Source organism: Panicum virgatum, chromosome 8N (genome assembly GCF_016808335.1).
Source record: "Panicum virgatum strain AP13 chromosome 8N, P.virgatum_v5, whole genome shotgun sequence".
NCBI classification, from domain to species: Eukaryota; Viridiplantae; Streptophyta; class Magnoliopsida; order Poales; family Poaceae; genus Panicum; species Panicum virgatum.
Genome location: NC_053152.1, coordinates 43,343,304 through 43,413,419, shown reverse-complemented (window position 1 = coordinate 43,413,419; position 70,116 = coordinate 43,343,304). Strand labels below are relative to the sequence as shown.

Here is a 70,116-nt window from a genome sequence, read left to right as displayed (position 1 = left end):
TCGAGCGGTGGCCTCTACACATTGCACGGTGTGTGGGAAAGACCTCCCGCTAATAACCTTCCCCAGACCCCGCGCAGTGCGGGAGCCTACGGCACTGGGTACGTCCTTCATGCTTATTGAAGAACCTTTGTAATGCTTAAAGGTATATATTCTTCCTGCTTCAACAGGTAAACTATCTAGAAGGGCACAAGTAGGATGATACCCATTGTCCTCAACTCCTCATGAAACTATAGGCATGGTGACTAGTGTGGGAAATTTAGCATATACTTGGTGGTTGGGTAGTCTAGTTTGTATAATAGCCAATCATACCAAAATTGATATGTGGACTTAGCAGAAGAATAATAACTCTCTGATGAGAGGACACATTAGACACGCATATGTAAGCCCATTTTGTGGATGTCATGAATTTGTTAATACTTTTAAATGTGACCATATTTGGATATGGTTCGGTGGTGTGCATGAGTTCAGGACATTATATCTTTCCTGAGCTGTGAAGGTTTGCACTTAAAAGTATCTAAACATGTAGATTCATTAAACAGTTAAGGCATCTCTAATGTTTTGAGCAAGCTGTAAAACATTTCTGATCAATAAGTACCACCCCATTGAGTAGTGCGACGGCATAGTTTATTCGAACCTTAAGTTCATTTTGACATAAATGCGACATGTAAGGTCAATGACTCAATGTCTTAGATAAATTATTGTGCTGGTTTGCGCGCTGCCTGTGGAATACTGGAATATTATTAACAGAGCGCAAATTATGGTTAAAATGAACTGCAGTTTAGTTACTCATTCTAGCTCCTGTTGTAGAAAGTATTAGAACATTTTTCAGTAGCATTTCTTTCTTCATTTACATCCAAGGTAAATTGTGCTAATATAGGCTACATAATGCGCACAGAAGAATGTGTCAAATATAATAGAGGTAAGATATCTTCTATGTTTCAAAAACAAATCAATCTGGTCAGTTTACCTTTGTTAATGTTTATCTGAACTTAGTTGCTTCTTGGTTGTTTTTGGTTCATGCTATCATATAGGAGTTTAAATTTTTGGCAAATTGTCAAGACCCCATTAACAACGCTGTGACATTTGGGTTTGATGGCATACTTGCTCCTTCTATTATTTTCCCTCTTTTGGTACCTTGTAACATAAATTGTATTTTTTGGGGTTTATATCTGATTCGAACTTCGGTTTCTATTGGTTGACTTTGACATTGAATAGCATCTTTACAACTAATCTGTCCCCCATTCTCTGAACACAGTATTAACAAAGTGGTTGGCTTTCATCCGTCAGCTCTACTCCCAAAGTAATTTCTAGAATGCCAAGTTTATTCTTTTAAAAAAAAGAATGTCAAGTTTATGTTCATGTTCTTTTATTGGGACAAAATATCTATGGATTGCTCTTCTCACTAACCAAGAGAAAAACACCTTTTCTAGGGATAATTTCAGTGGAGAACAAACTAAAGCATGGAACAAGTATATGGCATTGTGCTTCACCTGGAGAACCAAGAAAATTAAAGCAGAAGACAATCAATCAAACAAATAGTGTTACAAGTGCGACAAGTCTCTAAAACAGAATCGAATCAGTCCCTACATCTTGTTGGAGTATATTGAGCCCATGTATAGAGGCCCATGTATAGGAACTATATATCCCACCCTTCTAGGGTTTGAAGGAATATACAATCCATTATTCTCTCCTACATGGTATCAGCTAGCCTTCTCTTCCTCTAGCTGCCGCCGCCGCCTCCTCTCCTCTCCTCCTTCTCTCCCCTCTCCTCCTTCCTTCCTCCTGCCCCCTGACCAGCCAGCAGCCGACCTGGCCTGGGGGGTGGGACCATAGTCACAGGATTCGGGGTCGATGCCTCGTCCCTCGACCCGGGAACGCCGTTCCGATTCGAGGGTCGGGGTCGAAGAGGGTCAGTGTCCCATTCAAGGTTGTATCGTGTCCCGGTTTAAAAGGGGTCGCAGCCCCATTGCTAGCAGATTTAATTGGGCTAAGGAGGTTAATGACTGTGGATTGGTATGGTTTTTGTTAGACAATGAGCTGAGTACGTGTAGCATGGTCTAAATGTACTCTTTTATACATTTCTTATATGCTTCTGCATATTAGTTTCTTCATTAGTAGCACATATATAGTTTTTGTTTTATAAAGACACATCGATCCGAAGATATCGACCCCGATGAATCAGGGTCGCGTTCCACATAATAATTTATCGTTCCATAGATATATACCCCATTCGTACCACAATTTTATAAAGTGACGACCCTCGACTCTCGACCCCGTTCCTCGACCCGGTCGACCCAGGGACTTTGTGACTATGGGTGGGACCAGGCCGCACTGGCGCAGTCCTTCGGCGCCATGGGGCGGACGCCGCCGGTCAGCACCGAGTGGATCGCCGACTCGGGTGCCTCCTTCCACACCACCCCATATGCCGGTATCCTCTCTTTTGTCCGACCCCCACACCCCTCTTGTCCTTCTTCCATCATGATTGGTGACGGGTCTTGCCTTCCTGTCACCGCTGTGGGTTCTGCTCCTGGTTCTTTTCTTCTTTCCAATATCCTTGTTGCTCCTCAGATGGTTCATAACCTTCTTTCCATTGCTCCTGGTTCTTTTCTTCTTTCCAATATCCTTGTTGCTCCTCAGATGGTTCATAACCTTCTTTCCATTCGTCAGTTTACAGCTGACAATTCTTGTTCCGTCGAGTTTGATTCTTCTAGCCTCACTGTAAAGGATTCGGCCTCCCGGCGTCCGCTACTCCGGTGTGACAGCACGAGGCCCCTTTACACCCTTCGCCTTCCTTCTTCCGCTGCACCAATTTCGCCTTCTTCGTCGTCTGCCGCTTTTGCCGCGACGCCGTCTTCCACCACCTGGCACCGCCGTCTTGGTCATCCTGGCCGCGATGTTCTGGCTCAACTCAGTCGTAGTGTCGATGTTCCTGGTACTAGGGCTCCTGCTGAGCCCCTCTGCCATGCGTGCCAGCTCGGTCATCATGTTCGGCTCTTTTTCTTCTTCTTCTTCGCATGCGACGCATGCATTTGATCTTGTTTACTGTGACCTGTGGACCTCTCATGTACTTAGCCTTTTTGGTTATAAGTACTATCTGGTGGTGGTCGATGACTTCTCACACTACTCTTGGACGTTTCCTTTGCGCGCCAAGTCTGAGACCTTCCCCACCCTCCTCCACTTCTTTGTCTGGGTGTCCACTCAGTTTGGCCTCACCGTTAAGGCCATCCAGTGTGACAACGGGCGGGAGTTCGACAACTCCACCTCCCGTTCTTTCTTCCTCTCTCGGGGTGTTCAGCTGCGTATGTCTTGTCCGTATACCTCTCCACAAAACGGCAAGGCTGAGCGGATGATTCGCATGACGAACGACGTCGTGCGCACCCTTCTGATCCAGGCATCTCTGCCCTCGCGCTTCTGGGCTGAGTGCCTCTACACCGCCACCTACTTGCTCAACCGTCTTCCGTCCACTGTTTCTCCTGCTCCCACTCCACACCACGCTCTTTTCGGTACCCCTCCTCACTACGACCACATTCGGGTCTTCGGGTGTGCGTGTTACCCTAACACCTCTACCACTGCTCCTCACAAACTGGTGTCCCGCTCGACTCGTTGTGTGTTCCTTGGTTACTCCCCTGACCACAAGGGGTACCGATGCTTTGACCTCACCTCTCGCCGCATCCTGATCTCCCGACACGTCGTCTTTGACGAGTCGGATTTTCCCTACTCCACTTCCTCCACACCTTCTCCTGACCCCGAGCTGGAGTCTCTGTTTCCGACTGACCCGGTGGTTCCGCCACCTTTTCCTGTCTGTCCTTTCCCTACAGGTTTTTCCGGTACACCAGCACCGTTCCCGGTGATCCCTGCTGTGCCAAGTGCGGCCCCGGTGCCCGCAGTCGCGCCACGCGCGGCCCCCGGACCTCCGATCGTGCCGCGCACGGACCCGGTGTCTCTTGCTGCGCCACGCGCGGCCCCGGTCTCCTGCTGCGCCACGCGCGGCCCCGGTGCCTCCCTCTGCACCTGCGCGGTACGCTCAGCCGGTGCGGGTGTACCAGCGTTGTCCGGTGCCGACTCAAGCGCCACCGCTGTACGCTCGGCCGGTGTAGGTGTACCGGCGCCGGCGCCGGCGCCGACTCTGGCTCCGGAGGCTTCTGCGAAACCTACACCGGAGTCGTCGCCCCCGCCATCTACACCGGAGCCGCTGCCGCCTCCGCCTCCGCCGACTCGCTCTCGAGTCGAGTCGGAGGTGTTCCACCCGCCAGTCGTCTATCGGGATCCTCGGCATATCCATCCCATGGTGACTCGGCGGATGGCGTCTCAGGCCGCGACTCTCTCCGCTACCGAGGGTGAGCCGCGGGTCTCTCCGGTACCCTCCTCTGTCCGCGACGCCCTGGCGGATCCTCACTGGCGTCGCGCGATGGAAGAGGAGTACGCGGCTCTCCTTGCCAACCAGACGTGGGACCTCGTGCCGCGTCCGTCTGGTTGCAATGTGGTCACCGGCAAGTGGATCTGGATGCATATGCGTCGGGCTGATAGCACCAGCTGGATGTGAAGAATGTGTTTCTTCACGGCACTCTGTCAGAGACAGTGTACTGCTCTCAGCCGGCGGGATTTGTAGACTCGAGTCGTCCGGATATGGTCTGCCGGCTCAACAAGTCCCTCTATGGTCTGAAGCAGGCTCCTCGGGCTTGGTACTCTCGGTTCGCCACGCTCTTGCTGACTTTGGGCTTCACCGAGGCCAAAACTGACATTTCTCTGTTCATCTACCGCCGTGGGGATGAGACTGCCTACCTGCTGCTCTATGTTGATGACATTGTGCTCACCGCCTCCAGTCAGCAGTTGCTTGAGCGCATCATCTCCTCTCTGCAGCAGGAGTTTGCTATGAAGGATCTTGGTCAGCTCCACCACTTCTTGGACGTTACGGTTGAGACTCGCCCGTCTGGCCTGTTCCTTCACCAGCGGCAGTATGCACTCGACATTCTGGAGTGAGCTGGAATGACTGATTGCAAGCCATACTCCACTCCTGTCGATACTCAGGCGAAGTTGTCTGCTGATCTGGATAATCCCGTGGCTGATCCTACTGCTTACCGGAGCCTTGCCGGTGCCTTGCAGTACCTGACATTCACCCGGCCGGATCTCACCTATGCTGTTCAGCAGGTCTGTCTTCATATGCATGATCCCAGGGAGTCTCACCTTGCTGCGCTGAAGCGTCTCCTCCGGTACGTTCGTGGCACTGTTGGCTTCGGCTTGGTTCTTCACCACTCTCCCACCTCTGAGCTGGTGGTCTACACCGACGCTGACTGGGCTGGCTGCCCGGACACTCGCCGCTTCACTTCCGGCTACGCTGTCTTCCTGGGCGGCAACCTGGTCTCCTGGTCGTCCAAGCGGCAACCGGTTGTCTCCCGCTACAGTGCTGAGGCGGAGTACCAGGCTGTCGCTAACGGCGTGGCGGAGGCGTCCTGACTTCGACAGCTCTTGGCAGAGCTCCACAGCCCGCTGGCCAAGAGTACGCTCGTCTACTGCGACAACGTCAGCTCCGTGTATCTCTCCACCAACCCCGTCCAGCACCAGCGGATGAAGCACGTGGAGATCGACCTACACTTCGTGTGCGACGGAGTCGCCATCGGCGATGTTCGGGTACTCCATGACCCGACCACCTCCCAGTTTGCTGACATCTTCACCAAGGGACTGCCCTCCTCGATCTTCTCGGAGTTTCGCTCCAGCCTCAACGTAGCAGGTGGCTAGTTGTGGCTTCAAGGGGTCTTTGTCCTTTGTACTTTCTTTTTGTACAGTCTTGAACACCGCTGCGTCGGTAGTTCAGACTGCGGGGGGTGTTAGTTTTCTTGTTGTCCAGTCTTGAACACCGCTGCGCCGGTAGTTCAGACTGCGGGGGGGTGTTGGAGTATATTGAGCCCATATATAGAGGCCCATCTAGAGGCCCATGTATAGGAACTATATATCCCACCCTTTTAGGGTTTGGAGGAATATACAATCCATTATTCTCTCCTACACATCTGATGGTGATGTTCTTTAATTACATGCTGTTGATTTTTTCCACTAATTGTTTAATCACAGGCTCCTCATTTCCTTCATATGTGATGCAGGGTTCAAGTTTAGTAGAATCTCCAGCGTAACCGCTCCATTAGCTGCATCTGTCTTGGTGGCTACATGGTGGTGAAGGTTTCGATGGCAAGTATCCAAACTTGAGCACTATGAATAATCTATGCAGGGGAAATCAATGGTGAGTATCCAAAAGCTTCTTGTTTACACGTCTGAGCCAATTTAGTCACAGTTGGTATGATGTAAATATGCAATTTGGGTATTTTCGGAATTCCTCTCCAAAGCAAGATGTGGCGTATAAAGTTATCGCTAAGGAATTTGTCCTGCGGTATATTGTTCTTGATGCACCTACTTTGGTGCATAAAGTTGCCAATGTCACTGCTTTATGGTCATGATGTGTCTATATTTTGTTGGTTTGTAGTCCAATGATGTGTGCCCCCCTATTAATTTGCTCAGGTGACAGCCTATAAAGTTAGATTAGATGCAACTCAATGGGCTGAAGGATGTGTCAATTACTCAATTATTTTTTGGATGTTGCCCTTGTCCTTGAGAAGGGAAGTCATTACCAAATGTATTGAAAAAGTCCAACTGAGCCAGACTCAAGTGAAGGTGCCTCAGGACTCAGGCCAGTCTTGGTGTATCCTTCACTTGCCATTTGCCGTAGGAGGCAAAAGGTGATGCCGATAGGGACTTCAAAATTATGTCACAAGCCTATTACTCCGTAACTTTGTTGGTGTTGTCATCTCAGGAAATGGATGAGTGCAGGTTACCGAACATTACATGTTGGAAAAAATGGTGCTCTTGCATTGGCCGCAATTACAGGTTGGCAAGTATTTATGCCTTTAGTTCCCTTGTGGTCCATAATAGAATGCTCATTGCATCTAAACTGGTAAAGTGTTACATGGTGTGGCTGTGGCATTCAGGTGCCCCTATGCTTTTGCAGTTCTTCGGTTCTTTTTGAGGGAGAAAACTTTCTTCATAGATTGCAACTTTGTTACCTGGACAGTTGAGTGCTTTTATCATCACTCCAGTTATTCTGAATGAGCTGTTCTCCCAACTACTAGACTAAGGTTGCATATATACACATGGATCGAGATGTGTATAGTTTTTCCTCATCTAAACTACAATCCAATTTATCCAGCCTTCTCCACATATGAGAGTTATAACTGTTCCAAATCAGTTATTCCTTGTTTCTATCTATTTATGCCCATCCAACATTCCTAGGAAATTATTGGCGCATTAGATATTTGAGAATGAGAATTTATAATCCAAAAGGCCATGTGGTCTCCCTTTAATGCGACATTCTTGCCCTTTCTCATAGCATCTTATTTATCCCATAGCCTAACATATTGCACTATTGCCCTCTAAACATCCTTTAGACATGCCAGCCTATTGTATGTCAATTCAAATATCTTTTAGGAGCCTAGAGGCTACAGGTCCAGTGCCTATCCATTTGATATCTTTCATAGCTCTTTATTAGTTGATGGTGGTTGCAACACAATCATTTCTTATCACCAAGTCCTGCAACTGAATCCTACAAAACCTCAGAAAAATTGTGGTTGATCTTCACAAAAGGCAAAGTTTCTTAAACCATCACACTTTTTCAGGTGAGGTTTTAATTTGTGTGGATGTTGCATGGCACCAAGTGGAGAGCAAGATAAAGCCTTCTCTCTCGCCTTATTATTTTTCTTTTCGAGAACCCGCGAAAGACAAACAACATTTCTCAGTTGTGGTTAGTTGGCGCCAAAAGATTAAATAAAAAAAGGTGGCGCTCAAGTTGTCTTGTCCAATTGGATAAAAGAGGAAGAGGAAAAGAAGAAGAGGTAATGGACGATGGTGAAGAGGAGGCTGTCCATGTCATGAGGATCGCACCAAGCCGGCTCACCGAACTTCCCCTGTTGGAAAACGACGCCTGCTTTGGCACCATCGGCTTTGGCAACTTGGCAAATTGTGGCCTGGCTCGTGCTCTTGGAATGACATGTTATTCCAACCTCTACTCAGCCGTGATCTTCACGATAATTCAACGTACTTGACGGGTAACTTTTGCTTTTGTTTTTTATACAGCAGACTGGTACAAGATAGAACACCAATAATTAATCAGAATGTTCCCCTAGCAGACGGGTTAGTTCAGCATCAGTGCACACCATAAAAGTGGAAAAGAGCATCGACATTGCACTAATCATGCGACCGTGCAAATAATAGGCAAAACCTGATAATAGTAACAGTTAGTTGAAAAAACAATGCTTTTTTAATCCTTTCAAGAAGATAGCAAGAAGCCAACATGGCAGTTTCACCTCTTTTAACGCGATATAATGTAATAGGGTTCTCCTAAAAAGAATTAGACAGTGCAACTATATTCCAACTTCCAAGTTCAGACATTAGACGTCTCCAAACACATGATAGCTTGAGCTACCTTACACAGCAAGATAAAAGAAAGCCACTATCTACATGACAACCTGCTAAAATTCTGAAACATAACACAGGCATTGTGAATCTCAGGCTGGGCTACACATACCACTCACATCCTTAACATCTTAAGGCGATTACATATCATTAAACTGCTAGGCTCTCTATTTTCGCAGATCTCTTCATCCTTACCACCGGCATAGCCACCAGCCCACTTGACTTCTTCAGTTCTTCTGGTTCCTCACCCTACCAGGGGGACCACCACCACCGAATGGGCCTGTCAATGACAAGTCAATGTGCCACTCAGACTCGACCCTCACCATAAACAAGGGGATGTTGACGATTCACCTGTCAACCCTGCACAGTGATCCAAAAGTTGATAATGTTTCACAAAAGATACCAACTTGACAATGTAAATGATTAAAGGACCACCAAGAGTAACATGCTTGCATTATGGTATCAGTGGGTTAATCGACCAACAGACATTATTGGAGCTGAGCATCAAGAAACATTGTTGCATCACTAAGTTTTCAAGAGACTAGTGGCTCTTCAGTTAAATCTAACAAAATATACTTGTTCGATAATTACCTAGGATATCGACTGTACAGACCCGTGTGTTTAAAGTTTTACAAACCTTATCCTAGACCCCCTAAACCATAAGGAACTTGCAAACATGACAAGGCAAGAAAAAAAACGATGGTTTTAGCAGAAAAGATTGTTCCAGTAAACATTGTTCAACATCAACTAGAGTAATAGATTCACAGTTCAACACTCATCAAATGGAGATCATATAGCATGGATACCAAGTGTAACAAAAAAGGCTGACTGGAAAGCAAATGCACACTTAGCCAATAGCTAGCCAAAGAGGGCCAATATACTAATTACTAATACTAACGAACAAGGCAACAACTGCTAGAGATCATTTATTGTGCAGCTACAACAATAAGAAACAAGAAATAAACATTTTACTATGATATTACGATCAAGACAGAGAGTGGGATCGTAAAGGATTAAGAGGTAAACACACTGTCCCTGTACCAGTCAAAATGTAAGTGCGGATCACAACAAGAACTTCAGAGTATTGTGGATAGAGTTGGGCATACCTTGCCACGAAGCACTATGCAGGAGAGCAATGATGAGCTTGCTCTGCTTGTCAGCAAGGAATCCATCGCATTTCATGCAGAAAAGCAGAAATTCACTATTGAAGATATGGCGAGGTTTCTTCTCGTCAACAGTAAGCAGCAGATCCCTTGCTTTATGGATTTGGCCAAAAATCAAAACAGCTCCCTCCCTCTTGCACTTCAGTCCATACTGAATTACTCAGCCATTAGCTTCAGCTTAACATCCAGATGCTCCTTGTAACTTTACGCTCCTACAATGGCTTGGAAATGATACCAAGGCCTCATCCTTGACTTGCATGAAAACATCCCTCTCAATGAATGTAACCAGGCAATCATACAGTAATTGCTTCCCCACTCTATTTCTTAGCTTATTCATAACAAGATCCATTGCAGAAAATACCCTCTCAACACTAGCAGTTGCTATGGGAAGAACTAGCACCAATTTAAGAAGCTTGTAAACAATAGGATGTTTGAGGCTCTTCTTTGTTTCAACAAGCATAACTGAAAGCTCAACAAAACTTTTCACGTCTCTAAACCTTTCATCCTCACGCATATCAGCAATAAAGCGTGTGAGAAGGATGGGAAGCTGTGACAAATCTTTTCTTGAGAAGTCTTTGGGATAAAACCGAGCAAGTTTAAGTAGCTTATCCTTGTCATAATGATAAAACGACTTAGCTGGATCAAGTGATGCCGCACAAAGAAGAAAATCTGCGTTCACCTCATCAAACCTGTCATTGAACTCTTGAAATTGCCCATCAAAGACACTTGTGAAAATTTTAACACGGTAGCGGTGGATATTCTTGACTTTTCTAAAGGACCCTTTTGATCTTAACACTGGTTCATAAATATCATCCATGCTAGGGACTTTGATGTCATGCTTCCCACAGAAAGCAGTTACATCTTTAAGAAATGTATCCCATTCATCATTCCCACACAATGTGTACAACTCATTATTTGACAAACCAATGAAATCAATGGCATTTGCAATAAAATCATCTCTGAATATTCGGAAACGTCTGCTTAAGTCGTAAGTGTATCCCAACACATTGAACAACAAGCGTGTCATGAAAACAAACTCAAACGACTCGAAGTAAGCCAATAACTTTCGAGCTTTTACAGCCTCCATGCCTTGAGTGCAGTCTTCTCCAATCATGATGAGAACACTTCGGATGGTGGGATATAGTACATAAATTCGTATGGTAGTTTTATAATGAAATCCATAACCAGCATCATCCTTTGTACTAAACGGCTTCTTTGGATCCAAACCTTCTAGTACTTGTTGAGCTTCAGCTACTAGAAGCATTTGAGCCTTTCTGCAGGAAGTTTCAAGAACACTCAACAAAAATTCAATTTGCTCAAAGAAATCAGCACAAGCATCGATCTTCTTAAGAACAGTAACAAGTGCCAATTGCAGTTCCTGGGCAAAGCAATGAACATAATGAGCAGAAGGAGACTCATCCGTTATTAGTTTCTTTAGACCCTTCACGTGATCCCTTATGTTGCCTACTCCATCATACCCCTGCCCACGGACCCTTGACCAGCTCAAGGAGTGATCCCTGAGTACGGACTCAATCGCACCTTTAATTGTAGAAGCGTCTGGGTTCTCAACATTCACAATGCCAGCCAACCTCTCAACCACCCTTCCTTTCTTATCGACATACCGCAAGCAAACAACCAGCTGCTCATTATGGCAAGCATCAGTAAGCAGGCAAGCAAGTATCGCGAAATTCTCCTCGCCAAGGTCCCGCACAATACGCCTGGTGGTTTCTCTGGCGCAAGCACTGACCAGATCCTTCAGCATGTTTGGAGAAGTAATTTGAGGATCACTTAAACCATTCTCCAGAACCGCCTTGTCAGCTCCTTCCAAATGCTCTGCCAGCCACTTCAAGAGCTCAGGAAAAACTCCTTCCTTCAGTGACTCCTCGATTTCGCCATGCCCCTGAAAAGCCAGTCCTTGCTGCAGAAAGAACCTCAAGCATCGAAGCAAACTTGACGGAGGTGCCGCTGCCGCTGCCACTGCCGGCACTGAGGTGGATGCCGTCTTCGGCACCTTCCCGGTCCTTTCCCACAGGGACTTCAAATCCACTGCCGCCTTCTTCTTCTTCATTTCCCAATCCCTCAACTAGTCTCTGCATTTCAACCAAAATAAATAAACAAATAATCCGTCGCCTCCTATCAGGCATTCGCATTTTCGTTGAACTGAATCAAACACGCATTTCCATGTTCAGAGAGTAAGGATTCGGGTGCCCGGAGCTGACCTCCGTTTTCCGGTTGCTCGACTCACCGCCGCTGCTCCGGGCTTCTTGCCCCTGCCGTATGCCGGCTGCGGCGAGCCGGCACTCCACCGCAACCCCCTCGATACCGCGGCGCGGGGGACGGATGAGAGAGGGAAGCGCGTGGATTGGGGAATGAGGGGGTTAGGGTTCCCGGGCGGCGGCGGCAAGGTCCTCGTGCTCGCTGCTGCTCACCGAGGCCGCCGCGCTGGGGGCACCACCAGGCCACGGCACCACCCCCGTGGAAGATGTCGTTTTGGGCCAGAGAGAAGAGGCTGCGGCCCATCAGCCCATGGTACAAATACTCTGTTTTTTTCCTTCGTGAAAATGATGGCCCGGTACGCTTACATTTGTATGGTTCTGATTTTGTGAAGACTCTGCGTGGGTGCTTGTTGGGCCTTTTTTCTTGCGGTTTTTTCTTTTTTATATTTTTTAAAAATAAAAATTTCAAAAATATATGTCCGTTTTGAAATATTTCAAATATATACCCCAGTCGCCCCCCAATAGGGCGGCAGGCCTTAAGTGTAATTTTTTTTTTCAAATTCGCAATGAGGTCCCTGGAAAAAAAAATGCCCTGTCGCCCCCCCAACGGGCGACAGGGGCCTGTCGCCCAGCCCACGGGCGACTGCCGCTGGGACCAGCCCACGGGCGCGGCAGGGGGCTGTCGTCCCCCCCCCCCCCCGCGGGCGACCGGGGTATCCCCCTATAAAAGCTCCAGCCCTCCCCTTCTCTTCTCATTTGAGCCAGAAAATTTCACCAAAAATACAGAAAAAAAGAGAGGAGTGAGGAGAAGGAAAGCGGCGAAGCCCTGCCGGATTCAGCACTTGTGATCTGCAGGTTAGTACATTTAGTTTATATATTGTTATATTTAAGTACTACGTATTTAAATATGAGTAATTTAAGTAGGGGTAAGTAATTTAATTTAATTAGTGCTATAGTAGAACCATTTAAGTAGGAGTTCAATGATACTTTAGTTTGTAGTTACGTAGTAGTAAATTAGTTTAGAAAATTAGTTCTACGCATTTATTATTACAATTGCAGTACTATTAGAGACGTGTTTATAAATTAATTATGATTTAGAATAGAATTTGGCATATGCAGTATAGAATTTGAGTGTCATCGCGTAGTTATGAATACTTATACGTTGTAGTTGAATTTCATACTTAGTTTTTACGGATTATTGAATAAGGTAGTGAAGTAAAGAGTATAACTCGATAGGTATTATGTGATATACAGATATGTCGAGCAAGATGCAGTTTCAAGTATTTTATGGTGAATACAATGTTATGTATGGGCCAAATGGAGTAGATCTTTCTGCCTTTAAGTGCACATCTAGCGGCATAGATAAACCTCTTGAAAGGAGTTTTAGTTCCATATGTAAGTGGCTGCAGCGTGGGTTCCGTGTTGATCCGTTGACACATGTGATCACTGTCCAGTCTCTTGTTAATTGGGAGGTAGAAAGTGAATTATGGGAATTGATGATGATACACAGCACTGATGACTGGCAGAAATACATGCAAGCAGCTCTAGAGCGTGGGTGGCCTCTGGCCATCCTTGTTCAAATCTGGGAGAAGACACAAAATGAAATCCAACATTGTGCAGATCAAGGAACTCCGAGTATTCAAAGAGAGACCAATTATGTTGAGCAAGATGAGTCAGAAGAGATAGAGAACCAAAACATGGGACCACAGGGCCTTGCTGATGAGGGAGAGAGGATACATAGCATTGTGGACGAGATGGAGGCAGAAGACCAAACCGCAATAGAGATGGAAGAATATGAGGACTCATCTGATGACGAGCAGTACTCATTGCCGAAAGAGTGGAAAGAGCATGGTTTTGGCAGTCATGTTGCAGAAGATGTACGAAATCAGGAGTGGGAGTACAGAGGGAACGAGGTAGTGCAAGGTGCAACATATCCAAACATTGAAGCCGTAAAAGATACTGTGAGACTATGGGCAATCTCATTGAAACGAGAATTCAGAGTCGTAAAGTCTGGCAGTAAAGAATATGAGGTGAAGTGTGTGAATGCTGGATGTCCATGGCGAGTACATGCATTCAAGGGAAAATGGAAGTCAAACTGGAAATGTTCCATTGTCACAGAGCACACTTGTTTTCTGTCAGAAGTTCTTCCCTCGCATCGCAATATATCATGCGACTTTGTTGCAAAGCAAATGTATGGGTTTATTATGGACAACCTAAATTATGAGCCAAAAATGATTGTTCGACACATTGAGCAGACTTACCAGTACACCATCAGTTATTCGAAGGCATGGCGGGCTAAACAAAGGGTGTTCAAGATGCGGTTCGGCACATACGAGGCATCATATGATAACCTACCTCGTATGTTATCCCAGGTTGCTGCTAGAAATCCTGGAAGCTTTTATGACACATACCTTGTACCAGCCGTGACTAGGAGACAAAGAATTATGCAACGAGCCTTCTTTTGCATAGGTGCTTGTGTTAGAGCATTTCAGTTTTGTCTTCCGGTGATCTGCATTGATGGCACATTTTTGACTGGAAGGTATAAAGGTCAGATACTCACCGCAATCGGTGTAGATTGCAACAACCAAATTGTTCCGCTCGCATTTGCATTTGTTGAGAATGAGAACATAGACAGTTGGTATTGGTTCCTTGAACGAGTGAAGATTCATGTTGTTGCTGCACGTCCAGATGTGTGCCTTATTAGTGATAGACATGCAGGTATCCTGCAATCAATACTCAAATTGCAACGTGGAACTGCGACAACGCCTCCATTATGGCCTGATGTCCAAAACAGGAGGTGCATTAGGCATATGGGTGCAAACTTCTATGAACACTTTAAGAACAAGGATCTTAAGAACCTGTTTAAGAGGTTGTGCACCCAAAATCAACAGAGAAAATTCAATGCATTATGGCAGATGCTTGATCAGTTGACTGCAGAGCTAGTGAAGGTAAGGGCATCAGGAGCAGGCACGAGTCAGGCTGCAGAGGCTAGGGATTCAATTGAGAAGCCATTTTCACACTGGATTCGAGGTGCACCTAAGGAGAAATGGTCATTCCTTTATGATACCAACGGAATACGGTATGGTATTCAGACAACGAACCATGCAGAGTGTTTCAATATGGTTATGCGTTCTTGTCGTGCCTTTCCACTTGTGGGAATTGTTGAGTTCATCATGTATGGGTGCATGAAGTATTTCAGATAGCGTTACACGGCTGCAAGCATAAACATCAGCAACCCCCAAATTCAGTTTTGCAAAAGAGTGACACAATATATGCAAGAGAAGATTGAAAAGGCCAAACTACACCGCGTCATATCCACAGGTACAATGGAGCATAGATTTGAGGTTCTATGCAAGGATAGAAGTGGTCGTGGTATCCGTAGAGATATGTTGGTACAGGAGAGTTTGATTACAGTTGATGGCAAAGCCTTCTGCTCCTGCATGAAGCCTAAGTTATTGCATATGCCATGCTCCCATCTCATTGCGGCATGTGCAGAGTCTGCGTTACAGCCATGACTATTCGTTTCACCGTACTTCAACAAGGAAGCAGCTGTATCCACCTGGGGACATGAGGTATACGGGATTGGAATTGTGGGGCCTTTCACTCAGGATAATGAGAATAAGATGTTTATTCCTGATCCAGCCACTAAGAAAGGCAAAGGCCGTCGTCAGACACGTCGTATTCGGAATGGTATGGACGAGTCGGAAGCAAGCAAGGCACAAAAGTATTGCAGACAATGTGGAGCATTGAGTCACAACTACAAGAAGTGTCCTCAGAATGCACTTCACGATGCTGCTGACGTCGGTCCTTCCGGAAATCCCAGAGATGGAGCACCTCCTACGTTCAGACGAGCATCGGCGAGAATTGCTCGTGGAAGGCATTCAGTGTCATAATCCACAATTGTATTTCATTATTTGTAATATGTAGTAATGAAATATGGCAGGTATGTAATGAACTATTATTGTATTGATGTGTCCAGTTTGTATGAAATATATATTTACCTATGTGTTCTCATATATTTTTGAATGCAGGTATGGAGATGGACTCCTTGCTAGACCCAGTGATCGACTCGAGCCACAGGTCTTACTTTGCAGCTGTTGAGCACCGAGCCCTAGAGGTGCTACGTCCTCGTCCACCCGGCGAGGCGATCTCTAATGAAATATTATTGTTTATCACTTATGTATTCGCCGGTATTCCTTTGTTTCGATATTTTTTGTTTTTTTGCAGGTTACGTGAGGCCGGCCTACTGACTCTGAGCCATCTTGTCGAGGTTGGGTCTATTCAGCTCGACCGATCCCTCCTGACGGCGCTCGTTGACAGATGGAGGCCGGAGACACACACGTTCCACCTCCCGTGTGGGGAGATGACTCCTACGCTGCAGGACGTGGCCTACCTCCTCGGCCTCCCTATCGTCGGGGAGGCTGTAGGTCCGCGTGTGGTGGCGGCCTCATGGAAGGATGACCTGGAGGCCCGTTTTGCCCTGGTTGACCGCGTGGAAGAAGCAGGTCCGATCAACCCGCACCCGCGAGCAGCAGGTCCTTCGAAGACCTGGTTCCTACAGTTTACAGTACGTATTCATTCCATATATAAATTTAATTGTTACAATTCACATGTTCCATTGATAGTTGAAACCATTAATCTTAATTGTTTATGCAGCCTGCCCTGTTGGCTGCGGATGCCGACGAGTACAGTGTGACCAGATCGCTGGAGGCGTACCTACTTTGGTTGTTTGGTTACATCATGTTCAACAACACTCATGGCAACTCGGTTGATAGGATTCTCCTTCCGTATGCACGGGAGATTGCGGATGGGGACGAGGACGTACCACCCTACAGCTGGAGTGAGGCGGTACTTGCAGCCACTTACCGTGGGCTCTGTGACGGCTGCATGAAGACACATGGGAACGCTATCCTATCAGGGTGCCCACTACTGCTACAGCTTTGGTCGTACGAGAGGCTAGCCGTTGGTCGGCCCTTTGTCAGCCACGAGCCTTACCACGGGGGTATGTACGGCGACGAAGAGGACGAGAGGCCCACTATGGGAACTATCTGGATCTGGCGTCAGGTACGTTCGCAACAAATCTAATTTTGTTATTCATTGTTACATGATGTATTAGCGCACTTTTAATTTTACTTATTCGGAATGCAGAGATCCTGGGCACATGCGCGGGTTAGACGCGCATATCCTGAGTTTGTTTCGGAGCTCGACATGCTGACGCCCGAGGACGTTGTCTGGGAGCCTTACAGCCCAGAGGCTGTGGCTACCCGTGCACCAGCAGGCCTATCTTCGCACTGCTTCGCGAATGCGAGCCTGTGGCTTACTTCCGCCGTCCTGGTTTATGACATCGCGGTTGAGGCATATTGCCCCTGGAGAGTCAGGAGACAGTTTGGCAGCGCCAGGAGTTTCCGATGCCCACCGCGTTGGAGCGTGTCAGTCGCCAGGACCACAGGTAATTATGAATGAACTTGGCTCATCCATTCGTGTCGAATCTAACGATTCTTCGTGGTCCACTTTGTAGGTTGTCAAGGAGTGGCTTGCCGTGCTCTGATGATTGGCTCACCAAGATCCAGCCGTGGGTGGACCAATGGGAACAGGCAGACGAGCTCTTGGTCCATCCAACAGGACGACACACAGACAGCTCCTTTAGGGCTTACCTCACCTGGTACTTACCCCGGACTCGGGCTCGTCTGGTTTTTGTTGACACTCACCCGCAGCCACACCAGGCGAGGCCTCAGGATGGCTATGGCCGGCACCACGTGGAGGCACTAGCTGGCGCGGTGAGTCTCTTGATCATATTTGCATATATATATATATATATATATATATATATATATATATATATATATATATATATATATATATATATATATATATATATATATATATAATCATATTCATAAGATAATTCATGTGTTTGTAACTGTACCTTTACTGAATTGATGCAGCTTCGCCTTTGCAACATGATGGAGACGGACTGCTCGACTTACTTGACGAGGGTACGTGCCGGATCCCCAATGACCCAGTTTGAGCAGACAGAGGCATGGTCGAGGCAGCGTGATCAGTTGCGTCAGGTAGTGCACAACTTCGGAAGCCGTGTGCAGTACGAAGACAGCCACGGGTCGTCTCAGGCCTCGTCGTCGTTCTCGTGTCCGTCGACCATGCACGGGCCGACGTCGCAGTTCTTCCCAAGTGCAGGTAACGTACATATCTCTTTAAAATTACATCAAGTGTTCCTACATATTTACTAATATCACATACAGGATACGATCCAGCTACTGCGTTCGGCCATACTGGAATGTTTAGAGGGACAGCACCAGTTGGCGGACCGTATCCAGGGATGGTACCGGGGCCACAGATACCGGCCTACACAGGTTAGTTTATGTTTCGTATTTCGGTTTCTACATGGCATGACAAAATATACGAGCGTACGCTAACATCCACATTTTTTGCGTAGGATTCTACCCCCATGCGGGCGCCGGACCTTCTTCTTCCTCCTTTCGACCAGATAACGAGACCTTCACCTTAGACGACTTCGACAGCTTGAGTCCAGAAGAGCCTGCAGCGCAAGGTGACCCCGATGTCTTGGGGTATTCACAGCTAGGAGGAGCACCACTTGGCATCTCTCAGCAGCAGACACCGCAGCCCCTTGCGCGTCCTGAGCGACAGGTGAGGTCTCCGGATGTTCTCACCTACTCCGAGGGGCATGTCCGTGCCCAGCAGAGGGCTAAGAGGGTCCGACGCCCTAGGGGTGGTTAGATGTATATGATGTTTGTATCTCTGATGTTTATTTGTAATGAGATAGCTGTGGACCGCTTATTTGTATCCGATGTTTATGATTGTGGTAGGTTATTTGTCATTTGTTTCTATAGATACTATTGATGTGAACTTATTATGTTTGTGGGTTCCATAATGCTCGTGAAATAAGGGAAGTTCTTGCGATTTTTTCCCGTGATTTAATGAAGGACAAGTTAGGTGTGGTAGGAGTTAGCGGCCGAGATCCTGCCGACGATGATGACGAATACACGCTCGAATAGCTCAAAATAGGTTTCAGAAAAAAAAGGGGGGGGCCTCCAGGGACTTCGTTGCAAATTTGAAGAAAAAAAATAACACTTTGGGCCTGTCGCCCTATGGGAGGGCGACCGGGGTATATTTTTGAAATATTTCAAAACGGACATATATTTTTGAAATTTTAATTTTTTTTAAATATAAAAAAGAAAAAACCGCTTTTTCCTTCGTGTTCATTGGGCCGTTAGCCAATTTGTTTTCGTGGGCCTGTTGCCGTTTCATTCCGTTGTTTTTTTTTTGCTTGCTGCTTCAAACCTTTTTGTGCGATGAATTGCTTTGCTGCTTCATAAGGTGAGCTAACGCATGGTAGGTAAATCCATTTGCTCCAGTGGTGTGTCCAATCACAAGAATAAAAAATATTTAGGCATGTATTGATGATTTGAATGTCATTTTTCTCCAGTGGTTGCTTCGGTAGTGAGCCCACCATCAAGTAAAAAAAATATACTCTTAAAGGTCAAAGGTGGCAATGCCGATGCGTCATTTTTCTTACGGTGCCCTATTCCACTTGCAACAAAGGCACCATATTTCTCCAAGTCCCCCAAAACTTGTCTGCATTCATAAGAGGAATATTTGTCTGTGAGGATATGGCCATGCCCCTGAGCCCCTGCCGAGTGCCGCGAGTCACTGATGGTACCATGGTCGTACCGAGTAACTACCGACCTCCATGTGTACTGGTTTGGTGCATTGTTGGTCTTTTGGATATCTAGATGCTTCTTTGTTTTCATTAATGTTTCTTTATGTTATTTGAATTGATCCGATTATTTTAATCACTTACTGTGTGTTGTAGGGTATATGAGTGATTTCCATGCTTCTTTGTTTTCGTTTCAAGTTATTTCTTTTGTAATGTTGTGTGCTTGATAACAAGTGTTGGTGACAGCCAAATCAAAATTTATCCAGATGTTAGGTAGCTTTTGCTCGCAATAGAATAAATTTGAGCGATTGATATCCGTATGCAAAATCACTCGGATGACTAGCTAGTAGCAACTTCCCTTTTTCCTTCAGAAACCGGGTTGTATATCTTTATTGATATAACAATTTACATTCATAGCTTACAAGAACATCTCTAAAAGAAGGAAAATTAGAACCAAGTCCTTATAGTGCTTTCCCAAATGGAGCCGCCGCTCGTCACTCCCTCCATGGAAGAAAGGAACGGCGAACTTGCGAGTAGAAGCCCAACTCCAGCTCGACGAAGAAGAAGCTTTTGAAAAAGCCACATCTAGATTTTTTTTTACACGTCCAACTCGCTATCTTTTTTTCTTTTTCAAAAGAGAGGATAAGATATCCAAGCTAACGAGACAACCATTCGATCCCTTCCATTCCATTGTCGCAGGTGGCCTAGCTGCGGCCAGGAGCTAGGCAAGCAAAGCAAACATGAGCGCCGCCGCTACTCTCCCGACCGGCGAGGCGCAGGTGCCGGCGCCGCCGCTGCCGCACGCGGTGTGCGTGCCGTTCCCGACGCAGGGCCACATCACGCCGATGCTGCAGCTGGCCAAGATCCTCCACGCCCGGGGCTTCCGCGTCACCTTCGCCAACACCGAGCACAACCACCGCCGCCTCGCCCGCTCCGGCGCCTGCGCCGCCGCCGCCGCCGCGGGCCTCGCGGCGTTCCGCTTCGCCGCCATCCCGGACGGCCTGCCGCCGGAGCCCGGCGCCGCCGCCGACGCCACGCAGGACCTGGCGACCATCAGCCACGCCACCAAGCGCAACTGCCCGCCGCACCTGCTGAGCCTGCTCGCCGGGCTGGGCGGCGTGACGTGCGTCGTCGCGGACAACCTGATGAGCTTCGCCGTGGACGCCGCGACGGAGATCGGCGTGCCGTGCGCGCTCCTCTGGACGGCCAGCGCCTGCGGCTACATGGGCTACCGCAACTTCCGCCTCCTCATCGACCGAGGAATCATCCCGCTCAAAGGTACGCTCTGCTCCGGCGGCTCTCCGATCTATCGAAGGGGAGTGATCATGATCACTGATCGATCAGATTTCTTCTTTTTTCTGGCCCTGTAGACGAAGAGCAGCTGACGAACGGGTTCATGGACATGCCGGTGGACTGGGCGCCAGGCATGAGCAAGCACACGCGGCTCAAGGACATGCCGACCTTCCTCCGCACCACGGACCCCGACGACGTGCTGCTGAACTTCCAGATGCAGGAGGTGGAGCGATCGGAGCACGCGACCGCCGTCGTCGTCAACACCTTCGACGAGCTCGAGCGGCCGGCTCTCGACGCCATGCGCGCCGTCATCCCAGCCGTGTACACCATCGGCCCGCTCGCCGCCGTCGCGGAGCGGGTCGCCGGCGGGGGCCCCGGCCCCCTCGGCGCGGTGAGCGGCAGCCTGTGGCGGGAGGACCGGTCCTGCCTCGAGTGGCTGGACGCCAGGACGCTGCCCCGCCGGCCGCGGCGGTCGGTGGTGTACGTCAACTTCGGGAGCGTGACGGTGATGAGCGGGCGGGAGCTGGCGGAGTTCGCGTGGGGGCTGGCGGGCAGCGGCCGCGACTTCCTGTGGATCGTCCGGCCTGACGTCGTCAGGGACGGCGGCGGCGGCGCTGCCGCCGGGGTTCGCGGAGGCGACCGAGGGCAGGGGCCTCGTGGCGAGCTGGTGCGACCAGGAGGCCGTGCTGCGGCACGAGGCGGTGGGCCTGTTCCTGACGCACAGCGGCTGGAACTCGACGCTGGAGAGCCTGTGCGCCGGCGTGCCGATGCTGTGCTGGCCCTTCTTCGCGGAGCAGCAGACCAACTGCCGGTACAAGTGCGCCGAGTGGGGCGTGGCCATGGAGGTCGGCGACGTCGTGCGGCGGGAGGCCGTGGAGGCGAGGGTGCGGGAGGCGATGGGCGGGGACAAGGGGAAGGAGATGGCGCGCAGGGCGGCGGAGTGGAAGGAGGCCGCCGCGGGGGCGGCGGCGAGGTCGCTCGCCGATCTCGACAGGCTCATCGACGATGTGCTGCTCGCGCCGGCACAAAAATCACTCAGAATGGCTTGAATGATGGATCATTGCATGGCCATGATCAAACGATGATGAGATCATCTAAATACCCTATCGAGAGTCTGATTGGGTTGTGTTTTTCTGTCCCCTTCGTGACTTTTTGTGACCGTGTGATGTACTTCCTCAGCATCTCCAGCAGTTTGGCAAATCGAGTTGTCATCTTTGATTTTTGGCAAAAACGTTAAAAATATTCCTCCAATAATTTGGCAAAAGACTTGGCAATTTTTGGCAACTTGGGAAAAACCAGCCTCCAGTACGTAAATATACGCGCGCGGCGCGCGGTTGGCATCGTGGTTTCTAGTCAGGTGGGAGGGTGAAAAAAAATAACAGAGAAGAGTTCCTGATTTAAGTTTTCAAGAGGTGGAAGGGCATAAATATAATTTTGTTTCTCTCTCAGGGTTCCTGATGTAAGTTAGATCTGTATTTAGCAAGTGAATTATGCCAAACTGTTGGAGATAACCTGTTTTTTTTACTTGGCATATCTTTTTAGAAGTTGGCAAAACACAAGATATGTCAAGTAAAATATGGCAAACTCTTGGAGATGCTCTAAGGGTGTGTTTAGTTCACTTTGCATTTTGTGTTTTTGCGTTTTTGCAATGGAATCTTCAATATTTGAAGTATTAAATATAGACTAATCACAAAACTAATTACAGATCTTGTCTGTAAACTATGAGACGAATCTAATGAGCCTAATTAGAGGATCATTAGAACATATTTACTGTAGCATTACTGTAGTAATTTAGTGTCTAATCACACCCTAATTAGGCTCATTAGATTCGTCTCGCGATTTACAGTCTATTTGTGTAATGCGATTTATTTTTTGACTACATTTAGTACACCATGCAAGTGATTTACAAAAATTTTATGTTTTGCCTTTTGAAATTTAAACACGGCCTAAATAGCTGTCGCTTTCGCTTCCCGAGAAATAACTTTGATTAATTTTATATAAAAATTATTAATATTTATGATACATAATTAATATCATTACATAGATTTTTTAATCTAGTTTTTTAATAAATTTATTTGGAGATATAAATATTACATATTTTTTCTACAAATCGAGTCAAAATTATGGCACGCACACCAACGACGATATTTAAATAGGGACAGAAGGAGTATGCGTTTGGAAAGATAGGGTTCCCCTTTCGTCGCCTTGCACGGTAGTTAGACCATTTACAACAGCTCTTTAAAACAGGAGTTTGATTCGTTTTTCTTTAAAAAAACAGGTCTCAAACATTTTTTTTAAGAAACAAGACTTTCAAGAAATATGTTTTTGTACTAAATTTTATTGAAGATAAAAATTAATATTATTTATTATAAGTAATTTGGTCGAACTTAAACCAGTTTGATAGACACAACTCATGTTTTAGGTAGGCTAATCCCAGTGCAAAATTTCAATACACGATTACCAAGAGTGATATATCATCAAAAGTCTTTTGAAACTATGGATAAAATGGGGCCTCCCAATGCATAGTTTTATTTCACGATTTCATAGGCGAGCCATTGCATTCAATTACCATGAACGTGCTTGAGTGAAATCAGATGAGATGAAATTCTCTAGCCCCCAATGCTAGTTTCATCAAGTTTCATAGTGTTTAAAACAGTGTAACCCAAGTTTTATCTAGATGAAACTCATTTCCTCTCGCTCTTCATAAATTTCTTACCATATCATCATCATCATTTTTACCTATGTGTCACTTTATTTAATATGTATAGAATCTCTATGAAACTTACACTGGGAGTGATGTTATGGACAGACGGAGTAAACTACAAAAACACAAACTGAAGACAAAACGTTAGGGTCAGACACAGCTCTCCTTACTTTGGCCCTGTTTAGATTCATGAGTTATTTTTTAGCCCACCTCCAAATAGCCTAAAAGGAGCCCAACAGCAAATCTATTTTGAGCTATTTGGAAATAGCTTATCTAAAAAATTTATCCCACCATTTAGAACTACTGTGCTCCCCCCTCCCAGCGCCGCCGCCTCCGCCCGCTCCCGCGCCACCATGGGATCCACCACTCTTCCCTCCCACAATCTCCTAGGCCAGCACATCGGAGCACATCGACGCCGGGCTAGCACATCGACGCCGGGCTAGCACATCGACGCCGCCGCCGAAGCACATCGCGGCCAGCAGGCCGAACATGGCTTCGCCCAGGCTCTCGGCGGCGAGCACCACTCCGCCGGAGCCGGACGAGCGCTGCCGGTCAAGGTCCGCGACGAGATCGCCGAGCGCGCGGCGTCGGGCGTAGCGGCGGAGGCGCGACGGGTGGAGGATCTTGACGGTGAGGTTGCGGCAGACGGCGCGCCAGAGCGGGCCGTACGGCGCCGAGTTGATGTTGTAGTGGCGGCGGCGCGAGAGCACGGCGCTGGGCACGATGGACGGAGGGCAGTCCGAGAACGCGCCGCCGGCGGCGGCGCCGCGAACGAGGAGGCGGTGCGCGGCGAAACGGTCGGTGACGTAAACATCCGGCCGGCCGAGGCCGAGAGTGGGGAGCTTGCTTAGGAGCGCCGACCTGAAGGCGGCGAGCCGCGCGTAGGCTGCCTTGCGCGTCGGTGCATGCCGGAGCCGGAGACAGCCGACGATGTGGACGAGGAGGAGAGTCAAGGGGAGCAAGAAGATGAGCGCGTATTGCATGGTTATTGGCTTCAGCTCTAGCTAGTAACAGTAACACTCGTCTGTGTAGTGGTTCTTTGGCGCAAACGTGAGAATATTGTACTTTCACTTTGCAGGTTCTGTTTTCTGGAGCTCTTGCTGGAGCTTGAGAGGTGGATTTTTTCAAAAAAGAAAAAAAAATCATAGTTTTCGGTCTCTGCAACTGCACACAACCAAAGTAGAGCTAGCTCCAGAGCAGTCTAGCGAATCTAGGCTTGGAAAGCGAAATGTTTGCTGACACATTCATCAAGTATAGCAGGCCGGCCACACAAAGGGTGGATTCCAATGATTAGAAAAGTACATGAAAAATAAAATAGCTCAAGGATCCAAACAGTCAAGGACTATTTAGATGGGGGGTTATTTGAGCTAAAAGTAGCTCTCAAAATAGCTCTTGGCTATTTCTTCAAACAGGCCCTTTGTCTTGCTTCGGCTTAGTTGGGCCAGAACTCACCTATATGGCGTTTCGAAATGAAATATTTGCTTCGGCTTAGTTGGCCATGCTCCTTTGTCTTAGTTGGGCCACAGCCCAGAGCTCACCTATATGGCAGTTTCGAAACGAAATATTTTCCTTATGTATAGTACAAAAGATAAACTGTTCCTTCCCTTGAAAAAGGAAGAAGTAAATTTCACAAAAATACCACGTTTCTGTTCTAATTGTCACAAAACTACCACGTTTAATGCCAGAACTAGCACTTTGGGTTCTTTCCTCACAAACCTATCACAATTTGCCTATTTGATCTCGAACACTCGGGACAGTTGTCAACGAACACAGGAGGCATGCAAAAGGTGGTAGGTTTGTGAAAAGAGAACCAAAAGTGGTACTAGTTTTGTGAAATAGGCACCAGAAATGCTAGTTTTGTGATAGGACAAGAATATGGCCGTCTTGTAAAATTTACCATTAAAACTTGTTTTTTTGTGTGTGAAATTCTGCTACCAATTTTCAACTAGATCTGGTGGTTCAAAAACGGGATTGATCACAAGGTCACACGATTTAAAGGTCTGCTAAGCATGGTAAGACTTTCAGACACAAGATAAGATTAGAACACACTACTACGACTAGCATCAAATAGCAGCGGGCAACACATTCAGACACAAGATTAGATTAGAACACACTACTACGACTAGCATCTCAATTCTCCTAACTAAATAAGGTTCACCACCTCAAACGCAGCAACATCCAGTTCACCACCACCATCCGCATTGCAGAATTCTACACTACTCATCTACCGGTATACGTCGAACAAATATGTTACATGACGGGAAGTCAGCACGAATGGCAGATGGAAGTCGCCAAAGGCGAGAGTGAGCCCGCATTTCCTCGGCTGGAGATGAACCGGGGGACCTTGCGACTCCAAGCGAACAAAAAAAATGCCCACCTTGATGCATTGATCTGAACCGCACAAGAAACATGATGATGAGATTAAGGTCAGTTTAGGACTTATGCAATGGTTAGGATGAGTTCAGGGTTTACCAAACGAGATGGCCCTGGTTCCAGTAAGTGTTTTCATCCTCGAAGATCATGAAGCTGCTAGTCCAAGAGTTTTGCTCAGGGTACGCGCTGTGGAACTCAGAGGATGGGTTCCACTCACTGTTGGAGGCCTTGACCTCCTTCTCAGGTTCCACCTCAGCGAATGTCACTCGCTTCTTTGCTGTATATTCCTTTGGATCTTTCAGAGCTTCCTGTTCTTTTGAATCTTTCAGTGCTTTCTTCAGTTCTTTAGAATCCTTCAGGGACGCTTTCTTAGGATCTTTCGGTGCTGCCTTCTTTTGTTCTTTGGAATCCTTGGGTGACTTCAAATCCTTTGATGGCTTCTGCTCCTTCAGATCTTTTGATGGCTTGGGTTGCTTTGCATCTTTTGATGACTTGGGTTCTTTCGAATCCTTCGATGATTTTGATTCTTTCGAATCCTTTGCTGGTTTTGATTCTTTCGAATCCTTTGATGATTTACTAGACTGTTTAAATGACTTGCCAGCCTGCAATACAAAACAAAAGACATCAGAATGACTTGTCACTGGAACAGAAGAAGGGCACTCAGCTTCTTTTTTCTCAAACATAATCAATGCATCGTCCATATGAACTACTCAAATTTAAGGATAAAACAAAGATTGACTAGTAGATCACTAGAGTTGAACTACCCAGTGTGACAGGTACTAATAATTAGCTGAGAGTACAAATAATAATCATCAAACTTTAGCTTTGAGACAAGGTAAGTAGCAAAACAAAATTCTGTCAACAAGCATAGTGATGGATGATTATAATCATCACCAGAAGATCAGAGCCAATTGGAACCAGAATGAACAAGCATGCACAACAAGGTTAAATTCAAATCATTTCGCACGAAGTGGGGACACACACACACACACACACACACACACACACACACACACACACACACACAGATATATATATATATATATATATATATATATATATATATATATATATATATATATATATAAGTTGCATATACCTTGTTTGCCAGTTTCTTCAAAGCTTCAGTTCCATTTTCTTCAACAAACTTATCGAGTGCTGAGAGGAAGTCATCAGATTTCCCAAAAAGGCCCTTCTTTTGAGGAACATACCAAATGTTGACCATCTGGTTCTTTATGAAGGCTGGCCTCACATAGTTTTGGTACACATAGGCTGCACCATTGAAGTATGGCAAAACAAGCCAGCAAATGAAGATCAATTTCAGTGAAGGCCAAAAAGGAAGCCTGTCAAAATCAAGCATGGGAAAGACATTGAATATTGTGAGTAATGTACCATTATGATCTTTAGTACATTTGTGCAAGCTAAAACCGAAAATTCTAAGGTCAGATGTAAAAAAACCATGCAACTATGACAATTCCATGGATGCTTTGAAAACCAAAATATAATACTAAATCACCAAATCCATTAACTTGGACCTGCTGAGTTAAACATTCCTACTTCCTTCACAAAACATGGATATTTTGAAACCCGAAAAACTGAAGTTATATTACTAGCCAGTTCTTTGTTATTTGGTTCAAAATTAAAATAACTATGTGAAGCCTGATTTATGATACTCTGTAGTTTGTACTTTAATATCTTCAAGGATTACCAGAGTAAGATGTACAAGGACTTCATAGTGTAAATGACTTAATGCTAATATATATGTCCTGTTCGTAAACTAATCCTGAGATATAGCAACAACTAATAAGCCTTACAAAAGCCAAAAGGATCTCCAACTTTCACGTGGAATAGTGAATTGACACTAAAACAAGATAACAATCACAGCAGAACTTACCACTGAATAATTGATGCAAATGTGAGTTCAAACAGTGTTATTAACGAGTACAGCACCCAATATGTGAGCCATTGTTGATCATCCACAGGAGATTTGGTTTCTATTGCCTTAACTGAAGCATACCTGTAAGTTGTAATAACACTGAATTACATTTGTGTTTTAGCACTAACAAATTGTTATTAAAAAAAGTTTGAGTTTCTAGAAGTAAAAGATATGTTGTGAGCAACTTACAAAGGATAAGCCAGTGCAACCAAAGGCCTACAGAGAAAAACAAGATAAACTGAAGTTAAAGCATGCACTTTCGATTCATAATAATTGCATATGAGCCAGAGGAAAAAACTTTCAGAAAGTGTAAATTCAGAAAAGACCAAAGTGGCACTAGCCTGCCTGTGTTAGTAACAGGAAACCATCAGTACACTCCAAGGGGAGCAAATGAATAACTCACAAGAAACTTATTCACCACCTATGTTGTATGCGTTAGCTCCTCCAACAAATGAGGGGGATTGTTTCGTAAATGGGTTTTTACATGTTACAGCACAGTAACAGCAAGAAATGTCAAAGCGTACTGGTCCAACACAGCAACATGAATCACAGCATCAGTACTGAATGTGGCAGTGGCACTAGCTTCTTAAATAAATGAAGCTCAGTGTACCCTGGTACAGCACACATCGGTTCACACTAAGAAGATTTAGTAAATCCTGGTCCCAAAACGGACACCCATTTCTTTAATGATGCATCACAGCTACAAGACATAACCCACGACCCACTAAACTATAAGAAAACAGCACCAGATTGTGCTGGGCCATTCATCTCCATGTGACCAAACTTGCGGCATGGAAAGGAATGTGAAACAGCCAAAAAGATAAGACTGGGCATTATTTACACATAAAAAATCAAACAGGAAAGTGCAATTGAGCAACAAACCTACAATTACAGACACTAGCAAAACTACAAATCTAAAAGCAGTCGCTGCGCTTTTGTAAAGGACTGAACCGCTGAGGGAAAAGTAGCAAGTGACAGAACTGGACGGCTGATCTATGCATTCAGATTTGGTTATCTTCATCGACAGCATTCTCGTGCATCACATTTCACATCCTAACTTTTCGTTCCGGCAATGGTTTGCATTCAGAAAGGTACTGAGAATCAGATCAACAGAAAGAGACGTGCTGGTGTAGGCGAGCGAAGGAAGACTCGAAAATGAACGCTGCAAAACAGAACGCGGTCAAGAACGTCACGGAACCCCCTAAAAGCAATCCTTCTAGAAACAAAATTCGGAAAAGAAAAAAAAATAAATCCTTTTCTCCAACAAACAAAAATGCAGGCATCTCTACACAACAACGCTCCAGCTAATCAGCATACACCGCAATACGAAGTCGATTCAGTTGCGCGAGATTTCGCAGGCGAAGAACTGAACCATACCATTACCAAGAAGGATTCCTTTTCTTCCCAAACGCGAGAATGTTCTTTTTCCCAAAATCTGACAACGATTAAAAACTACGCCATTGAGCCCATTCCAAGCCTCGACCTATTCAACCTCACGAACGACGAAGAGCATCTGCATTCCAGCAATGCCGAACTCCGAAGCGCCCTGAACCGCGCGGCTGCATCACTCCGCTGCCGGAACCGCCGCGGGACGAGCAAAGAAGTACGCAAGCGGGATAATCCCGGAAAGAAATCATGGGGGACGGGTACGAGAGCACTGACAGGGAGACTGACTGACCCTGCGAGGACGTCGAAGTTCTTGGCGAGGACCTTGAGCAAAGATCCGGAGCCCATGGCCGCCTCCGCCCCCGAATCGGCGCTCTGGAGAGGTGGGAATGCAGGGGGGTTGCGGTGGAGGTCCGGAGGGTCGTCCCGGCGCTCTTGAACCCGCCGCCTTTTCTCCCACCGTCTTCCCCTTTCGGTGCTTTTGGGGTCTCGAGGGGAGAGAACCAGGGTTTTAAAAACCGATCGGACCGGCCTAACCGCCGCCCTCCGGTACCGGTTTACCGGACCGGTTAGGCCGGTAACCGGTGGAAACCGGTTGAATTCAAATCCAAATTCAAATAAATTCAAAAACTCCCATGCAACCGGTTCCCGACCGGTTTACCGACCGGTTTACCGGCCGGTTTTACCAGTTTACCGGTCGGTTTGACCGGTTTGAAATTCAAAAGCTCCCGTGCAACCGGTTTATCGGCCGGTTTGACCGGTTTACCGACCGGTTTACCGGCCGGTTTGACCGGTTTGATCGGTGGGTCTTCATGGGCCGGCCCATTTTTTTTCTTTTTCTTTTTTGATTTAACTTTAAATTCCCACAAACTATACTAAATGAATGAATTTTTAAGAAAATTTGACACCATTAAATTCATCACACCTTGAAGTATTTTTAGGAATTTTTTGGGAATTTTTCATTTTTTAAATTCAAATTTAAAATTTAAATTTTGGTCGGTTGGGTACCGGCCGAAACCGGAACCGGACCGGACCGATTTGACCGGTAACCGGTCAAACCGGACCGGTTCCACCGGATAGGTTAACCTTGGAGAGAACACGGGGGAGGAAAGTGCGGTGGGGAGGGGGGAGTGGAGTGGAAGTGACGAGCCCGAAACAGAGCACCGGCACGGGAACAGAGGAGGCGTTATGCAAAAAAGCCCCCAGGAGCTTATCTTATTACGGTGCTATCAACTTCGTCATTTTTTCTTTTTTGAGAAACTCAACTTTGTGTTAATTAAGTACAGCTAACAGAGCACGAGCACACGTACAGACACAGAGAAGGGTTTATGTTATCAAACTTTTTTTGACAAACTATAAATCTATTTTTGTGACTCTTTTGGCCACGTATGCACATTTTTCTCGGAGTAAAATGCACTGTGGTTACATGAACTTGTAGTGCTGTGTCAAATAGATCCATAAACTTAGAAACTGGACATCTAACCCCTCGAACTTGCGAACCCATTCACCCCAGGTCCAGTCCGGTTTTGCATGGCTTGCATGGCACTGTGCGCCCGCGGTTTGCTACAGTAAACCCGGATTTGCTACAGTTACCGCGGTTTTGTTTTTTCTTTTCTAGTTTATTTCGGCTGAATCTTTGAAAAATCATAACTCTTCGATACAACATCGGATGAAGATAATTTTTATATAAAAATTTTAGCCCTCGACGAGATCTACAACTTTCTAGTTTTGAGTTTTTTCATTTGATGGAGTTAAGTTGCCCAAAAAAATTATACAAAAGTACAGCACCATAATAATCACGTACTTCTGCTTGTCGCACTAGAAAATTAATATATTTTTCTGTTTGTTGTCAAATGAAGACACTTATATACTAAAATTTTAGTACTCTAAAAGATCTAGATTCTTAGAGTTTTAAGTTTTTATATTTGAAGTTGTTAAAATGTCGATAAAACAGTATAAAGCAGCATATTAAGTACACAAAAGACGTTGATGTTTTATACTATTTTATCAACATCTTAACAAATTTAAATGTAAAAACTCAAAACTACAAGAATCTAGATCGATAAAAGTGTTAAGATTTTGGTATACAAAGTGTCTTCATTTGACAACAAATAAAAAATATATTAATTTTCTAATGCGACAAGCAAAAGTACGCGATTATTATGGTGCTGTAATTTTATATATTTTTTGAGCACCTTAACATCATCAAATGAAAAAATTCAAAACTAGAAAGTTGTAGATCTCATCGAGGGCTATAATTTTCATATAAAAATCATCTTCATCCGATGTCGTATCGAAGAGTTATGATTTTTCAAAGATTCAGCCGAAATAAATTAGAAAAGGAAAAATAAAACCGCGGTAACTGTAGCAAATCCGGGTTTACTGTAGCAAACCGCGGGCGCACAGTGCTATGCAAGCCATGCAAAACCGGACTGGACCTGTGGTGAACGGGTTCGCAAGTTCGAGGGGCTAGATGTCCGGTTTCTAAGTTTATGGACCTATTTGACACAGCACTGCAAGTTCATGTACCCACAGTGCATTTTATTTTTTTTCTCATAGATATTCGCTCGCCAATGTTTTTCGGATATATTTTGTATTGGTGTATCCTTATAAAGTGGATTTATTATATTTTATCTATTCACTAGTGTCCAACTTTTTCTTTTTTTATGTCTGCCTAATTTACCTTTTGATCTTTATTGTGCTTATGTAGCTACACGGTCAAAATTGACAACTATTTAGAAACATATCTAATAACTAAGCTATAGTCTGGCAAAGAGGAGGACCGAGGTGCAATATCCATGTTACCGGTGGGGAGAATAGAAAATAGCATATACATACACGAGAGGTAACCGATAATTGCACGGCTGGGATTCCGTTTCCTTTTGTCCTTGCACACTGCAAACCTGCTGCCGAGGGGTTCGAGATGCAGGCCCACAGCTCATCGGGTGGATAATCTGCCGGTTTATTCGGATGCTGCTATAAATATTTTTTGCTCATGTTTATATTTTCCAATGTTTATGACCGTATCTCCCAAAATAGCAAGTATTATAGTGGACTGTAAGGTGGTTAAATGATGAGGTGGAGAAAAGATGAGAGGAAAGAGAAGGGAGGTGGACTGTAAGCTTACAGTCTGCTTATCCACAAGAACAAAAAAAACTTATGTGAGAGATAAGTGGGCCATACATTAATAGTGAAGAGTTCAACCACTATATGAATGAGCTGAGAGAAAACTACAAAGAATCTTTTTAGCCAGCAGGTGGCTGTATTATTAGCCTTTCTCTTATACGAGCTGGATTAACTATGAGGGCGTAACCATCACTTTGATTGGATGATAAATATCAGATTTGGTGATTGATTGGTATTTACTCTGGTAGATCTTTTAGAATCTTTTTAAAATTAACTACTGTGGTTAGACTACCTCCCATCTCTACCTCTCTTTTTTTAAGGTGAAAAATCCCTCACATGTACTGGTTAACTTCTAAATTTTTACATGCCATAATCAGTGATTTGTGGAGGGATGCATATGTCATAGATACAACGACGGCAAATGACAGATTAGGAATTTCTTGGCGGCATATAAGGGAATTAGCTTTTTTTATATCCACCACAATATGGCTAGTATGAACAACCGGAGTAAATTAAACATTTCTCTAGTCGAGTAGTTCCCTAATTGCCGAGTGACACATTAATGGTGTACTGAACATATCAAAATGTCTTATGTCAGGAGTAACCTAGTATATATGTTTATGTTTCATTATTTGCGGTGCAATAGTTGTGAGAAGCTTGTTGAAGCTCTTTATAGATCAAATTCTATAGCATATTTGACCCCTCACCTCATGCTCATCAGGCAGGTGACACACATATCATCTTGTTGTATTCATCAATGCAAGTTGTTTACATATTTACATCTCGTACAATAACATGCATGATCGATATGTTCACATGCACATCGGTACTTCATATGTGCATTTTTTTCGAGCAATATCGGGGGGGGGGGGGGGGGGGTGCAAGACGAAGAACACAGGGTTCAGTACAAAAATAAGACCTGCCATTCCAGGCCAAGAGTTACAGGAGCGTTGAGAGGAGCAGGGGGGAGCTATTGAGTACAAGGTTTACATTACAATTTCGAGCGGATCCAAACCTTCCATAGGTCGATGGCGGGGGAAAGGCGGCCGTATCTGCAAGACCAGGCTTCAAGGTCATGGAGAACACAACGGAGGACATCCACGGTAGAGCGGTTATCGTGGTGGAAGACCAAGGCGTTCCGGGCTTTCTAGACGTGCCAAAGGAGGAGGAGCATGACATCTGGCCGGGTTTGATCAGGGAGGGGAAGGCCACAGCCGAGGGACCAAGGCACGCGGTGCTGTCCAGGCAAAGGCATGTGGCCGAGGCGTAGCCAAACATCATGAGCACGGGGACAGTCAATGAAGATATGTGTATCGGTTTCGAGCTCGGAGGGACAGAGGTCGTAGTTTGACTCTTCACGTTGGCGGAGGTTTCGGTGGTGGAGGTGCGCGCGGGTATTCAGGCGACCATGGAAGAGCAGCCACCCGAAAAATTTGACTTTGTTGGGGAGTTTCATCTTCCAAATGTACATACAGTCAGTGGGAGTGAGGATGACCGGGTGTAGGGCCTGGTAAGCACCGCGGGAAGTAAATTGTGCATGTGGTGCATTTGCCAGACGACAGCGGTCTGGCTGCTCCCGGAGTTGGAGTGTGGCGAGGCAATCCAGAAGTAAACGATGTTCAGCAGCGGCAGCAATAGAGAGCCTGGGCCCGAAGAAAGGCTGGCTTGATGAGTAGAACGTCGCCACAGTCACGCCGGAGCGAATGCAATGTGAAAAAGAGTGCTGTCACACCCTGAAATTTTCAAATTTCAGGATGTGACTAAAAGAAAATAATAAAGCAACGATTTTCTCATAGTTTTAAAATTTTGCAACATTTTCTTTTGTTCGCAGGGAATTTAGAGGAAATAAATAAAGCTTGTTTGAATTTCTAAAAAAAAAATGAAGTTGTTTGTGTGATGCTTTCAAGCCTCCTTGCTTTGTTTTAATGTTTGAAGTTCAATTTGAATTCAAATCTTTGAGTTTGAATTTGAATTGAATCTGTTTGTTTGGTTTTGAGAAAAAAAAAAGAAAACGTTTTCAGCCCAGCAGGCCCACTCTTTTCCCCTCCCCCATTTTTTTTCCCTTCCCAGCCGGCCCAGCTCCACCTTCCCGGCCCATACGGCAGCCCGGCCTGTTTCGCCTCCCTCTCTCCTCCTTTCACTGCCGCGTGGGACCCGGCCTTCAGCTCCATCCCCTTCCCCGTGCTCGGATCGGACTCCCGGCCGAGTCCTGCCTCGCCCCGACGTCCGCGCTTGGGCCCGCACTCCAGGGTGCCCCGCTGTCTCTATAAGTAGCGCCGCCTGCGCCCTTGGCCCGCACCAAGCCGCAGCCGCCGTTCTCGCCCCGCAAGAAACCCTAACCGCGCTGCCTTGTGGAGCTCTCGGAGCCCGCCGCCGCGACGCCGTTCCACTGCTTCCCGTCGATGAGTTCGCCGCCCAGTAGCTTCACGTCGAGGTTTTGAAGCTCGCCAACCCGTTCTTCCTCGCGCTCTCGCTTTTCTCCCCATGGTTATGCTCGCCGGTGTTGCCGCTCCGCCGCTCGCCGCCGTGAGCTCTGTCCGCGCTCCAATACCCCGTGCGGATGCCCTAATCGAGTTCGCCGTGGCGTACTCGTACTCCCCGTCCAAGTACCGAGCCAAATCGAGCCCGGGGCGTCTAGAACGCCTACTCCGGTGAGCCCCCGGCCAAGCGCCGCCGTCCGCCGGACCTCTGCACCCCGGTTGTCGCCCCCTTTAGCCCCAGCCCTTGGATTTAGATCCAACGGTCTAGATCCGTTTCGACCCAAGTCAATCCAAATCTTACCGGTCAACCAATGAAGTTTTCCAAATAAGCCCCTCCACTTTATGGAAATCAACCCTCCGTCCAAGTTAGTTCAAAAGTATTTCTAAAACAACCCTTTGTTTTATGTTTTAGACCCTGACCTTTTCCAAAATAGAACCCGCAGTCCTGTTTAGGTGTTTTTACGTGCTATCCCTTGAAGTCTATGGTTAATTAGGTTTTAGCCCCTGGTTTCTTCAGATCTAGCCCCTGGAAGTTCAAAACTCTCACAAACAAGTCCCTGGTGCCTTGTTCTAGCCATAACTTCTTCGTTTTAACTCCGTTTTCATCAAATCTCGTGCTCACGTTATCCTTGCAATGTGTGCAATAGTTTTATCACCTTTTTATCCTCTGTGAGTACACTTTGTTGTGTCTTACAAATCTTTTCCATTAGTCCTTAACCCTTTGGCTAATCGCGACTAAATCCTTAACTCACCGTTTAACCCATAGGATCGCCGTTTTAGTTCCGTTTTCCGCGTTTCTTGAGCCCTCATAACTGTAGCAGCGAACCATATCCTTTAGTACATTCTTTAAAAGCCTTTCTTTGTTTTGGTGTATTGTTCTTAGTTGAATCTTGTTGTTTGCTTTGTATGTTTGCCCGATGTTTGCTCCGAGTAGAAGGATCGCTGTTCAAAGATTGAAGATCAAGAATTGCAAGTGAGCAAAAGCTGAAGAGCAGTGAAGAGCAGTAAGAGTAGCTTTTCATTGGAGAAAGACAAGTGACCCTAACCATACTTCTATCTATGCTTTATTTACAAGAGTATATTGATGATTTAATTGGAACATGGAGAACCACCCAAGAAAACAGTACAACCACAATACTAATGGGCTCTGGTCTTGGCTAAGTAATTAGATGAACTATATGTTGTGTTGGGGTTGTTCCGCTTGGTGGTTATGAGTTTGTGTTGTGGAGCGGGTGAAGGAAGCTGCGTCTTCTGAGGGACCGCACGGCAGGGACCAACACATACATATAGGAATTCTTTGTAAAGGCCTCGTAGCGTCCCTATGCAATCACACCTCGGAAGTGTGGTATTGTGCCTGATCAGCACATATGCGTGGTTGGGTTCAAAGTTCTTCGGAACTTTTACGCGAATTGTGGTGAAAGTGTACAACCTCTGCAGAGTTAAAACTAACCGGTTAGCCGTGCTCACGGTCAAGAGCGGCTTGGACCCTCACATGATTAATAAACTTAAAGATGGATATAAATCACATTCTGGTTATTTCTTGTGGCCTTGCTGAGTACCAACCATAAGTGTACTCACCCTTGCTTATTGCTGCTCAGAAGGAGAAAGTTGTGGTGAAGTCTTTTGAAGATGTTGCTGAGTTCTAGGCGTACGCAACCCCCAGTCGATTGCCTGTGAAGTTTGGAGCCTTCGTTTCCACGATAAGCTGTAAACTCTGATAGTCTTTTATTTGTTTTGATTCTCTTTTTCGTGATACTGTTACTGATTATTCACTTATGATGTCTCTATATGTATGAAACTTGATCCTGGCATACATATAGCTATGCATTCGGTTTTGTCCTTAAAACTGGGTGTGACAAGTGCGGGGAAAGTTGAAGCCAGGATGTCACCAAGCAGCCAGCGATCGTGCCAGAAGGAGGTGTGGGTGCCGCTCCCGACGAGGACTGTGGTGACGCGCCGATAGCGTGGGAGCTCTGCCCGTACAAGTTGACCAAGGTATGAGTCACTATCAAGATCAGCAGACTGTGATAGAAACCAGCTTTTCTAGGGCAGCTGCGATTGTGTACATCTTACAAGTAGGGTACAAGTCTTCTAAGATGAACATCACATTGTTTTGGAAATGTATGCTTTCCTAGCGGGGCATTTTACTGTAGGAGATCAAACATCAGTTAAAAAATCTTCTAGATAGAAAAGGACAGCCAATTGGATTTCTGATCCTATAGATATATATAGCTGCAACAACCTTTTCGAAGCAACAAACTCCACCTACAATATTGTATTTTACCTGCAAGAGCATTGTTCATCTAAACTAACTTCTAGAGAATGTAACTAAAGCAAATTCCCTTGAGACACTTTGCAAAAAGCCCTACAAGGGCATACAAATTGCAGAATCAATCCACAATCTAGCCACGCAAAGCTAGACCGATCATCCCGGCACATAAAAAGCAAATCTTATCTCTGAAATTGGCCTAACTGCAATAGTTTTTGTTTTTAGATGTGAAAGAATTAGTTCCAAAAAACCCTCCAAACAGTTTACCTTCTAAAATTCAAATATTCACAAGTTTGCCAGATATCCAAATTAATAGAATGCCCTGTATTAACACCACACTAATTTGGTTATGTGTCAACTCCTCAAACCACCAAAGCTATACATGACACATGACAAGGCGAGGTGTCCGTGCATTCTTCCTCCATGACATATGAATGCTACATATCCCTTTAGGTGTCCTTCCTCTGATTTTCTAAATCATGCAAGTATCAGATAATCCAAAACTTCAACAATGAAGGCATATGATTTTACTAAATAAACAGGGGGTGCTGCCTTGGAGGGCTATCCACTTGGCCATTGCCAAGGTGGACTCACATTGTTCCCCTCCTTGTCTTATTGGAAGGCTGTAGGAGGCGGCTGCAAATGCAGGTTGAGATGGTGACGCCACCGACCATAGGAGGTGGGAAATCACCGCTTTCATGGTGCTAGCGGAGGCATTACAAGTCAATAGGTTGGGTGGGGTTGTGGAGAATTCAGCGGTAAATTTACTCGGAAAAATGGAATAAGGGTAGGATGGGGTTGGGATAAGAACACGAGGAGTCGAAGAAATAAGTAGTGGAACTCAATAAAAATTTAGAGGTACTGAAGTCTTCGCCAGTGTTACTTCTTCAGAAGAGATGTTGGTGTGAGAGGCTGAGAGGTAAGGAAATACTCTATGGTAAAGTGTGTCTTTAAAGTGCATGTAGTAAAAGATAAACTCGGAATTGACATACATGTAGCACATGCATGGACAGCCTTCTTAAATTCGCTTAGTTTTAAATATACTCCTACCGTTTAGTTGAAAGCATACTTCTTTATCTACAATGACAATCTTAATACCCTAATAAAATTAGTAAAATTTTCTCTTGCAAAGTTTTTTAATAGGATTCCAGAAATCTTGATTTACATAACGTGGCACAACAACCACATGTCGACCTTGCTGGGACCAATTTCCCATCCCCATCCCAATCCACTGGGAGCTTATTCATCGTTCAGAGTCCCGATCCAATCCAACCAGAGCTTTTTCCTCATCCATATCTGCGTCGACCCAGGGAATTCCCGTGGCCGGTGGGGCCGGCGGCGACGCCATGTGCCACCGCGCTGCCGCCTGGGTCACCCAAGTGTGCGGGTGGGTGGCCGCCACACGCTCGCTGCGCCCGCGTGCGTGTGCTCGCCTCCCTCCCTCACCCCACGCACCAGCTCCCCACTCCCCCAGGCAGCCGTCCCCTGCACCTGCCCGCGCCCATCCATCCGGCCACCCTCCATCGCCGGCTGCCGCGGACCATCCGGCTGGGGATCAAGATCCGTCGAGGCCGATCTAGGTACCCGCGCCGCAAAGAAAGATCGTTTCTTGATCTGAATTTGTGTGGGCGTTTGGGGGTTTGGATCAAAGCTTGGTTCTTTGTGCGGGCATGGTTCCGTTGGTACGGAGCAGGGAGGGTAGTAGAAGGTGGCTTAGTTTCTTGATCTGAATTTAGATGGATTCATTCATTCCGAACGCTGGTACCTTAATATCGGTACTGGATAGGTTGCACGATTCTTGGTTTAGCTGCTGCGGTGTGGGAGAAAGAAGATGGTTTCCTGATGAGGGTTCTAGGGAGAGGGGGCTCAGGGGCTGCTCATCGTGTTCATGTGCTGTTTGTTGTGTTACAGATTTTCTGTTTGTGCTTTGAAATATCTTTATTGGATTCTTCGTGTGGATTGATTTCGGATAAAGTTTGTTGGATTTAATTGGCTTCAGCTCCGTGATGGATTGCATTAACAGCTCAAGAACGTTTTGGTTGTTTCTGCAAAAGAAAGAGCAGATAGCTTGATTTGGCTTCTACTGTCCTTACTCCTTAGGATTCTTTCTGTTGTTGGATTGGTTAAGTTGACTATATTTGATAGGCTATTGGAGCAATTGGTATTAATAGCAGTTAGTAAATGTAGCCATATCGAGTTCTTGATGCAGGTTCAGATGGATTTTTGTGTTGGTCTGATCCTTGTCCAGAGTCCACAAATGACCTTTAATTTATTTCTTGATGTGATTATGTGCAGCTCATATCTAATTCATATTTCTTTTCTTAGAAGGTTAAAGGTTTATTTCTTTGTGGTATTGTGAGCAATTGATAATGCTGTTGGTATAGCTTCCCATCAAACCCCAGGTTTTTTTAGGTGGATTGAATTTGGTGTTGTGATAGCTTGCGGCCTGTATTAGTTGGCCTTGTTGTTACACTCTCTTTCATCTGTTTTTATTGCTTAAATACTCATTTTGTAATACAGGAACATTAATCTGGGTATGGTGGCTGACACAGAAAGCTCAGATTCACTGCCTGGAAGTTCAAATGCTGCTGTCGAGATGCCTATTCATGGGTTAGCCTCTAATTATATGATAATTTGATAAGTAATATTATTTCATAGCAGTAATCATTGTTTTTTTTACAGTATGGCTGATTAGTCTATGACACGCATGACCATATCTGTTCCCATTTTAGATCATCTCCTGACTCTAGTTGCATGTATCTTTCTGAGATTATGAAATTTTCTGAACTCACAACAAAATTTGAAAGGGAAAGTTCCCTGCATATAAAGCATAACTCACATGTATACTGATGCGAGCAGAAGAAACCATGTAAGACTAAAAAGACCGTAGGACAGGAGCTGTGCGGATGGGATTGCTCTTTAATCCCGTGGTAGGACCTCTAGGCTCTGGGACAGTCATAAAGGAGGTTTACAGTTTGGCACCTTTTGAATGAACTTTATACATCACCCCTTGCCACATTAGAATGATGTCTATCGACCATAGTAGTTGTGCCAGCATGCTATTATTTTAAATCTCAATCAGATCGGCAAAATCAAAGAAACAAGTGTTAATTTGCAATTTTATATGATACTGACACTGAGGATACGTTCTGTTTGAAGTTGATATTCAGATATCTCTTGGAGTTCAGATCTACCTAATCTTGAACTGCCAATAATTCTGAATGGGCTATTTTTGCATTTCAGCATTTAGATTATTCTGAAATATAATGCTGTCCATTCTTTTCATACTTATTTGCTCTAGTAGTGTACCCTTCATTCAGCCTACCCATTTTATTGCAGCTGCAATTTTCCCCCCTGTTTCCTGGACATATTTATGTTGCAGGTCTCTTGATCAAAGATCTCAGGAAAAGACTCCAAAGAAAACTCATAAGGCTGAACGAGAGAAGCTCAAGCGTGATCAGTTGAATGAACTTTTTCTTGAGCTCGGCAGTATGCTAGGTTAGTACAATATGTGCCACCTATTGACTATCTGTTATAGAATTAATTTACACTTGAGAAAGATATCAGTATCTGCACTTAAATTCCATCATTCTGTTCTTCACTTGGGATCATCTGTTAATGGCAGCCAGCACACGTGCACTTTGAGCGAGGAGTGAAATTATAAATGAAATTAGCTTATATTCTGTTTTTTAGGATCCAGTGCATAGTATATCTGCACCATTTGGTATGTTAATGTGTCACCTTAGAGAACTCATCTGATTTTCCATTCTTGTCTAAAAGATCTACTGAATCCATTCCTTAAAATTGCTCAAAAAAGAAAACTTGAGTGCTCCACAACATGTTAATGTTAACTCCGACAACAAACACCAATTCTTATTTAGACCTACAGACCTTTTTTTATTGATTTTGAAAATTATTTGCAATCCTTTGCTTCTATATACTGTTTTCGTTCTCCCTTTTTTATGGATCATCATACTGTTGTGTCTTCGTGAATAAACCATGCCATTAAGGGTATTTTTGTGTCGCCTTACGCCTCTGTACTTGCATCATCTGTAGGTCTGTACTGAGTGCATTTGTGATTGTTGCCATGCAAAGAACTGCTAATTTGGCTGCCAAAATGCAACTTCTAAATTTGTTACTGCTTCAAAGTTAATGTATGCTTCTTATTAAAAAAAAATTAATGTGTGTTTAAGCTATTAATGTTATGCCGTGATTTTGAATGGAACAACACTTTGGAAAGTTTTTGCTGATGTACCATGCAGTTGTCTATTCTGATGGGAGTGCCATCTTCTCAACGGCATACTTATGATGCTATCTGCTTTGCATCATGCGCCATAAAATATGATTGCATAATCATTATCGTGCCATCCTTTTGTTCACAGAACATTGCCTTAGTTTCTGATCAACGCAGTTCTGCTATTACAGATCTTGATCGACAAAATACAGGAAAAGCTACAGTAGTAGGTGATGCTGCGCGAGTACTGCGAGATCTGGTCACTCAAGTAGAATCCCTCAGAAAGGAACAATCTGCTCTCCTATTGGAACGTCAATATGTGAGTTATCTGATTCAAGCATTTATATATTCTTGATAAAAAATTTAAACATGCTGCATAAATTCTTCTGTTTCTCAAAGGATGGAGACAAATTATAGACCAACCAGAAGAAGGGGTTTAATGTACACTTTTGAAAATCAATAAATTATCTACTGTTATTACTTTCCTGTTCGGAAGGATAAACATCTAGCTTGAGTCATTCTTCTAGAAGTAGGACATATTATCTTTTGTGAATCCTCATAGTAGGCCGGTTTATCCTTTATCTAGAAAATCTTTTGTGAATCCAGTCAATGATTCATTGATATTAACTGGAGATGCAAAACTCACTGACATATTCAATAGACTTTCATTAACATTTCATCGTTCTCATTTGAGTTTGTTACACTAATAGCACCACTTGCTTGATGTATCACTTTGGTAAACGTTTCAGATTACTATCTGCATTGCACATGTTAAACCTAAAATATACTGATTGACAGGTCAGTTTAGAGAAGTCCGAGCTGCAAGAGGAGAACGCTACACTCAAATCCCAAATATCAGAACTAGCAAACAAGCTCTGCGCAAGGATGGGGAATAGCAGCCTTGGGATGTTACATCGAGTGGCGAACACAAGAAGCCCTGATTTGGCGACACACCCCTTGCCACATCAGATGTGGAGCAACATTCCTAATATAAGCTCTGTGGCCATGGCCCACCAAATGAATACAGCATCACCGCTGCACAGTCAACATCACTCTGCCAATAATGCTGAAGTTTATGCACTGCGGCCTCAGGAGCTGCAGCTCTTTCCAGGGGCGTCGTCGTCACCAGAGCGTGAATGTTCCCATCCCAGAAGTGCAGGAGCCACCTCTTCGAGCCTCACCGATTCTTTGCCAAGTCAGCTTTGCTTGAGCCTTACACAATCATCTCAAGAAGAACGCACCAGTGATGTGCTGGTTGACACTGAGAGAACGACAAAACAGTTAGCAGATTGCTGATACTGGAATGAATCAGTATTTGGTGGTAGTGAGATTGTCCTGTAAATACCAAGAATGCCCTCCCTTTACTGGTTCAGAACTCATGTTATAGATGCCCTGTACTAGCGCTTGTTCTACAGACTCCCTAATCATGTCTGCCTTAGTTCTGAACTTCTGATGCTGATCAAAGATTCAGACTTGATGTAAATAGTTACTATGTACTGAACTGATTCAGACTGGTGCTTGGTGGAGACGTGAAGCAGAGAGGCCCTCCCACCCAACCTTTCTGCATGTTTCGTTGTCGGCTCCGGCGGTGGGTCAACGTCAACCTCGCCGGCTATCTGGCAAAGCCGCCATGGCCCTTGGTCAGCGCCGCCGTTGAACACGGACACGTTGACACATGGTCAGCATGTGCAAGCTCGTCTAGCGCTGTCCTCCACTCTCAGTGACGAGATGCTTCTGCGTCTTGTCTTCTTCGTGCCAACGTGCGGGTTGCCTACCATTACCAATCATGCTCCTCTTCCGTGTGCTCGATCTCCTTGCTTAAATACACGTGCTCCGCGCTTGCAATCTCGATCGCAACAGGCACCACCACCACACACAACAATGGCGTTCTCGCGGTGCTCGTGCAGCCTACTCGTAGCTCTCCTCTTGCTCCTCTCCCTCCTGGCGGTGGGGTCGCTCGCCGCCACGGGCCCCGGCGACATCGCCGTGTTCTGGGGCCGGAACAAGGACGAGGGCACGCTGCGCGAGGCCTGCGACACGGGCGCCTACACCGCCGTCCTCATCTCCTTCCTCACCGGCTTCGGCGGCGCCGCCAACAAGTCCTACTCGCTCGACCTCTCGGGCCACCCGCTCGCCGGCGTCGGCGACGACATCAAGCACTGCCAGTCCAAGGGCATCCTCGTGCTGCTCTCCATCGGCGGGCCGGCCGGCAACAACGCCAACTACTCCCTCCCCACGCCGCGGTCCGCCGCGGAGCTCGCCAGCCACCTCTGGGACGCGTACCTCGGCGGCTCCCGCCCCGGCGTGCCCCGCCCGTTCGGCGACGCGGCGCTCGATGGCGTCGACTTCTACATCGACCAGCAGGGCGGCGCCGGCGCCGGCCACTACGACGAGCTCGCCAGGCGCCTGAGCGCCCACAACCGGAGCTACCGCGGCCGGCCCGGCGTGACGCTGACGGCGACGGTGCGGTGCGCGTACCCGGACCCCAGCCTCGCGGCGGCGCTCGCGACGGGGCTCTTCGCCCGCGTCCACGTCCGGCTGTACGGCGGCGACCTGCGGTGCGAGTGGGGGCAGTTCGACTCGTGGAACAAGTGGGCGGCGGCGTACCCGGGCAGCCGGGTGTTCGTCGGCGTCGTGGCGTCGCCGGAGGCCGACAAGGACGCGTACCTGTTCCAGAAGGACCTCTACTACGGCATCCTGCAGTTCGCCGAGAAGGTGCCCAACTACGGCGGCCTCATGATCTGGGACAGGTACTACGACAAGATCAACCACTACATCAGCAGCAGCTAAACTTCGGACCTGGTTCACTTAAGCTTAATCATCGTCAAGTTTGTAATCAACAAATAAGATGGAGAAAACTGGTATGAAATGGTCATGATATGTATTGGTATGTGAGCATGCACTGCATTGTACTGCTCCTAAATAATTGTCATTGTTCTAATAAATAAGAGATAATCCATGTACATTCTGTGTTCAATGTGACTGTTGTGTTAGGCATACATGAGGGTTCAATGTGACTGTTCAATAATGTTGGGAGGACGACTCTTTCTATGTTCACTCCTAGAGAAACCCACATCCATCTCTTTCATTTGTTTCGATAGAGTTTAGACCCAGAACTAATACACTCGTTAGTCTCGGGTCCAAAATTTACGAACGTCAAATAACTTTTAGTCTTCGTTGGTGACATTAGCCCTGGTTGATAACAAATTAACAACAACCTAAACTAAAGGGAGACCCTTTTAGTCCCGATTAGAGTCATCAAAGTTTAAATGGAAATCATCATATATAGAGTTAAATGTGTTATATATGTAGGTGAGATGGTAAAAAAACTACACATAAGACAATAGGTCTTGGGTTTGAGTTCCGCGGAAAGCAATGTTGCTTGCTAATAATTTTTTTTGAATAGTTTTGCTAATTATTTTTAGGCATATGGAGGAAGGCCTCCCGATCTTTAGTTCTAACTGATTGTTCCGATTTTCCAACCGAAAGAAGATCTTGATCAAAGATAAAGAGGGCCCGATCTCTAATCACCTCCTTAGTGTCATGCGCCAATATTGAAAAAAAGTACTAGTGCCCAACTACAATGAAATGAAAATGCCTGAACCGAGTTGTGCACGTATAAGAGCAAGTATTATGGTGGGCTAAAAGCAGACTAAATGCTAAGGTAGAGAAAAGAGAAGAGGAGTGGGCTGTTAGCTTACAGACAGCTTCAACACAAAAACCAAGACATTTTATGAGATAGACAAATGAATCATGTATTTATAATAGAGAGCTAAACTATTATACAAGTGGGCTAAGAGATAAACTGTAAAGATTCTTACAGTCAACGGCAGGTTAAATCATTAGCCTTCCTCTAACGGAAAAGTATTCGGATTGCTAACTGGCCTACATTGTCGGCAACAATAAATTCGATCAGAGTAATCCTGACAATGGTCAATCATAAAAAAAAACTAGAGCAGAATAAGGTATATGCTTCCCGCTCAAAAATAAAGGATCGAACTGCTGCATACGTGGCATCACCGTCAGCATCACCAGCAACAGCAGCCTGGTAGCACACGTACGCATGTGTAGACTGAAGTCCGGGTCAAAGCGAACGTGGTGACGACAAATAAACAATCTTATCTCGTGCACTGCAACCTCACATGCATGGACTCTCGCTACACGCAAAAGCCGTGAATAAAGTTTTTTTTTCTCGACTACGCATCATTACCTTATACCAAAGTAGAGGAAAAGTTATGTACAGACCTAACGTTAGGGTGTACGTACGCACCCAACACACCCGTTCCGGCACGAAGCTAGTTGAAAAAGAAAAACACCGGCCAAAAATATAGACTGAGCTTACTCCTCACACTTTAAGTGACCTAGGGCAGCAACTCTTGCCTGTGTTGGAGGAGTGCCGATCGAACAACCAGGCGTTTCTCAATTCTGAATTCCGACCATGTTCACTTAAGCTCAATCTTCAAGTAGTTAAGTAATGAACAAGGCAAAAATAAAATGGAGGAAGATGAGGAGACGGCACACGGGCTTGGAGAGGCGCCGCAGCGGGAGGGCTCTCTGCTTAGCTTATTCGGGAGGTGGGCACCACCGGCGAAAGCCATGTCGGATCTGCCGGCAAGATGACGGCGACACCATCGGTGCCATTTACTTCTTTAGAGGCGTTGTCATAATGTCTTCCCACTTCGACCAGCTGTAGGGGTGCGTCGGCAATTTGCTCCAGTGAATGCTGATGATGCCATGGTGGTTTGGCTGGCAGTAAACAAGCTGGCATGGCCGGAGGCACCAAGCTGTTTCTTGTCCTGCAAGTCGTTGAGCTTGGGTGGAGGTGATGGTTGTGAAAGGAAAGCTCGTGTCGACGACCCAATCCGACCAGGCGTAGTTCCGTTAAAGTTTGTGTCGACGTCCCAATCCGACCGGGCAGATTCTTGAGTTTAAGTGATGTGGTTGTAGTGATGCCCCCAATCCAACTGACCAGTGTGTGGCGCCTGTTGATGTCCCAATCCGACCGCCCATAGTTGTAGGTATAGTTATAGGTGTTGTAGCTATGGTGTATGGTTATCGGGTCCGGTTTACCTTAAAACTTGATCAATTATGTTCTCCTTATTAATATACGCTAAACCACAAGGTTTAGGATCTTTTGAAAAAATGTTTCTAGTGACTATGCTGCAATGTTTCTAGTGACTATGGCGCACTAGGGTGCAGCTCGATTTGGGACACTATTTCTACAACTATACTTTGCGTTTAAATCGTAATTCTACAATTTCATTTAGTGCTTTACATTATACTTTCAGTACAGGTATATTGTCATCCTACTTCTGGACTTCTAGTTTTAAATTCTACAGTAGCCCTTTTAGCAACAGAGTAACAAGCGGTTGCTCCATGATGAATGAATATGCATATGCTCATGTAAGAAACTTGCCATAACCTTCCAACTTCACATGAAGACTCATTTATTACCGGCCAAAACTTGTTGCACGGAGGGGAAAAAAATCACCACTTGAGCTTACATTCCAAATCATGCATTTACTATTGCCTATAGCTATGACACTTGAGTCCTAGTATAGAATTTCCCAATAGGACCAGCATCCTGTTTACATGAAGCTGGCCCAGCTACTAAGCACTTAATCATGCTTTTCATTTTCAACTTTCATGCTTTTGAAATGTAGAGTGCACTTGCGGGGACATTCATGCATATATTGTAAAAAAATTTACATATATATACACACCCACAATAGTTGCACTTACTTAGCCATGAGAATGCCCCAGTTGATTTATTTGGAAGTTACTTTCTTCTAGCACATCTCAGTGATGTGGTCCCTCCTTGTAGGAGTGTCCGATCTAGGTAAATTGAGAACGCATCTCGCGGTGAGATATTGGAGAAAGCCAAACCATTGCACCACCACAAAACCATTAGAGTAGTGCGAAAATATCTCCCAGATCACCCAAGAGTTGGTGAAGTCCATGGAAAAATGCATGACGAAATAGGAAACAGGAGGCCACACATCAAAGATCTCTGTATACATGCTTATCTTTTGAAGGGTTAGCTATTGGTGACAAAGTTGAGAGAGAGATGAATACCCTTACAAGTGGAGTGCGTGGCCGGAAGTGGCCGGAAGTGGATCCGACGAGCAGCGCCGGCGAACGTGCAGACCCGCTCTCCAGCAGGCTGCGAAGCATCCGGGCTTGCAGGCCGCCAAGGCGAGCAAAAAGAGCAGCCGCGCGCTTGAATTTACCAGGGCGGCTATTGAGATTGCTGAGATTTGTCAGGGACTGATCGTATCAGATTAAGAACATTGGACAATACACAATCCCACGCATGGCAGTACATACTAGCTTAAATCATGGAAAGCACATGCCAATTGGTCATGTGCCTAATAAAAAGAGTATATATATATTAAAAGGTAGCTGATGCTGCTCTGCTGCTGCAGGCGTGAACACAGCAAATGCAACTTCTATGCCGATTTGTTTTTTTAAGATCTTCTTCAGTGTCACCACACCAGATTGCTCATTGACATCCTTTCGTCAGGTATGGTGCATCACTTGAGAAGAACAACCCCAAAATGTGTAATGCGCCAATATTGAAAAAAAAGTGCCCCTCCAAAAATAAAAAGTACTAGTGCCCAACTACAAACAATGAAATGAAAATGCCTGAACGGAGTTGTGCACGGAGCGGAAAAGTATCCGGATCGAGATGGCTGCTAACTAGCCTACATTGTCCGCAACAATAAATTCGATCAGAGTAATCCTGACAACGGTCAATCATAAAAAAATTAGAGCAGAATAAGACATATGCTTCCTGTTGGAAATAAATATTTCAGTTAAGATATTGTGATATTCACTATTAAAGAAGCGTTTAAACCATCTAAACGTGATTAAGAAAACCTAATGATAAAACCTTAATGGGCTGTGATCAGCAGGCCCATTAGGCCCGTTTCTAGAGGCTGGCCCCCAGCCCCACAGTGCCTATAAATATAAGGTCGTGGTTAGCACCTTAAACACACATTCACGTCATTCTAAAACCCTAGCCACCGCTAGTCTGATCGCTAAAGGCACTGGAGGGGTTTGGAAGGCCAAGCACTCCCGTTTGGCACCCGAAGGACGCCGATTCGCTGCTGCATCTTCTACACCGACAAGAACGCCTACTTCCTCTACGGATCAGGCGTAAATGGCTGCTGCTACTGCCAACGCTGGTATAATGTTTAACAATTTATTCCGCATTAGATTGATTTGTTATGAACTAGGTTATGTTAAAATCTTGAGTTATTAGCCTCTAATGTTTAAGCCTGGCTAATTCGAACAATCGGTATCATGAGCCATCTTAACCTAGTCATGCACGGTCAATTTTGAGCCATGTTTATGCCTCTGTTTTCGTCGGTTTAAGATGCAAAACGTGCTGTGCAGATTAGATCTTATTGCACAGTTAAGTTTGATTCACGATTTAGATGCAATTAGATCCTGCAGAATGGCTTCTATGTGTTTATCATGCGTGATTAGATCTAAATCATGGTTAATTATGTTTCTGATCACGAGATTAGATCTAATCTAATTCGGTTTAAGTCAAGTTTTAATTAAATCTTGATCTGTTTATGAGTTAAGTACCGGATTAGATGCAATCATGCCTGAGTAATGAATTAGTTTAAGTTAATGTCATGATTAAATCAAGTAATCAAGGTTAGGGTTTACTTGCTGACTGTTTTCCCCAATTTATGCCTCTGTTAAGTTTTATTCCGCAAATTAGATCCAAACTCATGAGATTGATGCATAAGTAAGCATGTAGAAGAAGGGGAAAAAACAATTTTCAGATCGCATAAGAAATCCCCAAATCCCGTGATGAACCCTAACCCTAACCCTAAGATTGAAAGAGCACTTACCTGTGGCTATGAGTACACACGCTGCTGAGCACCACGGCAGGGCCTTCCCGACGGAGCCGCGCGCGGCTTGAGCGCACGCGGCGCCGGCGGAAGGGCCCGCGGTGGCGCCATGAGAAGGCCGGCTGGGCCAGAGCAGCCAGCACGCCCAGGCGGCATGCGTGGCCCAAGGCGGCGCCTTGGGGCTGCAGCGCCCGCGTCAGGCTGTAGCGGCGGCCGGTGCTCACCGCGGGGCCCGCTGGCGCGCGCCACAGACGCATGAGGCGGCGGCCGAGCCCGCGCACAGGCAACGCGGGGCCCGCTGGGGCACGGCACAGGCGCTTGAGGCGGCGGGGGCGCCACCAGGCCATCGCGGGGCACACGTCTCTGGGCGGCGAACCGAGCGGCGGCCGCGAGCCTGTGCCTCGCGGCTCGTGGTCTGCCTGCAGGGCCCGCCCTCATGTGGAAGCAATGGCCGGCGCAGCTCCCAAGCCAGCACGCGGCCATCAGTAGGCTGCGCTGCCACCGGGCCTGCGCGTGAGCAGCGCGCAGCACTGGGAGCGCACCCGGCGGTCGAGCCCAGTGCATGAGCAGCGACGAGCGGTGTGCCGCGGATGAGAAGCGCTAGCGTGCGGCGGCTGCTGTCTGAGGGAAATGGAAGGGAAAACAGTGAGGCAGTAGGGTTTTCCGACCGGCCTCCTCCCTTATATATATGATGTTAGATCAATTTTCAGCCCTTCGATCGGAACGGACGGTCGAGATCTCTCCGCGATTAGGGTTTGCGGCTGATGGGCCGAATTGGGCCGGTGACAGCTTAATGGGCCGCGCGCAGAGGGGAATGTTTTGGGCCGTTTACGAGTTTTAGCCCAATTTAAGTTGTAAAGCCTTTTCTTTTACTGTTTCTTATGATTTAAGCTTAATTTTAATTGCTGTTGTGTTAAAGGCTTTAATTATTTCTGTTGCACTTATTATTACCAGTATTATGTTAATTAATTTCCATGAGTTATGTAAATGCTTTTAATTATGTTTTAATTGCATTTATTCACTGAAAATTATGCTCATCCACCATAAGCAATTAAGATGCACTCTATTTAAATGGAACCATCGGAAAGTTTATTTAGAGCACTTGTAATTAATTCTGACCATCGTTGATTTAATTATGAGTTTTAATGATAAATTTCGTTTGTTTTCCCCATCGGTGATGCAAATTGAAATTTATGTATGATTTTAATCAGACCATCGTAGGGTTAATTTCATACTTCTTATGCGCATCTTAATTGTGAGCTTAATTAAGTTATTGTTCTCATGATTTTCAGTGAACACTGTGACGGGCTACCTGAAGTCCATTGAGCCTATGAATGGCACCAACTACCCCAGCTGGTATAAAGATGTTCAGGTGGCCATTGCTGTGTGCGAGTATGATCTCGCATTACGTCAAGACAAGCCAGCAGATCCCGCTAATCCCAATGGTGATCGTACTGCCATTGAGAAGTGGGAGAGATCAGACAGGATGGCCAACATGATCATTAAGAACACGATCACTCCGGCCATCTGTGGTGCTATTCCTGATAAGGACAAGGATGGTAATGATCTTAGCGCCAAGGCATACCTTGCCAAGGTGGAGGAGAACTTTAAGAGTTCTTCCAAGACTTATGCTAGCACCCTGATCATGAAGATGCTGACTTCACAGTATGATGGGCAAAGTGGAATCAGGGGGCACATTATGAGCATGTGTGACATGGCAAATAAGCTGAAGACACTGGATATGGCTATCTCTGATGGTTTTCTGGTGCACTTCATCATGACTTCTCTGCCAGTACAGTACAGTCCCTTCAAAATAAGCTACAACACTCAGAAGGCGACTTGGAGCATGGCTGAGCTCATTAGCTACTGTGTTGAGGAAGAAGAAAGGCAGAAAGCTGAGAGGATGAAGGATGCTGTCAACATGGTCAGCGAGCGCTTTGGGCGTGTTAGCATGAGCAACACTCCTAAGCATCAGGCCGAGTCTGGCAGCAGCAGGCAGCATAAGAGAAAGTTTAAGGGCCATAAGAGCAAGGCCGTGTCACATAAGAAGACCTCTAATGAGAGGCTGTGCAAGTTCTGCAAGTCACCTAAACATGAGCAGAAGGATTGCCATGGATTTAAGGAGTGGCTTAAGAACAAAGGTACAATTACTGATTATGTATCTTTTATTGATGAATCATTCTTAGTGAATTTTTCTCCTAATACTTGGTGGATTGACTCAGGTGCCACTGTGCACATTTCCAATTCACTGCAGGTATTCAGTTCGATCCGAACTATAAGAGAGGGGGAGCGAAGTCTAAGAGTGGCTGATGGAAATGAAGTGAAGGTTGAAGGCATTGGGAGCTTCAATTTGGAGTTACCAGGCGGCTTCAACCTTAGTTTGCATGATGTTCTTTATGTTCCCAGTTTGAAGAGAAACCTTATTTCTATTTCGCGTTTAGATAAGTCGGGACATATTTGTGAGTTTGGCAACTCTGTGTGCAACATTAAATTTCATAATTTAAGTGTGGGCCATGGTCATTTGCAAGGCGATCTTTATTTTCTCTCTCTTGATAAAGTTTATTCTGCAATGAATGTGGATGATGTATCGCATAAGCGTAAGCGTGATGATGAGACTTCTTCGAAATTGTGGCATTGTCGTTTGGGCCACATTTCGAGGGGGAGAATTGAGCGTCTCATAAGAGAAGAGATACTCCATTCATTAGATCTCTCAGAATTAGATCAACAATGCGTTGATTGTATTAAGGGGAAATTCGCTAAGACAATTAAGAAAGGAGCTACTCGGAGTTCGGGCCTATTAGAAATAATTCATACTGATATTTGTGGCCCGTTCCCAGTAAAGTCTGTTGATGGTTTTGACTCGTTCATTACTTTCACAGATGACTTCTCTCGTTATGGTTATATTTACCCCATTCGTGATCGATCCGAGTCATTAGATAAATTCAAAATATTCAAGGCTGAAGTGGAAAATCAGCATAATGTCACTATTAAATTAGTGAGATCGGATCGAGGTGGTGAATATTATGGGAGACATGCTCCATTCAGCCAAGTACCTGGACCATTCGCTAAGTATCTTGAAGAGAATGGTATAAAGGCCCAGTACAGTATGCCGGGCGAACCACAGCAAAACGGAGTTGCTGAGCGTCGTAATCGTACACTAATGGACATGGTACGTAGCATGCTTAGTTATTCTACTTTGTCTGTGGAGCTGTGGATGGAAGCATTAAAAACAGCTGCGCACATACTTAATCGTGTTCCTTCCAAATCTGTGTCAAAAACACCTTATGAGTTGTGGTTTGGGAAGAAATCATCGCTTAATTATTTGCGTGTGTGGGGCTGTCCAGCCGAAGCTAAGTTATTTAATCCACAGCAAAAGAAATTAGATGATAAGACGGTGAGCTGCTATTTCATCGGATACCCTGATAAGTCTAAGGGATACCGATTCTACTGTCATGATCGTTTCACTAAGTTCGTTGAGACCAGGCAGGCTGTATTCCTAGAGGATGCAGGAATCAGTGGGAGCTTTTCGAGGAGGGAAATAAATCTTGAAGAAATACGGGCTGAGCTTCCCATCCCGGTGATTCAAGAAACAGTAACACCTCAGTTAGTGCCACTGTTCGTTCCTTCCGTTCAGAGTACACCATCTGTTCAGATTACGCCTTCTGTTCAGAGTACTAGCGCTGCTCCGCCTGTTGAAGTAGCTCATGAGCCTGCGAGCGAACAACAAGCTGAGCAAATGGCGCCTAATGCTGAAGTTGAGAACCCTGTCGAGGTGCCTCAGACTGCACCTCAACCAGCACCTCAGCCTATTGAACCATTAAGAAGATCACAGCGGGCTAGGAAACAGACAGTTTTCCCTGATTATGAGACATACTTAAGTGAAGACATGTATGATATTGGGAAAGCTGATGATCCTAACTCGTTTAGAGAGGCAGTATCATGTGAGAACTCTGCCAAATGGGTTGTGGCCATGGAAGAAGAGCTTAAGTCCATGAGTTCCAATGATGTTTGGGATCTGGTAGATATTCCTAATGGAGTCAAACCAGTAGGCTGTAAATGGGTCTACAAGACTAAACGTGATTCTAAAGGGAATGTCGAACGATTCAAAGCAAGGCTTGTAGCCAAAGGTTTTACACAAAAGGAAGGGGTTGATTATAATGAAACTTTCTCCCCTGTGTCTAAGAAAGATTCATTCAGAATCGTTATGGCGCTAGTGGCTCATTATGACTTAGAGCTACATCAGATGGATGTCAAAACTGCGTTTCTTAATGGTGACTTGGATGAGACCATCTTCATGGCACAACCGGAAGGTTTTGTTGTGAAGGGCAAGGAACATTTGGGATGCAGACTTAAGAAATCCATTTACGGGCTTAAGCAAGCGTCAAGACAGTGGAACCTTAAATTCGATCAAGTGATTAAGAAATTCGGATTTAAGGAGAATGATGTGGATAATTGTATCTACACTAAGATAAAGGGTGGTAAATTTATAATTCTAGTGCTTTATGTGGATGATATCCTATTAGCGAGTAGCGATAAGCGTATGCTGCATGAGACAAAGGGATTTCTTTCATCCAATTTTGATATGAAAGATCTCGGTGAAGCCTCTTATGTTCTGGGCATTGAGATACACCGAGATAGGACCAAAGGAGTACTAGGATTGTCTCAAAAGGCATATATTGAGAAAATGCTTAAGAGATTTAATATGGATAAGAGTAAGGCCACACCTGTTCCATTAGCGAAGGGCGATAAGTTTAGTGAAGCCCAATGTCCTAAGAACCAATTGGAATCAGATGAGATGAAGGACATACCTTATGCTTCAGCTGTCGGAAGCCTGATGTATGCACAAGTCTGTACGCGTCCTGACTTGGCATTTGCTACCGGAATGTTTGGAAGATATCAGAAAAATCCCGGAAAGGTCCACTGGGTTGGTGTCAAGAAGGCATTACGTTACTGCCAAGGCACTAAAGACTTCATGCTCACATACAGAAGATCAGATAACCTTGAAGTTGTGGGTTATACTGATGCTGACTTTGCTGGATGTGTGGATAGTAGGAAATCTACATCAAGATATATCTACACGTTAGCTGGTGGAGCTATATCATGGAAAAGCTCTAAGCAAAGTTTAGTTGCAGCGTCGACGATGCAAGCTGAGTTTGTGGCATGCTATGAAGCAACTAGACAGGCTATTTGGCTTAAGAATTTTATTCCGGGCCTCAGGGTAATTGACAGCATTACGGAACCTATAACGTTATACTGCGATAATCAGTCTGTAGTATTCTTTTCGAGTAACAACAAGTCAAGTTGTGCTTCCAAACACATTGACCTTAAGTATCGTGTTGTGAAAGAAAGATGCTAGGATCGAACCATTAAGATTGAGCACATAAGAACTAATTCTATGTTAGCGGATCCGCTCACTAAAGGCTTACCACCGAACGTGTTTAAGCAGCACATTACTAATATGGGTTTGGTGGATAGTCTTTAGGTCCTGGTTTAGGGCCATTATGAACTCCCAACTAACGAATAAGCGTTCTACCGAGGTGTTTCAGTGAGACTGTGGGTAATGGGGTCCCAGTAGTGCATCAAGCTCCTGACGACGCATTGGTCCGGTACTTTCTGTTACTACTAAGAGTGAACATTAGTATGATACGAACATTAGCCTTAACCGTTCGATCAAGTGGGAGAATGTTGGAAATAAATATTTCAGTTAAGATATTGTGATCTTCACTATTAAGGAAGCGTTTAAACCATCTAAACGCGATTAAGGAAACTTAATGATAAAACCCTAATGGGCTGTGATCAGCAGGCCCATTAGGCCCGTTTCCAGAGGCTGGCCCCCAGCCCCACAGTGCCTATAAATATAAGGTCGTGGTTAGCACCTTAAACACCCATTCACGTCATTCTAAAACCCTAGCCACCGCTAGTCTGATCGCTAAAGGCACTGGAGGGGTTTGGAAGGCCAAGCACTCCCGTTTGGCACCCGAAGGACGCCGATTCGCTGCTGCATCTTCTACACCGACAAGAACGACTGCTTCCTCTACGGATCAGGCGTAAATGGCTGCTGCTACTGCCAACGCTGGTATAATGTTTAACAATTTATTCCGCATTAGATTGATTTGTCATGAACTAAGTTATGTTAAGATCTTGGGTTATTAGCCTCTAATGTTTAAGCCTGGCTAATTCGAACACTTCCCGCTAAAAAATAAAGGATCGAACCGCTGCATACGTGGCATCACCGTCAGCATCACCAGCAACAGCAGCCTTGTAGCACACGTACGCATGTGTAGACTAGTCCGGGTCAAAACGAACGTGGCGACGACAAATAAACAATCTTATCTCGTGCACTGCAACCTCACATGCATGGACTCTCACTACACGCAAGCCGTGGATAAAGTTTTTTTTTCCCTCAAGTAAGCAGGAAAACTACACATCATTATATTAAGTAGAGGGAAAAAAAAATGTACAAACCTAACGTACACACGCACCCAACACACCCAGTTCCGGCACGAAGCCGGTGAGAAAAGAAAAACACCGGCCAAGAATACAGACCGAGCCAACTCCTCACACTTTAAGTGACCTAGGGCAGCAACTCTCGCCTGTGTTGGAGGAGAGCCGATCAAACAGCTTGGCGTTCCTCAATTCCGAATTCCGACCATGTTCACTTCAGCTCAATCTTCAAGTAGTTAAGTAATGAACAAGGCAAAAATAAAATGGAGGAAGAATAAACTGTTATGGAACCGGTATATATCACGTGTTCAATGCTTCTAGTGAGAGAATCTACCCACGTGGTGATGCTCAACGGTTTCCCCCGCGTTGTTCGCACAGTAGCCGCACTGGGTGACACTGGCGGCTCCACTGTCTGCCGACCCCAGCACCCACCGGCCTCACGACCTCCCTCTCCTGCCGCTGGAGTTGCCTGGCGTGCGGCGAGGAGGGCGGCGGCGGAACCGTCCCACCCTTTTCTCATTCTCTCTCTCAAGCTCTTCCTTCCTTCCTGGGCATGGCGGGCGTGGTGGTGCTCCAGCATGGTGGGCGCGGCCGGAGGCCAGATCCGTGTAGGAGGTGGCTGGATCCACACATGGAAGGGAGCGGATCTGCGGTTCCACCTTGGCCGCAGCATGGACGATGATGCGGAGTCAGCCGCACGCAGACGAGGCGGTGGCGCACGGGCCTGGAGTGGTGCCGCATCGGGAGGCTATTTGCCAAGCTCGTTCGGGAAGTGGGCAAGCACTGGCGAAAGCCTTGTCGGATCTGCCGGCAAGACGACGGCAACACCCTTGCGTGCCATTTACCTCCTTGGATGCTTTGTCATAATGTCTTTCCACTCTGGCTAGCTGCTGGGGTGCATTGGCTACGCCGTGGTGGCGTGGCCAGTGGCAGTTTGTTTCAGTGAATGCCGGTGACGCTATGGTGGTTTGGTTGGCAGTAACCAAGCAGGGGCGCTAGTGGTGCCATGATGGCGTTGCTCGAGGCACCTGGCTGCTTCTTGTGCTACAAGTCATTGAGCATTGCTGGAGCCGATGGCCATGAAAGGAAAGCTCGTGTCGACGACCCAACCTGACCAGACGGAGTTCCGTTGAGGCTCGTGTCGATGTCCCAACACGATCGGGTAGATTCTTGAGTTTGAGTGATGTGGTTGTGTTGATGCCTCAATCCAACTGACCAGTTTGCGGCGCCTACGATGTCCTAACCTGATCAGCCATAGTTCCAGGTGTTGTAGCTGTGGTCAGGGCCGTACCGGCAAATTCGAGGGCCCTGTGCGAAACAATGGAATGGGCCCTAGTGGCCTAGTGCAGGATCGCGAATATCAAGCAATAGTAGCCGGCAAGCGCAATGTGCTGTGTGAAAGCACAAATGTTAGAAGTCACACGTGTGACTGGTAGTTAAATCGTCACAAAAGTTCTAATAACTATTTTTTTGTTCCGAAATAATTTCTTTTATTGCTGGAACAATTATTATTGTTTGAGCAACAAAAATTTTTTCTAAAAAAAAGTTTGTTCTAGCAACAAAGCATTGAGGGGCCTGGTTTATTAGGCCGATTTTAAGTTCAAAATATGGAATCCTGGAGAGGTTGTGGTGCTGTGATAGGTCCACTCGAGATCACACACGTGACCCCGAGTAGCACCCATGTAAAAGAAAGTGATAAGTGATACGCCTACAATGATTTATATTTTAGGAGCAATTTGGGCCATATTTTACCACAAATTGGATCAACAATCAACTAAATTAAAATATTTACATGACTATATCTAATGTATATCTAATATTTTGGGGGCCCTACAAATTCGGGGGCCCTGTGCGGTCGCACGGCCCGCACGTGCCTAGATACGGGCCTGGCTGTGGTGTACGGTTATCGGGTCCGGTGTACCTATAAACTGGATCAATTCTCTTCTCCTTATTAACATACGCCAAACCACAAGGTTTAGGATCTTTTGGGAAAAAAATGCTTCTAGTGACTTTGCTGCAACATGCAAGAAGGGAGTTCACTGTTTTTTTCTTGACTGTCTATGGGGCACTAGGGTGTCTCGGCTCGATTTGGGACACTATTTCTACAACTATGCTTTGCATTTAAATCTAATTCTACAATTTCGTTTAGTGCTTTGCATTATACTTTCAGTACATGTATATTGCCATCCTACTTGTAGACTTCTAGTTTTAAATTCTACAGTAGCCCGTTTAGCATCAGAGTAAAACAAGCGGTTGCTCCGGGATGAATATGTATATGCTCATGTATGAAACTTGCCATAACCTTCCAACTTCACATGGAGACTCATTTATTACCGGCCAAAAGTTGTTGCATGGAGGGGGAAAATCACCACTTGAGCTTACATTCCAAATCATGCATTTACTATTGTTTATAGCTATGACACTTGGGTCCTAGTATAGGTTTTCCCAATAGGACCAGCATCCTGTTTACATGAAGCTGGCCCATCTCCCAAGCACTTAATCATGCTTTTCTTTTTCACCTTTCATGCTTTGGGAATGCAGAATCCATTTGCGGGGACATTCATGCATATATTATAAAAAATTTCACTTATATATACACACCCACAATAGGTGCACTTACTTAGATCCATCAATTGCCCGAGTTGATTTATTTGGAGCTTACTTTCTTCTACCACTTTTCAGCGATGTGGTCCCTCCCTTCCAGGATTGTCCGGAGTGTCCACGTAAATTGAGGGTGCATCTCGCAGCGAGATATTGGAGAAAGACAAACAATTGCACCACCACAAAATCATCAGAGTAGTGCGAAAACATCTCCCAGATCACAAGCTAGAGTTTATAATTAATCAGCCAAGATCAGAGCGATGTAGTATTGTGGTTGTACTATTTTCCTGGATGGTTCTCTATGTTCCAATTAAATCATATGATCTTGTTTAACAATAATAACCAAATATGAACATGTAGTAAAAAGGTGTACCATTTGTCTCATTATCCATAGCCCAAATTATTTAGCAACTAGCAAAGCTACTCAACATAAATTGTAAAGGATAAACAAACTAGGCATATCCTTAATTAGGTTCTCATCATATTATATAGACACATGCATGCAATAATTGTAAAGGTCAATATTTGGTGTATCATTTGGGACAATAAGCATGATCAAGGACCACTTGCCTTCCTTGAAACACTGCTGCTGCTCTGCGTCTTCCAATCCTTGCTCTTGCTGACCCTCGAACTGCGTATCATCCACGCACCACACGAGCACATACAAGCAAACAAGTGCAATAAATAAGAAACAATACACCAAACAATGTAAACAGTACAAAACGAGGTTACAAAACTATTCTACACGTTGCAAGAATCGCGTGAGCGCAAGAATCGTCAAAAACTTAGTTAAAACGAGAAAGTTATGGCCAAAACATGGTTTCAGGGGCTCATTTGTAAAAGATTTGAATTAAAAAGGGCTCTAGAAAAAGAAACCAATGACTAAAATGTAAATAAACCTATCCTTTAGGGGCTAGCAAGCAAAACTAGCAACTAAGGACGAGGGGCTCTATTTTTGAAAAAGACAGTGGCTAAAACAAAAATAACAGGGTTGTTTTGTAATTATATTTGAACTGGCTTGGACCGCGGGTTGATTAAAGGAAAACAGAGGGGATTTTTGCAAAAAGATCTGGGTTGACCGGTACCCTGGCTTTGACTCGGATTTTAGATCTAATCTGAGTTGTCGGTTCGAGATCTGCCGGCTAGGGTTGATCGGGCGGGGCTGGTGGCGTCGGCTCACCGGCGTAGGCCGAAAATGGCCATCCGGGCATGGTTTCTTGTGTGGTTTGGACAGGGAGCAAGTTCGCGAGATCGCGAACTCGATTAATGGCTTTGGAAGGCGAAACAGAGATGGGAGAGGGGGTTCGACGGTGAACGGCGGAACGAACCGTTGGAGTTTACTCCGGTGAGCAATTATGGCGGTGGGAAGGAGCGAGAGAGTGGGAGAAGGGGTCGGCGAGACTCCTTACCACACGGCGAAGCTTCGGCGGTGGTCGAGAGTGGCGGGAAAGCGGCTGAACGACAGCGCGATGGCGGCGGATCCCGAGCTCGGCTTGTGGTGACAAGAGCTAGGGTTTGCGCAAGGCGGTAGCAGCTTCTTCTGTTGGAGATCAAGGAGCACGGGTGCGGCGCTATTTATGGGGCGGCCACGGACGCCTGGGCGTGCGGGCCCAAGGAAAGCGATGGCACGGGGAGTCCCAGCCGCGCACGAGAAGGAAGAAGGCCCCGATAGGTGGGGCCCGCCTATTGGTGGTTGAAAGGAAAGAGGCTTCGAACTGGGCCAAGGCACGGGGTTTGGGCGGAAAATAGAGATTGGGCTGGCCGCGGGAGAAAGAAAAAGAAAGGAGAGGAGAGAGAGAAGTGGGTTGGGCTGAAAAGAGATACGGATAGAGAGAGAGGTTTGCAAAGTTTTAGGAGAAACAAACAAATTCCATTCAAATTCAAAGAATTTAAATTCAAATAGAACAACAAACAATAAAATGATGCAAAGGCAGCATGAAATGCACAAAACCTATGTTTCTTATATTTCCTTTCAAGGCTAAATAATTATTTAATTCTCGATAAATACTCTAAAGCCAAGATAAAACAAGTAAAACCTTAACGAACCTATATCAAATCTAATTAAATTTATTTGGGTTCCTAATTTGAAAATTAGGGTGTTACAAACCTACCCCTTAAAAGGAATCTTGTCCTCGAGATTCGGCTGGGTTAGCAAAGAGCTGGGGAAAGTCTGCCTATAACTCGTCCTCTCGTTCCCAAGTAGCCTCATCCTCTGCATGATGACTCCACTGAACCTTACCCATCCGCATCCTCTTACTCCTAGTAATTCTCTTCAATGTGTCTAGAATTTTGACCCAATATTCAATGTAGGTCAAATCATCTTGCACATTCAACTCCTCTAGTGGCAATTGTTCCTTTAGCACCCTCAAACACTTCTTCAATTGTGATATGTGGAACACATTGTGCACATCTGACAACCAAGATGGTAACTCAAGTTCATATGCCACTTCACCCTTCCGAGTACAATATCTTGAACGGACTAATATAGTGAGGTGACAATTTTCCTTTGACCTTGAACCTGCGTAATCCTCTGATGGGTGACACTTTCATATATACAAACTATCCTTCAAATGTTAGTTCTCTGCGCCGAGTATCTGCATAACTCTTCTGTCGAGACTGTGCCACCTTCAAATTCTCATGGACGACTTGCACCTGTCGTTCGACCTCCTTAATTGTCTCAGGGCCGAACAACTAGCTTTCTCCTGTCTCACTCCAGTACAACAGAGTCCTGCACTTTCTGCCATACAACGCCTCAAACGGTGCCATCTCCAAACTGGCCTGATAACTGTTGTCGTAGGAGAACTCCGCATACGACAAACTCTGGTCCCAACTGCCTCCATGTTTCAAAGCGCAGGCTCTAAGCATATCCTCTAGCACTTGATTGGTCCTTTCTGTCTGACCATCTGTCTGCGGGTGATATGCTGAGCTGAAGTTCAACTTTGTGTCCATTGACTCATGCAACTTCTTCCAAAACCATGATGTAAACTGAGTACCTCTATCAGACACGATCTTCTTGGGTAATCCATGCAGACATACAATCCTGGATATGTACAACTCTGCCAATCTTGCTCCGTTGTATGTAGTCTTCACCGGAATGAAGTGAGCTACCTTGGTCAATCGATCCACAATGACCCATATGGAATCATAACCATCCTTCGTACGAGGTAATCCTACAATGAAATCCATCCCGATTTCTTCCCATTTCCATTCTGGCACTTTCAATGGCTGTAGCAAACCAGCTGGTCTCTGATGTTCTGCCTTGACTCTCTGACACACATCACACAAAGCTACGTGAGCTGCTACATCACGCTTCATACCATACCACCAATACCTGTCCTTCAGATCTTGGTACATCTTGGTACTGCCAGGATGAATCAAGTAAGCCGAATCGTGAGCTTCTTTCAGAATCATCTCCCGAAGATGTTCTACATCTGGCACACATATCCTTTTTCGGAACCATACTGTCCCTTGTTCATCCTCAGTGAAATCAAGTGCCTTGCCTGCTTCTATCAACTCCTTAATTTCCTTGATCTTGTCATACTCAAGCTGTCCCTTCCGTATTTCCTGCTTTAGGGTCCAGGTAAATTGAGGGTGCATCTCGCAGTGAGATATTGGAGAAAGCCAAACAATTGCACCACCACAAAATCATCAGAGTAGTGCGAAAACATCTCCCAAATCACACAAAAGTTAGTGAAGTCCAAGGAAAAATGCACGGCGAAATAAGAAAATGGAGGCCACACATCAAAGATCTTTGTATACATTCTTTTCGAGCTCGTGCCCCCCTAACACCACTCATGTGATTGAGATGGTTGTTCCTGTTTATAGTGGGCGCGTTTAGAATAATACGCTTTCTCACCTTTGAACTTTGTAAAAGACGTGAATTCGTTTCGTTCTTGCAATGAAACGAGGGGAACCTCCCTTTCTTCTAAAAAAACATGTTTATCTTTTGAAGGGCTAGCTATCACCACTATATATATGCCTCTATGTTTCTAGCTAGTACGAACATGACAGCCTCACTCTAGTTTGCGATTTCGAAAAAAGCCAAATGCATGCTCACTTGAAGAAAACCAATAGATTTGATTTTGCAAGTTGGAGAGTGATCAGGCTAATGCAAATGATTCAAAGAAGAATTTTCAATGGTTCGCACTATGCCAGAACAGTAACAAATGAAATAGGCAAACCCCGGTGATGTCGGCCAACTTCACCTTTGCTTGGGAAATTCGTGAGGCTTATAGATCTTACCATGTCCATTGGATCACACAAAAAAGGTAAAAACTTTTAAGGATATGATTGATTGAGAATGTCCAGTTCGCCAATTACAATGTGGCATAAATATTCCGAAAAGAACCAAATGGGTTCACCATGATAACGAGAAATAAAAGAAAAAAAGATTCTTTAGATGTCCAAGAAAAACTTTTAGTTTCAACAGTTCTTTGGTAATCTGATTAACTCTATCTTCATCGACTCACGGTACACGATCCAATATCCTAGTAAAGAGACATACACTTCGTAACTCGTAACATCATAGGTGAAATCTAAAGGAATTTTAGACAAACCAATCTTCCTATGTATCAGCGATTGATGAATCATGAACCCGTGTGGTTAATGTTGGTGAGAGAGAGAGAGTGGATATAACATCCCCAAAACCAAATTGAGCATCATCATTTCATCATATGCATCATCATAAAATTAAAATTTGGTTTGGGTTAATTTCCGGAATGTCCGGATTTTCATCCGGAATCTCTGGGTTAGAGTTGACCCAGAGTATCCAGTATGAAACCCGGAGTATCCGGGTTTACTGTAGCGGGCACGTGTCAACCACCCAACACTTGCATGCCACACACCCCTTCCGGGCCCCACACGTCAGCCCCACCCCCTTACTCACCTGGGAACCTCCTCCTCCTGCTCACTCTCTCACTTCCTCACTCTCTCCAACTCTCTTTCTCTCTAACCAAGCCTTGGAGGAGCTCCCTTCTCCTCCACCATTGAAGGACCACCTCGCCAGAGCTTTGCCTGAGCTACACCGGAGATCGACGCTGGCGAGCTGCACCATCTCCATCTCATCTCCTTGGAGCTTCCCCAAGCTTTTCTCTGTCTCCTCCCTCTTCCTCAAGCCTCAAGAAAGGAGGACGACCTCGAGCTTCACCAAGCCTTCTCCTCAACCTAAGAACTCTTGCTGAGGTAGTACTTGTCCCAGGTAAGCTCATCCCCTTCCCCGATCTAGCCCATTGCCTTAGGTTTGAAGCCATTGGAGCCTCTCTCACCATTGAAGACCTAGAGCTCTCAAACCCCAATGCATGTTGGATTTAGCTATCAAATAGACTCCCCATGTTCCTACGAACCTTTAGAAACAAACCTCACCCCAAACCGAGGCCGGAATCGCCGGCAACAAATTTTTTTGTGTTCATACGTCGAGCTGCCGGAAAGTCCGGGGTTACTGTAGAAAACTCCGGGAAGTCCAGAGTATCTGGGGCTGAAACAAGGACTATCCGGGGTTGCCTGTCCGGAGTGTCCAGGTTGAAGTCCAGAGTGTCCAGGAACCCCTATAATATGGCCCTTTGATAGTTATTTGATCCCATTGCTTTTAGTTATATTTTATCCCCATATGTATTATATACTTAGCCGCTTTTATAATGGTTTTGCACTAATAAATCATGCTTCTCATATCATATGCATCTCATAGCAATCTTTCATGGCATATATACTTATTTAGCATCATTGCATTCGTGTAGAGACCGAGACGCCGTATCAAGAGGCGGGTGAGCATGAGTCGGAGCCCATGGAAGACGATACTTCCTTTGTGACCCAAGGCAAGCACCTAAGCATCATTTACTCCCTATTTTGGATCAATTAAGTATATGTGTATTGCTTGTGTCGGGTGCCACAATCAGGGACACCCTAATCGGGGTACTAAGACCGTTTTTAAAAAACACAAACGCCTGTTAAGTCAACTGGGCCCACGGCCTCCTTCCAATCCGGAAGAAAGGAAAAGACTCAATAAAGCCCAGCACGCGGCCCATTCACATCCCCCTCGAACCTGCGGAACGATTTCCGCCTCGCTCGAGGGTCCCTCCCGGGCCCGCTGGACAATCTCCACCTCGCTCGAGGGTAGCGAATCTACCCTCGAGTGGGTGATTCATTCTATGCCTCGCTCGAGGGCCCCCCCGGGACCCTCGACCGCGCAACACACTTCCGCCTCGCTCGAGGGTAGCGGATCTACCCTCGAGCGGGTGACTCATCTCCGCCTTGCTCGGGGCCGTCTCTCGGCACAAAGGACAAACGGCCTTGCCGCCCAAACTGCTCGCCGTACGAAGGCATTAAAAGCCAGCCACTTCACCACGGCTCAAAGGACGGGCGGCGTCAGGCCGCCGCTCCCATAGTAGATGTGACCGGGGTCCCATCCGCTGACCCCGGTCACCGCTCCGCCACCCCGATCGCTGTAGCAGCACTGTGGGCATTCAATACGGGACAAGACAAGCTGGCGCCGCCCCCATTGCTGTTCTGCCGACATCAACCATCCGGACTCACCTCCCGCAGGGGAAGGGGTCCGGCGATGTCATGTGTCCTTCCGAGAGGGGCACTCTGCATGCACGGGCGGGACCCCGGACCTCCCCCTTGTGGGGTCCGGGACTTCCACGTGCTCCCAGACCTTCTAGTGTGCACGCTCACACTCCGACCAGGGGGTCCGGGACCGTCCCACGCCATTACTACCGTCGGGACACTGCAGGACGACCGGCGCAATCTTCGCGGGACCAAGGATGGAACCCAGGACGACAGCGACGCGCGCCGCCTTCACATAGTACACTTTCTACGGTGTTCGACACTGTACCCCCGCGATTTAAGGGGAAACAACGACTTCCATACCCCCACTCATGTGCACCGCCCCTCCTTGTGACTATAAAAGGAGGAGGTGGGCTTCCTTAGGCTAGGGTTGGCAGCAGGTTCTCCGGTTTTCTCCCTCAGAAAGGCCTCAGCACTACTGAGCACTCATCTCCACCGACTCCACTCTTAGCTAAGACTTGGGAGCTTCCCTCCCTCTCTCGCCTCGCTTGTACCCCCTACTACAAGCACTCCGGGTGCAAGATAATACAGTGCCCTCGCACACCCCCTTTGCTGGACGTCCGGCCCCACGGCCGGAACCAGGATAAAACCGTGCGTTTCTGTGTTGCCTCTTGCATCATCATCTGGGACGAGGAAACACGCAGCATTTACTAGTTGGGATTCAGGCCCCCCGGGTCGGAACACCGACAGTTGGCGCGCCAGGTAGGGGCTCGCGGCGTGACATTTTTTCTCTCTTTTTCCCATTTGATCTCCAGGGATGGCGAGCAGATCCAACCCATACCCCATGGGTGTCTCGGATCCGCTCCCCGCTGGGTTTGTGATCTGGTTCGGGAGTCTTGAGTTCAGAGCGACCGACAACAGTTACCTCATGCGGCTCCTCTCGCCCAGACGCAACCCCATCGCACCGACTACGCCAGCCCGGCGCGACAGGCGCTCGGGTCAGCGTTCGCGACAAGCGCGCGCGGAGCGTCGTCGCACGGCACGTCACAACTCCTCCACGTGGGTCGAGGCTGGCATGTCGCAACCCACCATCGAGGCGAACGGGGCCACCGTTTCATCACCGCGTGCCTCGGCATCATCTGTGCCGGCACCGTCACCTGCAGCGGCGCTAATGCCTCCCAGGGGGGGCTCGACTTCGCCCTCGCCCTTCCCCTTCGGGATGCGCAACACTGCCGCTCGCACTTACGCCTCTTCAATCAGCACTAACCTCACCAAGTATGAGGATCTGCCGGGTCATCATCTTCTATCGATCCGCAACCTCATTGCGTCGTCCCTCGACGAATCCTACCCCGAGACGGCGAGCTTGATCGCCGACGACGTCAACTTCTTCATGAACAACTTCGCGGCCGAGGAGGCCGAGGACTACTCCGGGGTCTACGACCCCGACGCTCTTCGCTCGTTCCAGCTGGCGACGGCCTACTGCCTCGCCTGCTCCGAAGACTCCAGCGAGGGAGATTTCGATCCTTCCCGGGAGTGCTTCATGGTGGACCTTGCGGACGAGCAAAACGACAACGCCCCAAGCAACGACGGGGATGCCGGGGCGAACGCGCGGGCAAAGCAACCGGCGAACCCGCCTGCAGCACCTTCCTCGTCAAGCTCGGCGGCGCGACAAGCCCAGATGACGCAGCTCAAAGAGCTTCAAGCCAAGCTCGACGAGCAGCGTCAACAAACCCAGGAGCTGCGCACCGCACTCGAGCAGCAGCGTTCCGCGCGCGGTACACATGCCCAGGCAGCGGGACGTGTTGCCCGGGAGCGCATCCTGGCCGATGTCGACGTCGACAAATCTCCGGAACTGCAAACGGCCGGCGAAAAACTCGTCACTGCGGCCTATCTACTTCAAGCTATGCCTGAGCCGTCGACGCCTTCAGGCCGCAACTTGCACCGCGAGGCACAGGAGCTCATCGAGCAGGCTGCCGTGCAGCAGGCCGAGAGTTCTGCGTCTCGTATGCGCTCGAGGGCCCCGGAGCGGCCTGGAGGGACTGCGCACCAGGACCGCGAGGTTTCTGTGCACATACCACCAGCAGGGAAAGGCAAAGCAGCCGTAGTGCCCGGTGCGAGGGCACCCTTGGTGCACGAGCGCATCGGGAGAGTTCCCGTAAGGGAGCGAATCCGCGACACTCGCGGGCACGCCGGCGACGGCGACGCCCGCAACGTCATCGACAGCAGGAGGTACACCCCTCGTCGGGGTGGACGCTTCGACCCCGAGCACGATAGGGGTGAGTCACCGGTGCCTCCGGGCACCCGGGTGTTCAGCCGGGAGATTCGAACCGCGCCTTTTCCCCCGCGCTTCCGACAACCCAACACCCTCGTCAAATACTCGGGCGAGACTGATCCTGCAGTCTAGCTCAACGACTACCGCCTAGCATGCCAGCTCGAGCACCTGCCTGCGGGCCAGATCCACGACTGGGCCGACTTGGTCCACATCTTCGTGGGCAATTTCCAGGGCACGTACGTGCGCCCTGGGAACTCCTGGGACCTCAAAGGGTGTCGTCAGAAGCCCCGTGAGTCCCTGCGTGACTACGTGCGGTGCTTCTCCAAGCAGTGCACCAAGCTCCCCAGCGTCACCCACGTCGAGGTCATTAACGCTTTCCTCGAGGGTACGACGTGCAGAAATCTGGTGCATGAGCTTGCGAGAAGCCGACCCGTTAACACCAACGAGTTGTTCGACGCTGCCACCAACTTCGCCGCCGGCGAGGAGGCTGTTGGTGCCATCTTCGACGACAAATCGAGCAAGCGCAAGGACGATGCGCCCGCGGAGGGCGGCAGCGTCAAGCCCAACGCCCCCGCCAAGAAATTGAAGCGGGGGAGGAAGGGAAAGAAGCCGGTCCCACCAAACCAGCGTGAGTCGGGGCGGGCGGAGGACTCCGAGGAGGCCTTCGCTGCCGCTCCAGACCGCAAAGGTCCTCGAGGCCCCCCTCGAGGTGGTGGTGGCCAGTTCGACGACATGCTTAAGAAACCGTGCCCTTATCACAAGGGGCCGGTCAACCATACCCTCGAGCAGTGCGAAATGCTCAAGAAGTACTATAACCGCGTCGCACATCGCGACGAAGACAAGAAGAAGGATGCGGGCGACAAAGGTGGAGATGACGAGTTCCCCCCAGTGGAGAATGCCTTCTTCATCTTTGGAGGAGCAACGACGAATATGACTTCTCGGCAGCGCAAGCGTGAGCGCCGCGAGGTCTTCTCCGTCACCAAAGCCACGCCATCCTACCTCGACTGGTCGAAGGATACCATTGCCTTTGGCCGCGAGGACCACCCCGACTACGTACCGCATCCGGGACGGTACCCGCTCGTTGTCGACCCCATCATCGGCAACACCCGCTTCTCCAAGGTGCTCATGGACGGAGGCAGCAGCCTCAACATCATGTACGCCCCCACCTTGGAGCTTATGGGGATTGGACTGGACAAGCTTCGCCCCAGCAAGTCGCCATTTCACGGCGTCACGCCGGGAAAGCGTGTCCAACCCCTCGGCCAGATCGATCTGCCTGTGTGCTTCGGCACAGCAGCCAACTTCCGCAAGGAGGTACTCACTTTCGAGGTAGTGGGATTTCGAGGGTCCTATCATGCCATCCTTGGCCGTCCTTGCTACGCCAAGTTTATGGCCGTCCCCAACTACACCTACCTCAAACTCAAAATGCCGGGTCCAAAGGGCGTCATCACCATTGGCTCTTCGTTCGAGCACGCCTACGAGTGCGACGTTGAGTGTGTTGAGCGCGCGGAAGCTCAAGCGGAGGACGAGGCACTCGCAGCCACCCTCGACAACATGGCGAGCGAGGCCTTAGACTCCACGCACCGACACGCCGGGAGCTTCGAGCCCGCCGAGGGTATCAAGAAAGTACCCCTCGACCCAAGCCACTCCGACGACAAGGTGTTGCAGATCAGCGCCACCCTCGACGAAAAATAGGAAGTGGTGCTCGTCGATTTCCTCCGCGCCAACACAGATATCTTTGCGTGGAGCCCCTCGGACATGCCTGGCATACCGAGGGAGGTCGCCGAGCACTCTCTTGATGTCCGACCCAACTCCAAGCCGGTGAAGCAGCGCCTAAGACGCTTCGACGAGCTCAAGCGCCAGGCGATCGGCGAGGAGTTGCAGAAACTTCTGGCGGCCGGATTCATCAAAGAGGTATTCCATCCCGAGTGGCTAGCTAATCCAGTATTAGTGAAGAAAAAGAGCGGGAGCTGGAGGATGTGTGTAGACTACACTAGTTTAAATAAGACATGTCCGAAGGTTCCCTTTCCTTTGCCACGAATCGATCAGATTGTAGACACTACTGCGGGATGTGAGCTCTTGTCCTTTCTTGATGCTTACTCCGGTTACCACCAAATCAAGATGAAAGAGTTCGACCAGCTCGCGACTTCTTTTATCACACCTTTCGGCATGTACTGCTACGTTACGATGCCCTTTGGCCTCAGAAACGCCGGAGCCACCTATCAACGGTGTATGCTCCATGTTTTCGGAGACCATCTCGGGCGCAGCATAGAAGCATATGTCGACGATATCGTTGTGAAATCCAGGAAGGCGGATGACCTGGTTGCTGATCTCAGGATCGCATTCGATTGCCTACGAGCCAAAGGGGTAAAACTAAACCCCGAGAAGTGCGTGTTCGGGGTGCCTCGAGGCATGCTCTTGGGTTTCATTGTCTCCCAGCGGGGCATCGAACCCAACCCTGACAAAGTCTCGGCCATCAATCGGATGGGACCGATCCGAGACTTGAAGGGGGGTACAGAGGGTCATGGGATGCCTAGCGTCCCTTAGCCGTTTTATCTCGCGTCTCGGCGAGAAAGGCTTACCCCTGTATCGACTCTTGAGGAAAACTGAGCGCTTCACGTGGACCCCCGAAGCTCAAGAAGCCCTCGAAAGGCTGAAAGCATCGCTCACTCGAGCTCCCATTCTCACGCCGCCTACGGACGGCGAGCCCCTCTATCTGTACGTAGCCGCGACGACCCAAGTGGTCAGCGCGGTGATCGTGGTCGAAAGACAAGAGGAGGGTCATGCTCTGCCCGTCCAACGACCAGTGTATTACATCAGCGAGGTGTTGTCTGAAACTAAGACACGCTATCCACAGATTAAAAAGCTTCTCTACGCAGTGGTTTTGGCTCGGCGCAAGCTGCGCCACTACTTCGAGGCTCATCCCGTCACCGTGGTCTCATTTTCCCCTTGGGAGAGATAGTTCGCAACCGGGAAGCCGAGGGTAGAATTGCCAAATGGTCTGTGGAGCTGATGGGAGAAACACTCACTTACGCCCCTCGCAAGGCAATCAAGTCCCAAATCTTGGCTGACTTCGTGGCTGAGTGGACGGACACTCAGCTAC

The 70,116-nt window shown here is 46.8% G+C and overlaps 7 protein-coding genes and 1 pseudogene across 19 annotated transcripts in view; 5 read left to right on the top strand and 3 right to left on the bottom strand.

The window, feature by feature from the left end:
• The window catches only part of LOC120684521 (F-box/kelch-repeat protein SKIP11-like), an 11,215-nt gene extending 4,590 nt beyond the window's left edge, over positions 1-6,625 (top strand). For 2 of the 7 annotated variants that reach the window (XM_039966377.1, XM_039966375.1), the window contains exons 4-6: positions 1-1,300; positions 1,431-1,547; positions 6,096-6,625. The exon at positions 1-1,300 is cut by the window's left edge and continues 77 nt beyond it. The gene's annotated coding sequence lies outside the window, so the exon portion shown is untranslated. The remainder of the gene's footprint in view (positions 1,301-1,430; positions 1,548-6,095) is intronic. The other 5 variants (XM_039966371.1, XM_039966373.1, XM_039966376.1 and 2 more) reach the window with 5 other exon arrangements.
• Positions 6,626-8,364: 1,739 nt separating this feature from the next.
• LOC120684520 (zinc finger MYM-type protein 1-like) lies at positions 8,365-12,118 on the bottom strand. 4 transcript variants are annotated; one of them, XM_039966366.1, is made up of 3 exons: positions 11,837-12,118; positions 9,561-11,707; positions 8,365-8,814 (listed from the first exon to the last, which is right to left on the bottom strand). In XM_039966366.1, the coding sequence occupies exon 2, from the start codon at positions 11,683-11,685 to the stop codon at positions 9,796-9,798; it is 1,890 nt and encodes a 629-aa protein (XP_039822300.1). In that variant the 5' UTR covers positions 11,686-11,707; positions 11,837-12,118; the 3' UTR covers positions 8,365-8,814; positions 9,561-9,795. The 4 variants fall into 4 exon arrangements, with proteins under 4 accessions (XP_039822300.1, XP_039822304.1, XP_039822303.1 ...); XM_039966370.1 differs by having other exon boundaries at positions 8,365-8,734; XM_039966369.1 differs by having other exon boundaries at positions 11,863-12,101.
• Positions 12,119-19,962: 7,844 nt separating this feature from the next.
• Positions 19,963-21,937, top strand: LOC120686883 (annotated as a pseudogene).
• Positions 21,938-23,912: 1,975 nt separating this feature from the next.
• LOC120685103 (cytochrome P450 89A9-like) lies at positions 23,913-24,509 on the bottom strand. The gene has a single exon (XM_039966940.1). The coding sequence runs from the start codon at positions 24,507-24,509 to the stop codon at positions 23,913-23,915; it is 597 nt and encodes a 198-aa protein (XP_039822874.1).
• Positions 24,510-25,539: 1,030 nt separating this feature from the next.
• On the bottom strand, positions 25,540-30,388 carry LOC120686196 (HVA22-like protein a). Its single transcript, XM_039968372.1, has 7 exons — positions 30,320-30,388; positions 29,514-29,725; positions 28,025-28,051; positions 27,794-27,916; positions 26,999-27,242; positions 25,999-26,501; positions 25,540-25,917 (listed from the first exon to the last, which is right to left on the bottom strand). Coding segments are annotated over exons 2-7 (954 nt in total). The 5' UTR covers positions 29,570-29,725; positions 30,320-30,388; the 3' UTR covers positions 25,540-25,916.
• Positions 30,389-38,421: 8,033 nt separating this feature from the next.
• Positions 38,422-42,890, top strand: LOC120685715 (transcription factor BHLH062-like). 4 transcript variants are annotated; one of them, XM_039967788.1, is made up of 5 exons: positions 38,422-38,676; positions 39,617-39,706; positions 40,479-40,594; positions 41,522-41,649; positions 42,129-42,890. In XM_039967788.1, exons 2-5 carry the CDS (start codon positions 39,633-39,635, stop codon positions 42,624-42,626), a joined length of 816 nt encoding a protein of 271 aa, XP_039823722.1. In that variant the 5' UTR covers positions 38,422-38,676; positions 39,617-39,632; the 3' UTR covers positions 42,627-42,890. The 4 variants fall into 4 exon arrangements, with proteins under 4 accessions (XP_039823722.1, XP_039823724.1, XP_039823723.1 ...); XM_039967790.1 differs by having other exon boundaries at positions 38,470-38,668; positions 39,614-39,706; XM_039967789.1 differs by having other exon boundaries at positions 38,470-38,794; positions 39,618-39,706.
• Positions 42,891-42,972: 82 nt separating this feature from the next.
• LOC120685713 (xylanase inhibitor protein 2-like) lies at positions 42,973-44,307 on the top strand. Its single transcript, XM_039967786.1, has one exon. It carries the CDS (start codon positions 43,059-43,061, stop codon positions 44,118-44,120), a length of 1,062 nt encoding a protein of 353 aa, XP_039823720.1. The 5' UTR covers positions 42,973-43,058; the 3' UTR covers positions 44,121-44,307.
• Positions 44,308-50,528: 6,221 nt separating this feature from the next.
• LOC120685102 lies at positions 50,529-51,202 on the top strand. The gene is made up of 2 exons (XM_039966939.1): positions 50,529-51,143; positions 51,188-51,202. The coding sequence occupies exons 1-2, from the start codon at positions 50,529-50,531 to the stop codon at positions 51,200-51,202; spliced, it is 630 nt and encodes a 209-aa protein (XP_039822873.1).
• The last annotated feature ends 18,914 nt before the right edge of the window (positions 51,203-70,116 follow it).

Excerpts from the sequence above, each read along its gene's own strand:
- LOC120684520 (XM_039966366.1), bottom strand. The coding sequence starts at position 11,685 with ATGAAGAAGAAGAAGGCGGCAGTGGATTTGAAGTCCCTGTGGGAAAGG.
- LOC120685103 (XM_039966940.1), bottom strand. The coding sequence starts at position 24,509 with ATGCAATACGCGCTCATCTTCTTGCTCCCCTTGACTCTCCTCCTCGTC.
- LOC120686196 (XM_039968372.1), bottom strand. The coding sequence starts at position 29,569 with ATGGGCTCCGGATCTTTGCTCAAGGTCCTCGCCAAGAACTTCGACGTC. Across the intron at positions 28,052-29,513 it reads AACTTCGACGTCCTCGCAGG|GCCTTTGGTTGCACTGGCTT; the intron begins GTCAGTCAGTCT and ends TTTTCTCTGTAG. Across the intron at positions 27,243-27,793 it reads TTTGCATCAATTATTCAGTG|GCTTCCTTTTTGGCCTTCAC; the intron begins GTAAGTTCTGCT and ends TGATTTTGACAG.
- LOC120685715 (XM_039967787.1), top strand. The coding sequence starts at position 38,767 with ATGGTTCCGTTGGTACGGAGCAGGGAGGGTAGTAGAAG. Across the intron at positions 38,805-39,616 it reads AGCAGGGAGGGTAGTAGAAG|GAACATTAATCTGGGTATGG; the intron begins GTGGCTTAGTTT and ends TTTGTAATACAG. Across the intron at positions 41,650-42,128 it reads TCCTATTGGAACGTCAATAT|GTCAGTTTAGAGAAGTCCGA; the intron begins GTGAGTTATCTG and ends ACTGATTGACAG.
- LOC120685713 (XM_039967786.1), top strand. The coding sequence starts at position 43,059 with ATGCTTCTGCGTCTTGTCTTCTTCGTGCCAACGTGCGGGTTGCCTACC.
- LOC120685102 (XM_039966939.1), top strand. The coding sequence starts at position 50,529 with ATGAATGGCACCAACTACCCCAGCTGGTATAAAGATGTTCAGGTGGCC.